This window comes from Nicotiana tomentosiformis, chromosome 12 (genome assembly GCF_000390325.3).
Source record: "Nicotiana tomentosiformis chromosome 12, ASM39032v3, whole genome shotgun sequence".
Lineage (NCBI taxonomy): Eukaryota > Viridiplantae > Streptophyta > Magnoliopsida > Solanales > Solanaceae > Nicotiana > Nicotiana tomentosiformis.
This window is the reverse complement of record NC_090823.1, coordinates 117281177-117353265: the sequence shown is the minus strand read 5'-3', so window position 1 is coordinate 117353265 and position 72089 is coordinate 117281177. Positions and strand designations below refer to the sequence as shown.

General features: G+C 36.9%; 2 protein-coding genes across 16 annotated transcripts; both read left to right on the top strand.

Annotated features, from left to right (window-relative positions):
* The first annotated feature begins 18670 nt into the window (after positions 1–18670).
* Positions 18671–42675, top strand: LOC104095191 (uncharacterized). Of its 12 annotated transcripts, none has more exons than XM_033655845.2 (19): positions 18671–18799; positions 18882–18997; positions 22061–22256; positions 24033–24165; positions 24459–24610; positions 25003–25086; positions 25190–25252; positions 26204–26335; positions 26401–26607; positions 32380–32499; positions 32708–32754; positions 37815–37977; positions 38091–38228; positions 39630–39752; positions 39854–39952; positions 40314–40403; positions 40589–40670; positions 41782–41912; positions 42063–42675. In XM_033655845.2, the coding sequence occupies exons 3-19, from the start codon at positions 22113–22115 to the stop codon at positions 42204–42206; spliced, it is 2052 nt and encodes a 683-aa protein (XP_033511736.1). In that variant the 5' UTR covers positions 18671–18799; positions 18882–18997; positions 22061–22112; the 3' UTR covers positions 42207–42675. The 12 variants fall into 12 exon arrangements, 11 of the variants coding, with proteins under 11 accessions (XP_033511736.1, XP_009599542.1, XP_018625956.1 ...); XM_009601247.4 differs by having other exon boundaries at positions 22024–22256; XM_018770436.3 differs by having other exon boundaries at positions 18762–18799; positions 18922–18997; positions 22024–22256.
* A 14133-nt stretch (positions 42676–56808) lies between these two features.
* On the top strand, positions 56809–70367 carry LOC104095192 (uncharacterized). 4 transcript variants are annotated; one of them, XM_018770441.3, is made up of 10 exons: positions 56809–57172; positions 60253–60296; positions 60583–60715; positions 62935–63058; positions 64346–64929; positions 65219–65501; positions 67914–68181; positions 68308–68391; positions 68606–69061; positions 69909–70367. In XM_018770441.3, exons 1-10 carry the CDS (start codon positions 56992–56994, stop codon positions 70242–70244), a joined length of 2493 nt encoding a protein of 830 aa, XP_018625957.1. In that variant the 5' UTR covers positions 56809–56991; the 3' UTR covers positions 70245–70367. The 4 variants fall into 4 exon arrangements, with proteins under 4 accessions (XP_018625957.1, XP_009599554.1, XP_009599553.1 ...); XM_009601259.4 differs by having other exon boundaries at positions 64343–64929; XM_009601258.4 differs by having other exon boundaries at positions 62929–63058.
* Positions 70368–72089: the final 1722 nt, after the last annotated feature.

Sequence of the window (72089 nt, the reverse complement as noted above, 5' to 3'; positions counted from 1 at the left end):
ATAGTAAATTAAACACAAAATAACGAAAGAGTAAAATAGTGAACTTAATACTCATAACAATAAAATGTCTACTAGAATATTCCCAAAATCCGGTGTCACAAGTGCATGAGAAAACTAGTAGAATACACAAAATCTCTTATACTACTGTCTGGAGTAAGATAGACAGAAAATAAATACAACAAGGAATTACTTCGAGCACTGCAAAACGGGCATAGAGAGCAGCTCACCACTAAGTCTCTGGGTAGCAGGGGAACGCACCTAAATGACCGCCAGATGGACATGCCTCAAATCCTGCACGATTAGTGCAGAAGTGTAGCGTAAGTACATAAACAACATATACCCAGTAAGTATGTAGTCTAACCTCAAAGAAGTAGTGACGAGGGGTCGACATCGACACTTACTAAGGGTCAATAAATAGAGTGAATAAATTATACATAGGCAGGGAATACATCAATAATGACGAATTAATGAACAATAAATAAGTGGTTCTTTAACTAAATATCAGTTAGAGTCTCCAACTATAACATACAGATTTCAACAAAGTAGAGTCATCAAAAAATTATAAATTCTCAAGTCATGGAAGAAATATCAAGTATAATCGGACTCCGAGCATTATCACGCACGATTTATGCCGATGTCGTACTGCCCGATCTAGAATAATGTGTACGTTGTCGAGGGTCGACCGGCGCGAACCATAGATGCATTTATTACACTGTCGAGATGCTCGGCCCGATCCACAAGAAGGGAGAATATTCTACGAACTTCGACTAACGGCTACTACAAGAATAATACTCAAGGAGGCATAATATCTACTAACGGTCAAGTAATCCGCCGAAACTCAAAGTTATGAAGCTCAGTCTTTACAAATCCTTTATCCAATATCAAGTATAATTCAAGTAATTAAACCAACAAGTTGAGTACAAATAATACAAGTAATACATGGTAGGGTCCTAAAACTACCCGTACATAAGCATGATTTTTAGCTACATGCGGACTCTCAACACATCGTGCGCACATAGCACCCACAATTATTAGCAAACAATCATTTATAGCACCTACGAAAAAAATTCTCTCTTACAAGGTTAGGCAAGAGACTTACCTCATTTTCATGTTCTCTTTACGATCCACAATTCTCACTAAAGCTTCAAATCGGTGCCACGCAAATCCCAAACTAACCAAATATTGTATAAATTAATCAGCATATGCTCAAAAGTTTATAATTTAATTATTGAGTAATTGCCCAACTCAAATTGAAAATTCACCCCCGGGCCCACGTGCCCAGATTCCGAAAATTTTTATAAATAAAAGTTACCCTTAACCTCACGAATGCAAATATATAATTTCTACTCAATTCCATAATTATTTTCGTGATCTAATCCAATTTTTATCAAAACCTAGGTTTTTCAATAAAATCCTAAAATTTCCACAATTTATATGTTAAAATCTACCCATAATTTATATATTAAACTCACACTAGGTAGATATTACTTACTTTATCTAAATAAAAAAAACCTTCCAAGAGCTCCAAAATCGGCCAAGGGAAATGAAAATGAGAGAAGATGGCCACTGCCCAGATTTTCCTTCTTTGTGATCGCGACAATAGCCTCGTGATGGCAAAGGTAAAGCGGCCAAGGGCTGAAACACTCTACATCTCGAACGCAACTAGAGCCTCGCGAACACGAAGGCTTGCCTGGCCTGCCCTACACGAACACGAGGGCTTCTTCGCGAATGCGAAGACCAACAGTGTGCCCCCTCCCCCAGCTCGCCTAACCTTTCACGAATACAGACCTCTTCATCAGAACACGAAGGCCAGTGGCCCAGAGCTTTGCAATCTCGAGTTCCTTCTCGCGAACGCATAGAACAAAAATCACCCCGGCCCAATTCCTTCATTGTGAACGCGATACCTTCTCCCTGTTTGCGAAGAAGGAAACTAGAAAGCAGATAGCAGATTTTTGAAGTCAACTCTGGGTGCTCCGAAACTCACCCAAGCCACTCGGGACCCCCGTACAACTACACCAATAATTCTATAAATATAATACGGACCTGTTCGAACCCCCGGAACTTGTAAAATAACATCAAAACTAGGAATCGCATCCCAAAATCAAATTGGATCAAATTATGAACTTAAAGTTTTTCAAATTACTTTGATCGCACCGAGTCATACTTAGACTACTTGGAATGACATCAAATGTTGTGTACAAGTGATAAATCACCATACGAAACTTTTTCCATGCTCAAAATTTCAAACAGATCTCGATAACACCAAACTTTACTCCAAACCGAATTTAAAGAACTTGAAAACCTCCAATGCGCCAACTTTCAACATTAAGCGTTGAAATGCTCCCGGATTATTCGAAACCCGATATAAACAGATGCTCAAGTCTAAAATCATCATAACCGTCAAATCTTGGTTCCGAGATTGTTTATTAAAATATTGACTCAAGTCAAATTTGGCCATCTTAGGCCTCTATTAAGGAACCAAGTGTTCCGATTTCAACCCGAGCCTTTTCAAACCCAAATCAACTATCCCCGCAAATCATAAAATAGTAAATGTACATACGGAGAGTCTTAATTAGAAGAATGGGGATCCTAAAAGAAAAATAATTGGTCAGGTCGTTACATTTAGTGACGGGTCTCACAAAAAATGAAGAGGAGAAAAACAAGTGCTTTGAATTGTTGATGTGTACCTTAAAAAAATGAATGCAATGATTATAGACCATCTTTGTCTAACCACACGAGCCCAAACTGAACTACCTACAATTGTAAATTATCCCTAGATAGCCCCTTTCAGCCTAATGAAATGTTCCCCTTCTTTTTGATAGCCTAATGATACCCCTTAGCATATGAAATTAATTGTGTAAATCCTTACCTTATTCCTTAATGGCACACCTCACTTGAATATTGTAGAAGTTTTTAGTGCATAAAGAAATTAATGTGAAAAATAAAATAAAGGGGACATTAATTGTGCTTGTTCATGAAAAATGACAGCAATGTTTAGTGACGGGTCTCACAAAAAAAAGAGCGAAAGAAAACAAGTGCTTTGAATTGTTGATATGTACCTTAAAAAGGGAGAACTTTGTAAAAAAGGGGAAGCGGTTAGAGAATAACTTGAGTGTTGATGTGTAACTTACAAAAATGCTTAAGTATCATGTGATGGTCGTGCTATAGGGGTTGATGTCACACCCCAACCAATGGAAGCGCGACTAGCGCTCAACCGAGATATTCCAGTCAAGCAAGCCTACTTGATGCCTTCTACCCGACCTTACCCATGAATAAAGTGAAGATGTGTACTATTCGTTAGACAATGAGAGGATTTCATGAACAATACCAATTTTATTACCATTAGTAACTTCATTCACAATCTTCCAAAATATATTACACATTCGTAGTTTAGAAGTGAAAACATGTGTTACATGAACAACATTTTTAGTTTAACTTTTCCAAGTTAAAATACAACCCACACTATGTCTATGAAGATACAAAAGAGTTATATGGTGATGTCGGCGATAAGGCCCCGACTATACCTCAAAACACAATACATAAGGAACAAAAGACACAAGACCTAGATATGAAGTGGGGCTCACCAATTCAGCTCAGAAGAGGGTGTACCGCTATCACTGATCGATGTCGCCTGTTGTGAAACCACCTACATCCATTAAAGATGCAACACCCCCGAGAAAAGGGACGTTAGTACGTACGGAATATTACTATTATGTAAGACTAAAACTCCCTCTCAATGAAATAAGTAACAGTACAAGGAGAAAGAAACATGGAATCAATGATAGTCTCAAACAATATTAAAGCGTCAAGTTAAGAGCAAGATACGTTTTCAAGTAAATATCAATATTTGTAGGTTGGAAGATCTTTAGTACCGATACATCACCGTATCTTTAGCACGAAATCTGATCTCGGCCCGATCGGTTAAGCCGTCTCACCTAAAGATATCCAATAACAACCCCACCATGTGCGCGACATGGCGTCCGATCTCGGCCCGATCGGCTAAGCCGTCTGTCGTGTGGGTCGGCATCACTTTCCGCTAGCAATCATCTCATCCCAATTAAGGGAAATAATCTCAACACATCAATCTCATCCCATTTAAGTAAAATAATCTCAACACATCAGTACCGAGATTTATCCCTTAATTACTCCTACACTGACACGTGTAGTTTCGGGGTTAGATAATTTTAACCCACCCTTCATTATTGACTAACGATACTCCCAAAACATGCATTATATAAAGGAGCTAAAACTCATTTCATAATCTTTCACACATCCTTTTATTTTATTAGCACTATTGGCCACAAGTATAATTTTTATTCTTGGCACAATGGCCACATTTTGTATTTCATGCTCACTTCTTTCACTTTCAAGCATCATCATAAGTTATCAACAATAAGATCATTTGGAATCAATACTTTAAGTATGTATATGAGCAATAAGAGTCTTAAGAGTCTTATCCATATTTTCCTACTTATCAATGAGCCTACATACAACCACAAAAAAATCCTACTTGATCTTTACTTGAGATGCTTACATTAGTGGATAGCGAAAAAAGGCGCAAGCCAATGGTGTTGTTTCATATACATGTGAAATTCGTTGCTGAGTGTGAGAGTTTTAATTCTATATACCTTATTATCCTATAATTTAATTATATGATACGTGAGTTTTTGGGGCATTTTTTTGACTGTGAGGTACAATGAAATTTGTGTGGTCATGAGTTTTCGATTTTCAATGTGTCAATATGAGCAAAGGAAAGGGTGTCTGAATTTCATGGTTGATCTTAGCTGATTCTACATGTTAAGAAGTTTTGAACTGGTATTGAATGTTTATGTATTGATATTGACTCATTTCTCCTCTTTGCTCAAGGGCGAGCAAAAGCCTAAGTGCGAGGTGGTGATATTTGGCATTACTCTATATATTTTGATAGTAGTTTAACATCAAGTGCTCTTAAGTAATTTAGTGGTTAAAATTCATAATAAATATGTCTAAGTGATGATCTTTGGTTGATAGGGAGTTGAAAGAAAAATTGAAGAAAATGACTGTAGACCATATTTGTCTAGCCACACAGGCCTAAATTTACCTACCTACAATTATAAATTATCCCTAAATAGCCCCTTAGAGCCTAATGAAATGTTCACCTTCTTTTTAATAACCTAATGATACCCCTTAGCATATGAAGATAATTGTGTAAATTCTTACCATATTTCCTAATGGCACACCTCACTTGAATACCGTGAAAGTATTTAGTATGTAAAGATGTTAATTGTGCTTATTCATGCAAAATAAAAGCAATGTTTAGTGACAGAGAGAGAGAGAGAGAGAGAGAGAGAGAGAGAGAGAGAGAGAGAGAGAGAGAGAGAAGTGCTTCGAATTATTGATGTGTACCTTAAAAGGGAGAACTTTGTAAGGAAAAGGGTGGCGGTTAAAGAATGACTTGAGTGTTGATATGCAAACTCAAAAAGAATTACTTAAGAATTATGTGATGGTAGTGCCATAAGGGGTTGAGTCATTGTTATCCATATTATCATACTTATCCCTGAGCCTACATTATAACCATAGAAAATTCCAACTTTATCTTTACTTGAAAAGCTTACATTAGTGGATAACGACAAAATGGACAAGCTTATGGTATTGTTTCATGTGCATGTGAAATTCATTGTTGAGTGTGATAGTTTTTAATTTCTATATGACCCAGTATTCTATAATTAACTATATGATGTGTGAGTTTTGGGGCATTTCTTTGGCTGCAAAATACAACAGGATTTGTGTGCTCACAAGATTTTGACTTTCAATGTGTGAATATGAGCAAAGAAAAAGGTGTTTGTATTTCATGATTGAACTCAGCTGAGTCTAGGGATACTTATCGGGCGGATCGGATGGACTGTTACGGTTAACAGTTTGGCTTATCGATTATCGGCTCGTAAATGTACTAATCTGCTAGCCAAATCGATATAATATCGGGCAGATTGGTATATCTGTTTTGCGATTATCGGGCGGTTATCGGGCGGTTTATCAGCTAAATTTAATAGTAATGAGTGCATATACAACTTTGACATTAAATCACCAAATTTAAATCTTAAATTCAACCCCTTTATATAACACTGTCATGTCCGCATTTTTAAAAGTCACTAACTGAAAATTTTTGTTTTCTCTTTAGAAGATCTGGTCAAAATGGATATAGCCATATACTAAATTAGTGTTGCATAGGGCTCTTTTCTTTCTGCTATTGCATTAAGCCATATAGCCATATGCAAGTGCATTTTCACAACTGGCAGAAGTCACAAGATTTTGAAAGTGAATTTTCAATAGTCTAATATCACTAAGTTAGTATCTGTGATAAAACAATAATAGTTAATATCTTAGTGAACCTTCTGAATGTGAATAGTAACTGCTACTTTGTCAAAAAATGAAAGGGATATTTATTATACATAGGGGTAAAAGTATAAATATAAAAATTCTTAACGGATTAGTGGTTTATCCGTTAAAAAAATTAAATAATCCGCCCCCAAACCGATAAGCCGTTAGTTATAAAATTTCAATCCGTTCACCAACCGTTAATCTGATACAAATAAACCATTAAGCCAAGTTTGTGGTTCTGTTTTCCATTACGGCTCGATTTTGAACGGCCCTAGCTGAGTCTGCTAGTAAAGAAATTCTGAACTGGTCTTGAATGCATATATGTTGACTCGTTTCTCCACTTTGCTTGAGGACGAGCAAAAGCCTAAATGTGAGGTGGCGATATTTGACATAATTCTCTATACTTTAATGGAAGAAGCACAAATTAAGGGAAGATGACAGACTTACTTCCATAAACTCCTGAATGAAGATAGGGGACATGGACATTGCATTGGTTGATATGGTGCACTCCGAGGGACAGCTGATTTTAGGTATTATAGGCACAAATATATTGAGGAGGTTATGATGGCTATGCGTAAGATGAGTAGGGGCAGAGTGACCGGGCCAAACAAAATTCTGATAAATTTTTGTACGCACGTGGGTAGAGCGGGCTTGGAGTGGCTGATTGAGCTGTTTAACGTTATTTTTAGGACGAGGAAAATGCCTGGAGAATAGAGGTGGAGTACGATGATCTCGTTGTACAAGAACAAAGATGGTATCCGAAATTGTAACAACTATAGGAGTATCAAGTTGCTTAGTCATACTAAAAATGTTTGGGAGAGAGTGGTGGAAGCGAGGGTAAGAAGGACTATGTCTATATCTGAAAACTAGTTTGGATTTATGCGGGGATGTTCGATTACAAAATCCATTCACCTTTTCAGGTAGGGCTATGCATCGATCAGATCAGATTGGATTTAGCGTATTTCAGATTGAAAGTTCAAATTTAAGATTCTACAAAATGCAATCCGAATTAGCATCGGATCGGATTTTAAAGTTTGAATCGGATCGAATTGTACGCATTATTAAGGCTTATTACTAATCTAATAAGCTACTGAATTTTGTAGTTAATGTCTTCAGTGGACTTAGGAACTATTTCTAATCTAAGAAACTATACGCTACTGCATCTAAAGAATGCTTGATTGGAATAGAGTGATAAACTACTTACACTTAAAAGTTAAAAGACCTGAAACAGGATATAACACAAGGAGGCATTAAAAATTTAAACGCATTAGAAACTTTCTGTGCAGTGACAGCTTAAGACAAATCATGTCTTTAGTTATTCTCATATGATTGATTCCCAAGGGGGAAAATATTCAATGAATGTGATGAAAACACAAACTGAATTAACCAAAAAATATTTAGTGAATATGATGAAAACACCATTCTTTTCCTTCAATAGTTCAACGACTTCTTCTTGGAAAAAACAAAACACAATCTGACTTACACTGAAAGGCTAAAATTATTTTTCATTGTAATAAACAAAACATAATCTTCATAGCAAAATAAAACAAATCAAAATCCCTAACATTTATCTAATAAATTGAATCATCAACATGAATTTTTTAATAGATTACACAAAAGAGTTTCAAATTCCAACTTTCATGGACATCCCACTCAATTCCTGTCTTCTTGATGTACTCCCCTTCATTCTGCAAGATTAGAGAAGATTAGAGTTCCAAGATTATAGAAGATTTATATATGTAGACCTATCATTTTGGTTTCTTTAGTCAGATCATACTAATAATCTTCATCACTATATGTCGATAATGCAAAGCTCTCTTCCTGTATTAATAAATTTTGTAGAATAAGAAAGTAACAGAAGAAATTAGTTTAGAAATAATCTAAATAAAATTACATTAAATACAAGTAATAGAAGAAATAAGATAGTCTTACCAGCTTCAAGTTGTTCAATATTATCTTAATCTTCTTTAATTTTAACTAGAGTTGTTGATTCATTCTAAAGCCAATCTTGGACACACACAAGAGCTTGAACCAATCTAGGAGTCAATGAACTCCTAAATGAATCAAGTATGTGTCCGCCGGTGCTAAAGTCTGATTCTGAGGCAACACTAGAAATCGAAATGGCTAGCACATCACGTGCCATATCAGCAAGAGTGGGAAATATGGATGAGTTCAACTTCCACCACTCAAGAATGTTAAACTTTTCATAGTCTTTCTCAACATCTTCACCCAAATATTTTTCTGACTTTGTTTTAGAGTCAACTCCTCCACACTTCTTATGCTTCTTTAAATCTAGCATGAATTTTGAGAGCGATGATGAAGAAGTAGATGAAGATGGAGAAGATAGACATGAACCAAGAGAAGAAGGAGAAGATGGACATGAACCAGAACCACCATTCTTCTTTGCATACACATTGAACAAAGATTTCATGTATGTTTTTACCTCATCTTGTATTTTCACACCTATTGTTTCTCTAAACATAGCAGCAAGCGAAAATGAAAGAGTATAAAACTTGTGGCGTGGATCCAACACACATGAAATAAAAATTATTTTCTTCATCTTTTGTGCATCCTCCCAATACTTGTCAATTTTTTTTCCATATTCTTTGTCATTTCTCTCAAGAAATCATCTTCATTTTGCATCAACTTTTTCAAAAAAGAACCAACAACACATATTTCAAGAAAGTGCACATTAGACGTAAGAAACTTCACCATATGTCTTGCACTATCCCAATCACTACTTAAAAGTGAACCTGCAGGCTGTCCATCCTTACAAAGTCAGTTAGAAATACATGACATCAAACCATAATCAATATCACAAAATTTTGTAAAGGCTTCCTCATAAACCGTAGCAACCTTCAACATCAGGCACAATGATTTTTTAGAAGTTATCTTATCAAGATCACAACATTCTTTAAACTTCTTTCATCTTGCGGGAGATTATCTTATGTACCTAACAACTTGTCTTATTTGTTCAACAGACACACTCCCTTCTCTCAATCCATCTTGAATAACTAGATTGATGATGTGAGCCATACATCTTACATGAACATGCTTATCTTCCATCGAGTTAGTGTTCTATCTAGTAAATTATTTGGATAATTCTTTAAACATCAAATCGTTAGAACTCGCATTATCAACTATCACAGTAAATACTTTATCCACAATCCATTCAAGTAAATACTTAGCAATACTACTAGCTAAATCTTGACCTTTGTGACTAGTAATTGGACAAAAATTCAATATCTTTTTATGCTATTTCTAATTTTTGTCAATGTAATGTGCTGTAACACACATATAATTAATTCTTTGAATTGAAGTCCATGTATCAGTCGTAATACAAATTCTCAGTTTTGATTCTTTAAGAATTGACTTAAAAGCAAGTTTCTCTTCATGGTACATCTCAAGGCAATCCCTAGTCATAGCAGTACGAGATGGAATATGAAATAAAGGTTGAAGAGTTCTCACAAAGTCTCTAAATCCATCTTTTTTAACAGAAATAAAGGGTTGTTCATCTTTATTTATCATACGAGTTAAAGCCCTTCTACATGCCTATTAATCAAATTTCCAAGGATAAGTGAAACATCATATGTTTGACCTTTATGTTGAAAAGCTAATGTTGTCTGGCTTGTTTCTTCCTTGTTGGGATTGTTCGGACACTTGAGAATATGCGATAATAAATTGGCTATTTTTGTATCAGCTACATATTCTTCTAATGATTTTTCTTTAATGATTTTTCTTTTCTTCGAACCAGATTGAGATTCACTGTTGGTTGTGGAATAATTTGAAGCAACACTTTCACCACATTTTTCAACAATTTGAAGTTCATTCCCCGTATCTGTCTCATTTTCCATCTACGAAAACAAAAAGAATTCAAAGTAAAATCAGACAGGGAAGAACAGAACATGAAAGCGACATAAAAGACAAAACATAAAGCCAAATCGATACATACACCCCAAAATTGGAAAAAGACAGCATGAAAGTTAAAAAAAAGACACAAAAACAAAATAGAATAAACACCTCTGTTTTGATTTATTCCGTGAAATAAAAGGTGAAAAAATCACCTTTAAGCTCTAAGAAAGAGGGAGAAAGCAACCATATAACCAATAATAATTAATAGTTAGAGTGAGACGTCAGTCTTACTGTCGATTAGGGTTGTGCATCGTCTGGTCATGACTGAGAATGGAAATCGAGTAGAGAATTGGAGTCTTGGAGAAGAGAAGCGGAATAGAGAAGTGTGTGTGTGAGAGAGAGTATCAATATAACCTAAGCGGCTAAGTCTGAAAAATGAAATAAGAAAGAAGACATAACCCTAAAAATTTAGTCTAGTATTTATATAGTCCATATAATTTCGGATTTCGGGTCGGATTGGATTAAAATTATATCAATCTGAATCCAGTCTGGATATCTGAACTTTTAAAAAATATAATCCATATCCAATTCAAATATCCAAAATCCAAAATTCAAAAATTTGAATAGAGTGGATCGGTTCGAATTTTCGGATATCCGATCCAAATGCACAACCCTGACAGGAGGTTGGTAGAGAGGTATAGGGAAAGGAAAGAAGGATTTGCATATGGTGTTTATTGACCTAGAGAAAGTATACGATAAGGTCCCAAGAAAGGTGCTTTGGAGATGTTTGGAGACTAAAAGTGTTCATATCGCTTCCACTAGGGTTATTAAAGACATGTATGATGGGGTTAAAACCCGTGAGGACAATGGGAGGAGAATCAAATTATTTTTCGGTGATGATAGGGTTGCACAACGGATCGATGCTTAGCCCATTTTTATTTGCTTTGGCGATTGATGCATTGACGTGCCATATTCAATGGGAGGTTCCATAGTGTATGTTATTTGCAAATGCGATAATATTGATTGACGAGACGCGAGATGGTATCAACAAAAAATTGGAGGTCTGGAGATTGACCCTAAAGTCTAAATGGTTCAAATTGAGCAAGACTAAGACAGAATACTTTGAGTGCAAGTTCATCAACGCGACGGGGGAACGAGTATGGATGTGAGGCATGATTCACAGGTCATTCCAAAAAAGGAAGTTATAAGTATTTTGGGTCCGTTATTCAAGAAACTGGGGAGATTGACGAGGGTGTCAAACATTGTATAGGGGGTAGATGAAATAGAGGTTAGCATCCGGCGTCTTGTGTGATAAGAATTTGTCACCAAAACTTAAAGGTAAGCTCTATAAAGTGGTGGTTAGATCGACTATGTTGTATGGGGCAGAGTGTTGGCCAGTTAAGAACCCCCATATTCAAAAGATAAAGGTAGCCAAAAATAAGAATGTTGAGATAGATGTACGGGCATGATAAGTTGTATAAGATTAAGAATGAAGAAATCCGGGGGGTAAAATGGGTATGGCTCCCGTAGAGGATAAGATGCAGGAAACGAGGCTTGGATGATTTGCGCATGTGAAAATGAAAAACTTAGATGCCCCTGTAAGGAGGTGTGAACGGTTGAATTTGGTGGGTATGAGACGAGGTAGAGGACGGCCAAAAAAATATTGAAGAGAGATGATCAGGCAGGATATGGCGCGACTTTAACTTACCGAAGACATAATCCTTGATAGGATAGTGTGGAGGTCAAGAATTATGATAGAAGGTTAGTAGGTAGTCGAGCGTTTTTATGTTCCGTATGGGGGCTTCAGTGTTATTCTGGTAGTGTCTCATTCTTAGACTGCTAGTATTACATGTTATTTTTCTACTATCTTGTTTTTTACTTCGGTTTTCTAGTATCTTGTCGTTATTACTACTTGTTGTTATTGCTTCCTTTCACCTATTTTTCTTGGTCCTTAGATTGTTGTTATTTTCTTTCTAGCTTTTGTGGTTGATACTGCTTGTTTTTATTGTTGCTTTTCATCTTCTTGAGCCGAAGGCCTATCGCAAATAACCTATTTACCTCCTAAGGGTAAGAATAAGATCTGCGTACACACTACCCTTCGTAGACCCCACTTGTGGGATTCAACTGGGTTTGTTGTTGTCTCTATACTTTTATAGCAGTTTAACCTCATTTTAAGTGTTATTTGGTAATTTATTAGTTAAAACTGATAATAAATATGCCTAGTTGAGGATCTTTGATTGATAGGGAACTGAAAGAAAAATTGAAGGAAATGATTGTAGGCAACCCTTGTCTAGCCACACGAGCCTAAATTTACCTACCTTTAATTGTAAATTATTCTTAAATAACCTATTTGAGCATAATGAAATGTCTTCCTTTCTTTTTAATAGCTTAATGATATTCCTTATCATAATAAGTTACTTGTGTAAATTCTTATCCTATTCTCTAATGACACACCGCACTTGAATATTGTGAAAGTATTTAGCGCGTAAAGGAAGTAATGTGTAAAACACAAGAAAATGGATGTTAATTGTGCTTGTTCATGTAAAATAAAAGCAATATTTAGTGATGTGTCTCAAGAAGAAAAAAGAAAAAAGAAGTGCTTTGAATTGTTGATGTGTACCTTAAAAGGGAGAACTTTGTAAGAAAAAAGGCCGAGGTTAGAGAATGACTTGAGTGTTGATGTGCAAACTCAAAACAAAAAGTGCTTAAGAATCATGTGACGGTAGTACTGTAGGGGGTTAAGTTAGTGTTATCCATATTATTCTACCTATCCCCGAGCCTATATTACAGTCGTAGAAAAGTCCTACTTGATCTATACTTGAGATGCTTACATTAGTGGATAACAACAAAATGGGTAAGCTTATAATACTGTTTTATGTGCATGAAGTAATGTGTAAAACACAAGAAAATGGATGTTAATTGTGCTTGTTCATGTAAAATAAAAGCAATATTTAGTGATGTGTCTCAAGAAGAAAAAAGAAAAAAGAAGTGCTTTGAATTGTTGATGTGTACCTTAAAAGGGAGAACTTTGTAAGAAAAAAGGCCGAGGTTAGAGAATGACTTGAGTGTTGATGTGCAAACTCAAAACAAAAAGTGCTTAAGAATCATGTGACGGTAGTACTGTAGGGGGTTAAGTTAGTGTTATCCATATTATTCTACCTATCCCCGAGCCTATATTACAGTCGTAGAAAAGTCCTACTTAATCTATACTTGAGATGCTTACATTAGTGGATAACAACAAAATGGGTAAGCTTATAATACTGTTTTATGTGCATGTGAAATTCGTTACTGAGGGCTTTTAATTTCTATATGCCCCATTATTCTATAATTTAATTATATGATATGTGCGTTTTGAGGCATTTCTTTGACTGTGAGGTACAATGAAATTTGTGTGGTCACGAGATTTTAGTTTTTAATGTATGAATATGAGCAAAAGAAAGAATGTCTAGACTTCATGGTTGATCTTAGTTGAGTATGCGTGTTAAAGAAGTCCTGAACTGGTCTTGAATGCTTATGAGTTGATATTGACTCGTTCCTCCTCTTTGCTCGAGGAAGAACAAAAGTCTAAGTGTGAGGTGGTGATACATGACATAATCTCTATATTTTAATAGTAGTTTAACCTCATTCTTAAGTGTTCTGGAGTAGTTTAGTGGTTAAAACTCATAGTAAATATGTCTAACTGATGAACTTTTGTTGATAGGGAGTTGAAAGTAGAATTGAAGGAAACTTTAAAGTTTTGAGATGAAAACCAATTCAAATTAAAGAAAGGGACCAAGTGCAAAAATTACATATTTTCCTTTTAATGTATGGCCAGTGTGCTCTTATTAGGACAAGGCTAAATTTAGAGCGTGCAGTTAGAAAACTCTAGGCAAAAAATTTAAGGATATATTTTGGTCTTTAGAGCAATTCTCACACCACGTAAAAGCTTATTTTCCTCTTTGTCACCTCCATCTCGCCTTAATAGGGAAGAAAACATCATTTTCGAAACAAAGAAAAGCTTGTAAGAGCCTTGAATCTATCCTAGTTATAGAATTGAAGAGTTTTTCTTATTTTTTTATATGAAGATTGTTTTGAGAATGGTTAATGTATCTTTTAATATAAACATGAGTAGTTAAATTCTTATCTAGGGTGTTGATAAAATCGTTATTGAGTGGTTTTGAGTGATTCATAATTTTTAAATATATATACTCATTATCAGCCATATTAACTGCTCCTAAAAAATCACCTCTTGCTGCATCCTTAGAGGTACCAACATTAATATTATCCAAACCTTCTTCAGTAATATTAGTGCTGAATTCCTGACTTATAGGGACATGTCTAGTCTAATAATTCTCTTGTCTAATACTATATTAGAAGCCTTTAAGTCCGAAATTTCTCCTTTGAGATTATTAATCTTATTTTTCAGATCTTGAACAGTAGTTGGCCTATCAATGGCCTTGGATTTTTCTCTCAAAATCCTTTCAATATCAGACATTGTATATGGTCCCTTTTGAGATAGAATTTCTTCAATCCCTAGACTTGTAGAAATTTTATCCTTAATTTTGTTCATCTGATCAATTATCTAGTACCTTAATTTTGGGTCTTTAATAACCATGAGAAGTCCTAATAAACTATCATTAGTCAAGACATTGACTTCTAAGTCCTTGAATTGAGAATAAATATTAAAACATTCATCATCTATGTTATTATTACAACACTGGTCTTGATTCTGTTTGCAGGGTCCACAATCGACTTCTGAGGAAAGGTATTCCTTCTCTTGTAGAGCCCTTAGATCTTCATCAGTTGATGAATCTTCTCTATCATTATTCTCTGGTGAATTATCCTGAGAAGAATTTAATAGAATCTTGTATAACGCATCCTTAATATTATCATCCAGGTCAAGGTTCTTAATCTTATCCTTAACTTTGCAATCCGTAGCATAATGACATTTAATGCCACATTTGTAACATGCATTAGGCGTATTGGATTTTATAAAATCATTTCTATGCTTATAAGCCTTTCTTCTCTTATCTTTTCGCTCAAATCTTTTATCAGAAGATCCTCTATTTTTCTTTTTATACCTATAAGGTTCTTTCTATTGTCTATGAGACATCTTTATATTCTTAGGAATATCTATGGCAAATTGTTCATGAAATTCTCCTAACTGTTGTCTTTCATTAAGACGATGCTTCTTAATTTCATGGCTTAACTTAATTTCATTGCATAGAGCTACGCCTTCTTGTGTACATACACTAATAAACCTTCCATAGGAATAACTATTATATACTATACTATATATATATATATATATATATATATATATATATATATATATATATATATTATTTTAAATGTGAATTTAATGAATTTTAATTGTTTGAGCTCGCAATCATTTATGTCCTATTGCTTGTTTGTTCTTGGAAAAAATTTATGGTTTTGAGTTAGTCAAACAATAGTACTTCGAGTTAAATTAAGAGATTAATTAATCTGATCTATTATAGGTAGGGGTGTCAAATGGGCGGGTTAGGCCGATTTTGGGCGGGTCAAAATGGGTTGAGTCAATAATTGGGCTTGACCCGCCCAAAAGTTACTTGGACTAAGATGAGTTGGGTCAAGATGAGCTAAAATTTAAGTCATAGCCCAACCCGCCTGACTATTATCAAGCTTTACTTAATATGTGTTATTTTCTTATGAATTGTATAATTACTAAATAAGATTTTTTTTCTTCTTTAATTACTAAATAAGACTTTTTTTCTTTTGTTATGATCATAACTCATATATAACATATCAAACAAAAAAATAATTTCTTAGATATTTTGGCAAAGTTACTCATGGATCAATTTGCGCTAAAAATTAGCCCAACTTTAAATGGGTTGAGATGTGTTGAGTTCAATAAATGGACGAGTCAATAACCAACCCTAATCATAGGGATATCATGGTTCGATTGCGACCTATAATTGAACGAGTTTATTGTCTTGAATTATTTTGGAAAAACTAGTTTAAGTGCGACTTTGCAGGAAAAGTCTAGCGAACGAGTTTAAGTCCAAGGTTGATAGAATAGTGTGAGACAAAGTTTGAGGAGTTTACTTAGAGCTATCCCGGTAATTGGAGGATTCTCCACCCTAGATCTTTTATCCTCTACAAAATCTCTAGACTTTACTGCTTTTGTTTAATTTAGAAATTATTTGCCTTTACTTTATTTAGTTTAATATTTTCTAAACTCAATTATAATGGCTGCAATTGTTCAATTTAGATTATTTAGTGATTAAGTTAGTTAGAACGCCTTAAAGCTCTCTGTGGCATTCGGCTCCGTAAAATCAGATTATATTCACAATGATCGCTTAGACCTTTTTATAGACATAGTTAGTCGTGGTCGCCTGGTTAAGTAATTACCTGTTCGTCATGGAATTACATGTAATTGAAGGGGTGCAATTACACTATCCAATTCTACAAGGATAAGTGATAATTTGTGGTAGTTACACAGTATAATTACAAATCAATGTAACTTTTCTAATTCACTTTTATTTTCTTTTTTCAAATATGTTAAGTACAATTATTTTTATACTATTTCTATTCTGTTTTTTTTAATTGTTATTTCCAGTTTGCTAACAGCTTGTTTGGATGGTTGTTATATATTGTATTGTATCGTATTGGTATTTTAAATACGATATTTGTTTTGATTGTTACTTAAATTTTATTGTATTGTATCGTTAAATCCGTCGTTACGTAACAACAAAAGGTGCCACTTTATGTAACGATCGATTTGGTGTGGTCGCGTCATTACCTTATCTTTTTATCTTAATCTCACCCTTTATTATTATTAAATAATTTTATTTTATTATTTACCCTATCTTTTATATAGTAATTTTACCCCATATTATAATTTTTCTTTATAGTATTGCAAATTTATTCTTCATATTGCTGGTTGATATCATAAAACGATGGCAAACATCATAATCTATCCAAACATTGTATTCATCAAACGATACAGTACAATATAATATAATACAATACAATACGATACGATACATTATGAAATGATACGTAACAAACATCCAAACAAGCTGTAACGTGTTACTTATGGTGTTTTTCCATAAATTTTTATAATTTCTCATATTTAGCTTCTTCTTTTTTTCTTTATTGTTATTAGTTGTTAAACACAATTTCGTATTTTACCAACTTTTTTCTTATTCTTTAGTGCTATAATTATGAAAAAAATATATTTTAAACTTTTATCTATGTTTTTGTTATTTAAAAAGTGCAACAAAAATATATTTCATGTTATGTTTTATATGAGTTGGTAAAAAAATTAAATTCGTAATTGCAACTTTTATTATTTTTAAAAAATTAAAATATTAGTTATTTAAAATAAAAAATACCGATTATTTTTTACAATATTAGTTATCAACTTATAATTATATATTATTTTTATTTAAAATGATGTAGTATGTGTGTGTGTGTATATATATATATATATATATATATATATATATATATATATATATATATATATATATATATATATATATAGATCACACATTAAAATTTTCTTACTTTATATTTTACTAGTTTTATTTCCTAATTATTTGTATAAATATTTAGTATAAAAATACTTCCTAAGCTCATATCTAACTTTCTTATATTCACATGAGTTGGTAAAAAATTAAATCTCTTATTAAAATTTTATATTTCAGATTTCTTGTATGTAAATATAAAAATTTCTTGCAGAAAAGACATAAAACTAAAAATAAATTTGTAAAGAAATATAAAACTCTTTTACAACTCTTTTCCATTTTAATTTGACCCGACCTTCTCTTACGACTTGTTTGGATGGTTGTTACATGTCGTTTTATAACGTATCTTATTGTACTATACTATATTGTATTGTATTATTTGATGAATACGATGTCTGGACATATTATATTGTTTTTCATCGGTTTATGATATAATGCACCAACAATATGAAGAATAAACTTGTGATCTTATAAAGAAAAAGTATGATACATGATAGAATTATTATATAAAAAGGTAGAATAAAGGATAAAATAGGATGATATAATAATAGAAATAGAAAAAGGGCAAGATGAAATAAAAAAGTAAGATAATAATGCGACCATATCAAATGATCTTTTAACCATACAATACAATAAAATTTAAATATAAAAAAAATAAAAGTGACATAGAACCTTTTTTTAAAAAAATTTTTCGGAAAAATCTAGTAAGCGTTTGGACATAAGAATTGTAAGATTACAAAAAAAAAGTAAAAAAAAATTTCAAGTGAAAATAGTATTTAAAAATTAGAATTGTGTTTGGACATGAAAATAGTTTTGGGTTGTTTTTGAATTTTTGTGAGTGATAGAGTAAAAATTTTGAAAATTTAAATTTTTAAAAAATTTCAAAATTTATTTTGAAGTGGAAATTAAAAATTTTATTTCAAATACTAATTTTCGAAAAAAAAGCAGAAACTTTTATGTCTTGCTCTAGTATACTTTATAATCACCCGACCCTCGCGTCCTTCCTCTTTGCTTTAGTCTCAAACGGTGCTTTTGCCTCTTTCTATTCCCTCTGTTTTCAATTCAAGCATCCATTTACTTTCAATTCTTCGCAATCGGTAATTCCTTGTCTTCGTTTTGAGCCTTAAATTTCTCCGATCTCTCGCTCTCACAACACCGCGCTTTGGTATCTCTTTCTAGGGTTTTGAGTTTGTACTCGTGAAGAATCATAAAATTTTAGGGTTTTTGAGTTCGCTATACGGTAAAGAGATTTTTCCTCTGGTTTCAAGCTGAATTCCTGCAATTGTTCCGTCAAGGTTTGAGCTCTTTTTACAGTTAATTAGTGCTTACTGTTTAATGATGGCTTCTATCTCAAAATTTTAAAAATAATTATTAATTGACGGCTTAATTTGGTAGATAATATAACATAATAGTAGTATTTATATTCCTGAAGATTTTTGTTCTAGAGTGCATCCATGAGAGAGAAGGAAGGGTAAGGTGGGAATGAGACTAGGAATAGAGGAGTAAAAAAGATGCAATTGAAGACAATACCCATTTGAGAGTAAAAAAGCTCCTTTTTAGTTTTTACTTTTTTTTGTTCTACTTTAATGAACTTTTTTTAAGGATCATAATGAACACAACTCTTTAGAGTAGTAGTTCTTCAATCCCTCATTATTATTTCATTTGATTGATCGGTAAAGGATCTCACTTTTGATGAACTTTTATTTTGGATCATTAGGAAAACAATTATTTTAGAAGTGCTTCCTCAACCCCTCATTAGATATTCAGTTTGATAAGTGAAGGTCTTTAGTGTCTTCACTATCCTATCTTGTCCCCTTTGGTTCACTTGACCCATTTTTTTACATGCCAAACTTCCCTTTTGTGAATGATCAAGTTGTTATAAAGAAATAGCCATTCATATTAATTATATTTTGTTATTCAACTAACTCTTCACTCTTTTCACTGCGGTAAGGGCGTAGTGTGATGTATGAATTAAGCCCGCATCATGAGTTCCAACCTTGCCTAATGAATGCCTATTTTCTATTCCTCTAAAAAAAAAATTTCAACTTCGTAATATTTGGATTTCTTTATTTTTTACGTGTTTATGCATTGGTGTCCGAAGCTTTATTTTTTACGTGTTTATGCATTGGTGTCCGAAGCGACAAAGTTAAATGTGAACTCCGGATGGGAGCATAAGGTAAACCCATAACTCGTGAACAACAACAACAAACTCAGTGTAATCCCACAAATGGGGTCTGGGGAGTATAGTGTGTACATGAACAATATCATGTACGTAATGTCTCAAAGGGTTAATTTCATGGACCTCCCTTATCGTTTGAGGTTCGGTCAGTTCCTCGAGTTCTCAAAATTACGCTTTAGTTCCTCTTTCATGGATGGTTCTGCTCACGTAGACATAATTATCCTTATTTGGAATTCAAGGATGTGGCCTAATGATCAGTGAAGTGGGTTTGATAACCATGAGGTCTCGAATTCAAATCCCAGCAAAGGTAAAATTATTAGGTGATTTCTTTCCGTCTTTCCAAGTCTTGGTGGATAGAGTTACCGTTGGTGGGATATAGTAGGTATCCCATGGAATTAGTCGAGGTGTATCCAAGCTAGCCTGGATACTACAATCATCAAAATAAAAATACAACAACAACAACACCCAGTATAATCCCACTAGTGGGGTCTGGGGTGGGTAGTGTGTACGCAGATTATGGGTGTTTAACGGGCGGGCTGGGACGGGCTGTACACAAAAAAAACCAGCCCGTCCGTTTAACGTTCCGGGCTGTTAGCGGGCTGAATTAGCGGGCTGTTAGCGGGTTGTACTTTTTCGGGGGTTTTTTTGGTCTGTCCGGGTTCGGGCTTAGCGGGCTGGACCGGGCCGTTTTTTTTGTTTTTTTTTTTTAAAGTAAATTTTGTTTTTCTTATTCAATGTTATTGATACTTAAGTATTTGCAAACTTTTAAGGCTTAGAATTAAACTTTGAAATTTAAAGTTTTAAATTTGAAATTTGAATTTTACAATTTTAAAATTGAAATTTGAAAGTAAGTGGCTACAAAAAATTATTTAATAAGACCAATAGGCAATATGTAAGGATCAAGCTCCGAAAGCTTTCATTTGATATTTTTATTGAATAATATATAATACTTCAAATTAAGTTGCAAGTTCTTTTTTGATTTTGTTATTTTTGAACTTGCAAATTAAAAGTTTACAACAATTATAAAAAATAAGAAATAGTACATCACATGCTTTGCATCATTTTTGTAAGTTCATCCATGTCAACATGAGGTTCTTGGTTTCCGGCATTGTTTTATAGTTTTTAAAAGGTTAAAATTATAATTTATCAAATATTAGGGGTGTGGGGGCTATTTTCTTAAGGGGTAGGCCGAAATGGCCATTTCTGCAAAAAAGGGTCGTTGGCCAACAGTCATATTTGAATTTGACCGTTGGCAACGGTCCAGAAAATAAAATAAAATAAAAAATTGTAACGGATACCGGGTTGAACCGGGTTGTAGCCCGTTAAAAACCCGTTAACGGGTTAACGGGCTTAGCGGGTTCCGGTGCACCGGTATCAAAAAACTATTCATTTGAAACCCGCTTCCCGCCCAACCCGTCCCAGCCCGCCCCTACGCTACAGTACTGGGCTGACCCGCGCTGAACCGGGTTGTAAACGGGTCAGCCCGGCCCGATTAACAGGGATAACGCAGACCTTACCCCTACCCTGGGGTAGAGAGGCTGTTTCCGATAGACCCTCGGCTCTCTCCCTCCAAGAACTCCCCACCTTGCTCTTGGGGTGACTCGAAATAAAAATATTACCTTTATTTGCCTTCTCACTTCACATCTACTGTCATTCATAAACAACCTCTTTCCTTCAAAAGTGACCATGTTGTGTATCGAAGACCCCAAATGAAAACGAAATAATGGCATTGTAGGAAAGCACTATGACTTTTTTGTTCCTTTTTGGGTTGATATGTTTCTTTTCTCTCTAGTTCTCTAGCACTAAAAAGGGTTGTATTCTTTGACGCGACTCAATTGTTATATGTTTCGTATCATCTCGACTCCAGTATCGTTTTGGTTGTATTCTTTGACTCTGATTCAATTGTTATTCTGTTTCATGTCATCTCTACTGCAGTATCGTTTCCTTTTGTACCCAATACATTGATGTATTTCTTTCTGGTATCCGAATTTATGATGCTTGTTTGCTTTCATTAACTTTTAATACTTGAATGATGCTATGGAAACTTGAATAAATTCAGCCCTCCCGGTTATCGCTTAAGAGTATCAGCTTTTCTTTTGGCCATGTTGTTGGATATTTCGATTTACGTCTTATTTGTTGTAGGAACATAATTGTGATGGCTTCCTTGTGGTCCTAATAGATGCTTATAGGCACCCTGACATATGCTTTGTGGTGAGCCTTGAATTGTCAGCATGGATCTGAATGCCTTGCCTCATCCAGAGGATGACGAAGAGATTTTTGGACAACAATTAGAAGATGAACCAGAAGAATTCATTGTGAAACATAGCCATGAACATGCAGATTATGTTGCGAGTGCCGTGGAGATTTCACGCCGGGTACGTCTCTGTCTCTACTACTTGCTATATCACTATTGAGCTGTACTGTTACTTGAACTTGGTTCTTTATTGTTTTTTTTTTTTTGCTCTTTGTTTGATACTTGTCTCTTTTTTGTTGATGTTTCTTTTCTTCTTGTCTTCAGCAGAGCAATAACCAGTTTAAAGCTTTCTAAAACTTTCTTTCAGGCAAGTTTGGAGACTACTATTTTTAGGCATGTTTTCAAACAGATGGAAATTTACTTGAGAAAGCATCTCAAGTGTTGAATTTTCCTTGTTTGAACATGTCTAAGTGTTGGATTTTCCTTAAACCCTTAGAGCCACATTTGGTTGCTTGAATTGGAGAATTAATCTCTTCACCAAATTCAGCATAACAGTACCTTCTTTGGTTGCTTGAATGAGGAGAATTAATCTCTTCATTAAATTTAGCATAATTTATACATTGGTTGGTTGCAATTTTGTATCATCTTGTAAATAATACTTCTATATTGTCAAAGGCTCATTTGAGGTGCACTTAAGCTTTGAAGCTCGGAGAATCTTAAGGTAAGCGCTTTGCCTCATTAGGCTATGCCCCAATGTAGGCAAAAGCACCAAGTTGTGCGCCTCATTGCTCATAATTCTATCTTGAATAGAGCTGTTCCATACAGTTAAACTAATTGACAAAAGGATATGTTAATTGTTAAGGAAATCATTACGGATGAAGTATTTTTTTTTCTTCTTGCATTACATGTGTATTTTTTTCCTTTGTTGTGCCTTTTTAACTGAAGCTCACACTTCAATTGTGCTTTGTCATTAAAGCCCTGATAGAACTGGAGCCTTTTCTGACGCTTTTCACTTTTAACAACACTGTAATACTCGCATAAGTTATGCGAAAATCTATGTATTATTCTATGCGGAGTAGAATGTGGAATAAGAATTCTTGTATGAGCAATGCGTGGATTAGACCATTTAAAGACAAAAGTACCCTTAAAGTAGGTAGTTCCTGTATAACAATAATCTCTTCATTATTATTCATCACTGCACAATAATTCTTTCGATTTTATTCACCACATAACAATCCCTGCATTACTATTCACCACATAAACAATCCATGCATTACCTATCCCAACATTACTTTTCCCCGCATAACTTGTCTCCAAACCAAACCACACTTAAGCTTTGCACAATCCAGGAGCTTGAGTTGTCTACACTGATTTTTCACCTGAAGCTGCTGAGGTCTTACTGGTTCCCCGGTGTTGAGGCTACGTCAGTTCACAAGTGCAGAACTTTTAATCTGATCTCTTATGTGTTGGCTCAAGATTCTTGGATGGGGCCTTAGGTATGGCATGTTTGAAGAGCGCGAATTAGCTTATTTTAGATTCTTTTGGTAATTGCTTTCCTTTTTTACCCCCTGGTTAGCCAAGCAAGCAGTTTGAGGTTCAGCAAAAAGTATGGAAGGGGGAAGTCATTTAGGTTGTTGAGTAGATTATCCTTTGATTAAACGGGAAATTCAGCATTTTGTTGGTAATCTGGTCATTTTCAAGTCAGCTATCTGACTGATCTAATGGGAGCTTTTTTAGTGCCAACACGCTGTACCTCCTCCCACCAATCTCGTTGGCGGTGGGGGTTGGGAATTGAAGAAATAGGATTTGCTTCTTTCTGTGGTAGTGGGAAGGGATAGGCGACAAGGGAGTAAGTATCCATAGATAGGGGTATGTTCTTGTGAATCTTAATATTGTGGAGACTTGATTTTTGTTTTTGTAGTTTCCATGCCCTCTTTCTAAATGCTATTTGTGTTAGGAGCGGGAGGAAAGGATTCAAAGACTTAAAAGACATCGTCCAGATGATAGGCCAACATATCCATCTCAGCCACGAATGCGTGATGAGATTTATCTGACAAAGACACAGAAGCCTAGCAGCAGACTTCCTCCAGGTTACTGGATTTTTCCCTAGAGTACTAGTTGTATAAGAACTGCCATGCATGTTTACTCTCTTTCTCTCTCTATCTCACTATGTCTCTATCTCTTTCTCTGTGTCTGTGGATGACTTGTAGAAGTAGCAGTTGATTCCTCCTTCCCTCTGTATAGTCCTTTTTTTTTTTTTGTCATCTATGTATCTTTAGGTTGCTATTTATTTCAACATAGGTTCTTGTTTCTCTCGCCGTTTCCTCCTTCTTGACTTCCCTTAGTTATATTACATCATTTATCTTGCGGATTGCGCATGCAGGTTGGTTGGATTGTCCTGCATTTGGGCGGGAGATAGGTCGCATTATTCCTTCAAAGGTTCCTCTCGATGAAACTTTCAACGACTGTGTTCTTCCTGGCAAAAGATACTCGTTGAGGCAAGTCCTCCACCAACAGAAAGTTTTGGGAAGAAAGGTGAACGTGTTAACCTGAATATGGTCCTTGTTCATCCCCTTGGTGTGGATTTTATCTTGAAAATGTCAGAGTCCTAGAAGTTTTTATGAGGAGAAATTGTATTGCTGTTTGAGGCATTTCTTGTTACATTGTTGGCAGTGCAGTTAATTTGAAAACAATCTGCTGCTTATTAGTTGTTGTCTTAGAGATGTTTTATATCTTTGATAAAATATAATGACCTGGAGATGTTTTATATCTAACAAGAGGCTTAATTCTCTTTTGTATTGCCACTTAGTATGATAGAATCACTAGATGCCTTTTCAATTTTTTGATTCCTTAGTTGTTTTTGGTTACCTTGACGTCATAGCATCTGCATAAGCTACAACCGACTCTTTCCATGTTAAAATTTTCAGCTTGGTATGGTGATTGATCTCACAAATACAACTCGATACTATTCATCGTCAGATTGGAGGAAAGAAGGCATCAAGCATGTAAAGGTTGGTACATGGTAATAACGTCATGGAAGCGAAGGTAGTGGGGGAGTATTATTTCTCCTTGAATTATGGTTGTTCTGATTTTTAAACTCTTCATGTGTATTAGATTCCATGCAAAGGCCGTGATGCTGTACCTGACAATGAGTCTTGCCATTTATTTGTCTATGAGGTAATTGTATATATTTTTAGTTGCAGTTTTACTTGAATTTTTGTGTGGGGAAGAGCTTGCTTGCTTTACCTAACATGTAGAAGTAATTATATACCTTTATCATCCCTCGTTAGATTGGCTCTTGCTCTCTCTGTTACATATTTATTGTGACATGTTACACTTGGTGCAATTATTAATATCTGTTGTTTGTTAATCAAGAGCACATGCGTAGTTGGTTTGTAATTTTTTCGAGAATAGAAAAGAGAGCTGTTTTGAGAAAGGTAAGGTAGATGTCATTTAAATGTCTATGTTACATTATAGATGTACTCTATTCTTTGAAAGGGAAGCCTTGGGAAATGGTAAGAGTTGTTGCTCTGTCAGTGTGACCTCACGTGTTCAAGCCGTGGAAACAAATCTTGCAGAAATGCAAGGTAATGCTGCACATTGTTGACTGAATGTGGTTCGGCCATTTCCTGGACCTGTATATAGCGAGAGCTTAGTGCACAATGGCTATACTCTTATTATTAATAGGAAAAAGAGCATTGTTTGATGCCTGCATGTCCTCCTTGGGTTATCCCAATTCGCACGCTTCTGTCTCAACCATCCCCCGAAAAAGGAAAAGAAGAAAGGGAGAATAATCAAAGTTTGAAGAACTTGAACATCCTTGAGAGTTGAGATAAGAGCCTTTTGGGTATTTAGTGCATAAGCTGCGGGAATACTGTCTTTGCAATGAAAACTATATTTAGTCAGAATTTGTCTCAGATTAAAAAAGCATACTATTAGAATATAGGAAAGGTGTTCTGTTAACTTCTAGTTAGGTTTTATAACCATTAGGAATCTCTGCATAGATGAGAAGCACACAGTCATCTGAGTATTATTCTGCTTAAGTGAAGAGAGGTAACTATTTCACATCCTCACTGAATGCTATTTGCTACTGAGAGGAATCAGATACTAACATTTATATTCTATCAGGTTTCACAATTCCTTGTCCGTCAGAAAGATGTGAAGAAGTATATTCTTGTGCATTGCACACATGGGTTTAATCGCACTGGGTTCATGATTATTCATTTTCTTATGCGTACGCTGCCGATATCTGTCACTCAGGTAGGGAATTCTGCTATTCCTCTATTTGCACTACATCTCTGAATAATGAGAGTATTTTTATGCAGGCAATCAAAATTTTTACTGATGCTCGCCCTCCTGGGATCTATAAGCCAGACTATATTGATGCTTTATATGCCTTTTATCATGAGGAAAAACCTGAAATGGTTGTTTGCCCTGTAACACCTGAGTGGAAAAGGTCTTCTGATCTTGATTTGAATGGCGATGCTATGCCGGATATCGATGATGATGGAGGTCCTGCGCTTCCGTTGCCTGTATGTGTTTCTGAAGAAAACGTTCCCCTTGATTCTTGGCACTTAATTCATGGGTGAAGTGTTTGGTTAATTCCCTCTCTGTTGAAATCTTAATCTTCGGTTTCCACCAGGACTGTTTTAATTTGAATGTGAACACTGAGCTACTGCTACCATTCCAGTGGCTCTCAACATTAGAATGTGAAACCCATCCCTTTCTGATACTTTTATGGTGAGAAAGCTATGAATTCTGATTTTGAGTGCATTATTAAGCTTGATTTTGAAAACCACGAATTTTTCTGACATTCCCGAGTCTTTTTGCCAACATAACTTGTAAATGAGAGACTCTTGAGTTATGACCTTGCAATACTTGGGATGCAATGACTGCCGAAGCTTCTTAAGAGGCATCGTCTGGCCATTAAGCCTGATTGCTTGTCAAGGCTATTTCAGCTACCTTATAGGAGTCTCCTTCCGTCAAACTTGAGATGCCTTCCATGTCTGGTCTTAATATCTTAATATTGAGAATGGCTTCTTTTTGTCACGGGCCCATTTCCTTACATTGGGTAGCGGCACTTGCTCGCCCGTGTGGCGCCTGCAGTTCCCCTCGCTGCAGGCCAGCCTGTTTCCTTTCCCAGGATTCCAAGCACGATCCTGTGCCTGTTGGTGGGACTCGCCCATGAGGTTCGCCCCAACTTGTGCCCCCGTAAGATGTCTAGGCACTTGGCCCTAGACATGTCGTGGCGCTTCATCTTAGGATCACAATCCATGCGCGCCCTGGGGGTTGGCTTAGGACATGTGTCCCTCGCCCAAGACTGAGCATCGCTCTCGCGTGCACAGCCCAATCCTCAAGCTTGACACTCGCCTAGAGCATCCGCAACTAGCTCGTGCCTTGCCCGAGTAAGGCAACCTTTAGCCCTTGGCCATTGTCATGCGCGTCTTTCGTGCCATGCCCATACATTGTCCTCGCGACACGCTTCCATCCCGAATAGTGCGGTGTCGCCCCACAACTGCACCTTTAGGCCAACGGACCCTTGCTTGCATGGTTGAACCCAAGCCATGCTCGCAAGTCGACACATGATGCCCCTATGATAGGTGCGTCAAGTATCCAATCGGTACGGAGGTCTCCTTCCAACATTCGGCAGCCCGCGGGGCTGGCCGTCCCACGCATCGAGCCTCCAGCGCCACTTTGATGCCCAACGCTAGCCCGAAGGCGTCGCGCCGTCCATAGAGTTTCCAAATTCGTATGGATACCTTTGACACTCCTTTGAGTCATCTAGGCGGCCCTTGAGGTTGCCCCCAAGGTAGCTTGTTCTATACGGCTTGGTGGCAACACGTATGGGGGAGGCAGGTCGGAGCTTTCATCACCTATACCCCCTTATATATGCTTAAAATTAAAAAGCCCAAGTTGCCCGAGTAGACAGATCTACGTCAGACAATCAGAAGAGCCTTTTCTCACCAGCTCTTGGCCGAAATCACAACTCCAAAGTGCGAGTTGTGACATCCTCCCACACTCATAATGTCATCGTCCCCGATGACACATCATGGCCTAAGACATCCCGGAGTCTGCTCCATCAGGTATGCCCATTTCAGCTCCCATTTCAGCTCCCATGCACTTCTCCCCCAAGAATCTTCCAAGCGTGCCTCTGCACTTCACCTCCTTTCGGTGTTCACTTGGAAAGTGCCTCCGCACTTGCACCCTCTGGTGTTTCACTTTGTAGTTGACCCACACTAGTCAACTACACCATGACCCTCACAGCCTTCATGTCCGTCTGAAGCTTTCCTTTCACAGGTTAGCACATCAATGTGGTCTTTGGCGCGGCTCTAGTAGCTTAATCGCTCACATAGCCTTCAAACGCCTCTGGGATAGCTCCCGTAGCCTTCCGCTCCCGTAGCTTTTCCTTGCCTTCACTACCTTGAAGATGTGTTGGCTTCCGGACTCACAACTTCGCCCATATGCCTCTTGCATAGCGGGATCCTCCCACACTCAATGTAGAGGATACATTTTAGCACTGTCGTCCCACTTGGCATTCGTCCAGCTCTTGGGACGACCTTTGGTGAGTACTACATTCCCAAAGTCATAGCATCGCTGCATTCCCGAACAAAGTTCTTTGTTTTCCAACTGTCACTTTCTCAGCAAGTAGCCAATGCTCCCGGTAGTACTTCAATACTCGCCCTATAGACAGGTACCCTCTTGGTCCTGCTAGCACGGCTTCCCGGTTCGGTTGTGCCTCGCACTTGGACTCTCAACGGTCCTCCGATCATTCGACGTACTTCTTTCCAGAATGACACCTTCTAACTTAGAAATTCGCCCAATTCCGAAGCTTCGCTATACCCTCGAATCCGTCTCCTCACCTTGGCAATGCCCTCAGGCAGTCCAAAAGTCTAACCCGTAGGAAAAACACTCAACTGATGCGTCGCACGCATCTTTGGCAAGATCTCCGCTATGATCATGCCGAACATTTATAGTCCATGGCTCCCACTCTTCGCAATATGGTTGCACGACCTGGCAAACATGGCCTTTTCTTGACCATCCGACTCATCGGCATATCACCTCATTCAGTAGCACCTTAGACTCTCGAAAGACAATGGAATCACCCATTTCTTTCTTCGACCATCAGTATCGGGTTCTCGATCTCTGGTGGCATATGAACATCAATCTCTGCTTTGACATGATCTCCGCACTGACATCCAAAATGCACTCGCCATATCCACCCTTACCTTGACCTTGTGCCATGGCATAGTATGGCCTTAATCAACTCTGATACCAAGTGTCACGGGCCCATTTCCTTACATTGGGTAGCGGCACCTGCTCGCCCGTGTAGCGCCTGCAGTTCCCCTCGCTGCAGGCCAGCCCTGTTTCCTTTCCCAGGATTCCAAGCACGATCATGTGCCTGTTGGTGGGACTCGCCCATGAGGCTCGCCCCAACTTGTGCCGCCCGTAAGATGTCTAGGCACTTGGCCCTAGACATGTCGTGGCGCTTCATCTTAGGATCACAATCCATGCGCGCCCTGGGGATTGGCTTAGGACATGTCTTGTCCCTCGCCCAAGACTGAGCATCGCTCTCGCGTGCACAGCCCAATCCTCAAGCTTGACACGCCTAGTGCATCCGCAACTAGCTCGTGCCTCGCCCGAGTAAGGCAACCTTTAGCCCTTGGCCATTGTCATGCGCGTCTTTCGTGCCATGCCCATACATTGCCCTCGCGACACACTTTCATCCCGAATAGTGCAGTGTCGCCCCACAACTGCACCTTTAGGCCAACGGACCCTTGTTTGCATGGTTGAACCTAAGCCATGCTCGCAAGTCGACACATGATGACCCTATGACAGGTGCGTCAAGTATCCAATCGGCACGGAGGTCTCCTTCCAACATTCGGCAACCTGCGGGGCTGGCCGTCCCACGCATCGAACCTCCAGCGCCACTTTGATGCCCAACGCTAGCCCGAAGGTGTCGCGCCGTCCATAGAGTTCCCAAACTCGTATGGATACCTTTGACACTCCTTTGAGTCATTTAGGCAGGCCTTTGAGGTTGCCCCCAAGGTAGCTCGTTCTATACATGGGGGAGGCAGGTCGGAGCTTTCATCACCTATACCCCTTATATATGCTTAAAATTTAAAAGCCCAAGTTGCCCGAGTAGACAGATCTACGTCAGACAATCAGAAGAGCCTTTTCTCACCAGTTCTTGGCCAAAATCACAACTCCAAAGTGCGAGTTGTGACACGAAGCTTCTTAAGAGGCATTGTCTGGCCATTAAGCCTGATTGCTTGTCAAGGCTATTTCAGCTACCTTATAGGAATCTCCTTCCGTCAAACTTGAGATGCCTTCCATGTCTGGTCTTAATATTGAGTATGGCTTCTTTTTGCCTCGGTGAAATTTGAACCAGCAAATATTGATATGGTATTCTTAGAGTGACAACTTCTTTTCCTTAGAATCTTGATACGATCAATCAATCAATCAACTATGCTTCAATCTCAAACTAGTTTTAGGTCAGAATCTGACTCCTATGTAATTTTCTTTATTCCACCCACGTTCCAATTCTGGAATGATAATAGAAAAATGATCTCCGATACTGCTTTATCTATTTAATTAAGTCTGAGATAAGTACAAAAGTTAATGCGTAAGAATTGTTTTTCACACCTTCCATTTCCTCCTCCTTGTCCAACATGAGTGCCTAAATGTGATGTAAATATTTTCTACTAGAAAAAATGGAAGGATGAGGATGAGGATTGTTGGTTCTTGTCAGAGGGATTTGTCATATAGTTCCTCAGAACTCAGTATATTGCTATATTTCGTATTTGCATTTTCAGCTTTTGTGCCTTCATGCTGTTACCTATTCATTTTTGAACAAGCTTTTCTTTTTTGAACAAGCACGCTGTTACCTATTCATTGTCCTCCTATTTAAAGGAAGACTTGCTCTAGAAGATATCTAGTTTTCTTAAAAGCTTGACAAGGTGCTCAAAAGTGGTAGAAGAGATCTAACTTTGCTTAGAATCTATGTTGCTCGGATCCTCCAAAATGCCGCTAGGTGTGTGTCGGGTCCTCCAAAAGTTATGCATCTTTGGAAGATCCGTCTGATATGGCGGAATTTTGAAGGATCCAAACATAGCTTAGAACTTAGAAAAACTTTTCAGCTTGGTAAAGAGTGTTTCGGATGGGAAATTAGAAGAATGCACATCCAAATAGTGTCATATTTGCTGACCTTCTAAAACATAAACGAGGTTAGTCCTTCCTTTTCTCTAATCTTTTATGGGGAAAGTACATTTTGGTGTTTATATGCAATCACCATTGGCCTCTTCTTTTAAGCTTTAATCTTTGGTGCTTCCTACCAAAATGGTTGCAGAATGGTCAACTTTTAGGATAGCATATTCATAGAAGAAAGAGTGTGGGCAGACATTCAACTATATATATTTTTCGGTGTACGATTTGATTCACCTTTTGCTGTTTAAAAGTTTAGATTCCCAAAAGGCAAACTTTGACTGCGAGATCCAGAGAGTTGAGCAAGAGAGGTGGGCCTAGTGGAGTAGAGAACAGGGTGTGGGCTGGGCCAGGAGAGAAGTAGGTGCTTTGTTGTGGAACAGAACAAAGGAAAAGCAAAATCTGGTTTCTCAGTATGGAGAGAGTAGTAGATTAGGCCAGATCAAGAAAGAACTAGTTGTTCTTTTAAAAGAACAACATGATTTCACATCCAGAATGCGGGGTGTAATTTATAATGAAGATTGATTATGAATGCGGGGATCGCGAGGAGTGTATTTAAGTGAGGAGGAGGTCTTTGGCATGCTGCAACTATAATCAATCTTGATTATAAATTACACCCCGCATTCTGGATGTGAAATCATGCTGTTCTTTTAGAAGAACTAGTTCTTTCTCGATCTGGCCTAATCTACTACTCTCTCCATACTGAAACCAGATTTTGCTTTTCCTTAGTTTTGTCCCAGAAAACATGGCCTCCTTCATTAAATGAAAACTCTCTGTTCAAAATATAAAATAATAAAAACTTACATTACTTAAAACTTGATTTGACATCTTACCAGCTAGCTGTTCCACTTGGCGCTTGCCGAATTTGTCTAAAACAAACAATTTTCAATAAAACTTTATGTAATAATCTATTCAAACGATGCTGGTCAAACTAGGAGTATAGATCTCAGCATGATAATGCTGATACCACGGTTATAGCTCCTCGTGATTACATCTCTGTACCAACATGTTGGAGTTTTGGTATCTATACTTCGGGCTTGCAGTACGGTTTATCCTTACAGAGCTTTTAGAATTTCCTCATAACTCATTTTCTGCCTTTTCAGGATAATCGCGAAACACAAATATCATTGTCAAATGACGACATCCTGGGTGATGCAGTCCCACAAGATCAGCAAGATGATTTGCGACAGTTCTGTTATCAAGCACTGAAAATGACCCCAAGGGTATGAATTTTGCGGTCGGTTCATTTGGTGTCTTTCTTTGATAGTTGGATGGAATCTGTATACAATGATCTCTTCTGTTTATGCGCGTTCTATAATTTCTGGTCTTGCGATGGACTCACTTTCTGTTCTGCAGTTGTGATTTCTGCAAAATAGTGATTTCTCTTCTGTTCTATTCTAACTCTTAAGTCCTTTTGTATTTGTCTTTCAGGGCAGAGGCACACATTTTCCTGGCTCACATCCAGTCTCTCTTAACAGGTTTGATTTGAGTCATTATTCAGGAATCTGTAACTTTATTATATGTTTTTGCTGTAATAGTCATGTGTAACCTTATGTCTAGCATTTTGTGCTTAGCCATGCATACAAGAAGCCGCTGTTCACCCATTGATTGTAAAGAACAAGTAAATCCTCACACTTTGGTCCACCTAAATCTGAATAGTAAGTAGGAACTACAAAAAAGTAATTATTATATAAAAAAGAGAGAATATTGTACATAAAATTCCATTCCTGATACATGACATTTATCTACATTTCCTGGATGGTGCTGAAATGACGATAGAAACATTGCTTTATGATGTAACATGTTGATTGTCTTTAACATTTGGATAGTGGCAGTAATATTTCGGACCTCTTTCATCACGTGGATGCGAGCAATAGCCATATATTTCTGACCAATATGGTATATGCTCAAACATTATTTCTCTTCAAGTAGATTTTTAGTTTAGGAGGTGTACCTAATACTTAAGGATTTCCAGTTGGCATATCAAGCTGAAAACTGTATTTGTAAGTGTGAATTCCGTTACTTGCAGAGAAATTTTATTTTGAGCCTCACACAACCTACAAAATTTGTGTGACACTAACTTAACTTGATAAGTGGAATGTAGTAGCTCAATTGTCAGCCTTGTCTCTTTCAACATAGGTTCTTGTCCCCCCCCCCCCCCCCAAAACAACACACACACACACCCCTTCTATGAACTAGATCTTGTGCTCTTAAATGTAAACCAACGGAATGCAAAACTAATTCTGCTAACAAAGCAAACCCATGGGTCTGGCAAATCGAATCCGCAAGTAAGCAAATGAAACCATACCTCAGACAAATGTATTTTACTTTTAACTACCCGCCCAACCAAAGACCTCGAGAATCCACGCGACCTTAAACAAGGATCTTTGGATTACAGAATTTGGGTTTCTGTTCTCCGGTAAGATTTTTCTTTTTGCGAAAAAGGGAGGGTAAAAATTGAATGTCTACGTACGTGTTAGTTTACTCTCACCAAGGTTGCTAATCGGCATCGTTAAAACAACTAGTCATGCTCTTTTTTCAATCTTAATAGCTTAATAAATTTAATACATTTATTTTTAAACGATCACACCCCTTTGGGATTCAGACCCTTCTGCAATCCTACATGTTGCAAGATGCTTCGTGCATTGGGCTACCCTTATTTTTTTTATCTAAGATTGAATGAGTTCTAGATTTCAAAAATACATAAATGATTTTTTTCAGACAATTAATCAAAGATTTTATGAATACTTGCACTAAGCCAGTGCTAAAAGACATCATTACAAAAAGTGCAGTTCCTCTATTGTGTCTTGAAATCCAACTTCATCATGTACAATAAGCAGGCTGCACCAAAAAGTTTGCAAACAAATACATCTTCGTTTAAGGCTATGTATGTTTCTCCTGTTGCCTTCAAAAATTCTGCTATTTCTTTCAAACCAAAGAGTCCACCAAATGGCTTGAGGAATGGTATTCCTAGTCTTTTGTGATTTCTTGCGCAATCCCTCGTGTTCCAGTATTGCAATAGCTCCAAAATGGATTTTGGCATTGTCCACGACATGCCAAGTATTGCCAAAAGCATGTTCCACAGCTGTCTAGTAACTCTACATGCAAGAAAAGGTGGCCAACATCTTTGTAGTGTTCTTCGCACATTGGCCACCTACTGCAAAGCTGATTAGTCCCCTCTTTTGGTGGTTGGAATAAGTGAAACAAGCTTCCCTAGCCACAATTCCAAGAGAAGCAAGAGACTTTCTAAGGAGCATTGCTTTTGGAGGTTGGAACAAGTGAAACAAGCTTCCCTAGCCACAATCCAAGAGAAGCAAGAGACTTTCTAAGGAGCATTGCTAAATTAATTTTTTTTTTTCCAGGCCAATAATCCCTGTTGTTACTTGATTCCAGCAAACTGTAACAACTTTTGACTGGAAAGAGACCTTTGGAATGTCCCTTCCATCTGATAGAATCTATTTTATTGTGGTCCAATGCTATTGTGCCTAGTAGCTGAAGCAAAAGACAAAAACTTCCCATTTCCCAATCATTTAAGTTCCTTCTAGGAAAGAGATTCCAGCCTCGCGTTGAATAAAATTCAGCAATTACCCCATTGCGCAACGAAGAAATACTGTAGATATTAGACAATCTTTAAGAGGAGTGTGGCCCATCCATGCATCTTCCCAGAACCTTATTTTCCTTTCATTTCCAAGCATGAAGCTTATTTTCCTTTCATTTCCAAGCATGAAGCCCATATTTGCCTCAAATTTGTTCCAACCTCCTGTAATATGCTTCCAAATTCCAGTGCCTTGAGGTGCTGTCGATGTTTTGGTGCACCATTGACTCTCAAGAGAATTTTTCCACCAAGATTCTCCTCCAAAGTGCATTGTCCTCCTTGTAGAATCTCTAATGCCATTTCAGTAATAGACTTTCATTATGGCTCCTCAAGTTCTTGATTCCCAAACCCCCTATTCTTTTATCTTTAGTATTTGTTTTCCAATTACAAGAGAGGAGTGACCCTGTTTGTTGCCTTTCCGGAGAAAGTATCTCCTCAATTTGTTTGCCTGGAAAAGAGACATTGTATATGTAGGAACTACACAAGGTAAATTCCATATATGCAGCAAAAGCATTTTGCTATTAGCATCCCGATAGCTTCCATTCTTGCTACTGGAGCAAATGCCCTATCATAATCAATTCCCTCATCCTGGTTGTATCCCTGAACTACTAGTCTGACCTTGTTCCTTGTGATGTTTCCTTGCTCATCTAGCTTGTTCCTGAATACCCATCTAGTACCTATCACTGTTCTATCTTTAGGTTTTGGTTCCAAATGCTATACTTTGCTTTTTCTCAACCTGATTAAGCTCCCCTTGCATAACAATTATCCAGTCCGGATTTTTTAGAGCTTCTTTTATGTTTTTGGGCTCTATTTATGATAAGAATGTTTTGAAACTTACATGGTTTTTAGAGATAATTTGGTCTGCACTCTTGTATTTAGATTGGTGATGTTCTCAAGAGGGTGAGAAAGAACTCTGGTGCTTCCATGTTCTGGATAAATCTGTATATCACTACTTATTTCCTTTCCCTTTTAGGCACTTTTCTTGATTCTTGATGTTGCAAACTAAGTGTTGTCTTCTCAGAAGTTAGAGTAAGAACTTGGTTTAAGGGTTTTGATCACATTTTCAAGTTCAGTTTTGTTTGTTTCAAAATCCTTGTAGTCAAGTTCAAGTTCAGTTTTGTTTGTTTCGAAAACCCTTGTAGTCAAGTTTGACACTGGAAAGATTGTTGAGTAACTGATCATTTCCTGCACTTAGTCTGTCAACTTAACCCATCAAAGTTAATATTATGGACATTAATTGTTTTTTTTGGACATAGAATGACTGTTTTCTTTCAGATTAGAAGTACTCACCTCACTTGAGTCATTTTCAACATATGAGTCACTCATTGCCATCATCCCCATCACTTCCTCTTCAGTGTTGTTTTTTTCATCTGGCATTGCCATCAAAATTCAAAGCTAGTTCAATATCTTCATTTCCATATTCTGCAGCCAAAGAGTCCCATATGTCTCTTGCAGATGAGCGTGAGGATACTTTGTAGAGCATACTTCTTTGAAGACCTTTGTAGAGGATATCTTTTGTCTTTGCATTTTTCTTAATAAGATCTTCAGAGTTATATTCTTCTTCTCTTTTGACACTTCCAGTGAGTTTATCTTCATTGGTATCTTGGTCCCTGACGGATAATTTCCCATAGATCGTAATCTTTAGTTTGAAGAAATACCTCCATACGCATTTTCCATTCATCAAAATGGTGTCCATCAAATAAAGGAGGTGTTTCAACATGCATCCCTAACTGCACAGATGATGACGTGTTGGAACATTTGTCAGGCTCTTCAGACTCAATTACTGCATACAAGCTTATGGCCTCATTGTCACTTCCTTCCTCCTCTTCATTTCCGCTATCTTCATATGCTACCAGGAATGCCTATTTCATGGCCCTAGTAAAACCTTTGTTTCGATTTAAACCACGTTCTTTCAACTTATCTCTTTTATCTTTCCAGATCGTTCCTTCTTCCACTCAATTTCCCATATTGGGTAGTTTTAACCATGTGTTCCAACTTCTTGCACTTGTAGCAACCATCATATGACACCTTGTCCATAGTCTTAGCTTTGCTGGAGTTCTCTTTACTCAGACCTCCTCTGGGATTCTTCATGAATTTGTTGAGCTTCTTAACAAGCATAGCCATATCCAAGTCATCATCATCAGATTCACTTCCATCAGGGCCTTATCTCTTTTTGACTCCTCTTTGCGCAATTTTAACTTCCTCATTTCATGAGTTTCAAGTTTCCTATCAACTCATCTAGTGAGATTTTATCCAACTCCTTGGCTTCCTTAATGGCTGTACTTTTTGTTTTCCATGAAGCATGAAGAATTCTTAAAACTTTGTAATCAGGTCTTCAGAAGCGAACACTTTCCCAAGTGACTTTAATTCATTTGTGATAATGGTGAATCTGGTAACCATCTCCCGAATAGGCTCTGAGCTTTTCATTGAGAATAACTCATAGTTTCTCATTAGCATTTCAATTCTTGACCTCTTCACCTGATTTGTCCCTTCATGAGTCGTCTGAAGGCATCCCAAATTTCTTTAGCATTTGAGCTGGCTGATATCCTGTTGTATTCATCAGGACCAAGGCCACAAATAAGAATTTTCTTGGCCTTAACATTCTTTTTCCATCATCCTGAAATGTGATGCTATAAATTCATAGGGGTTTTGGGGTACATCTTCTTTCTGCTCATTTTGTTTGGTAGTAATAAGAGGTTCTCTTTATTCTGCATGATAGCTTGCCCATCTAATGTGTTTCGAGTAGTTGTATTTTCTTTAGATGTCTTATACAAATTTTACTCACGGATGATAATGTTATGTGTCTTCATATTTGAACGTCATATGGGTTTGGACATGGACGCTAATATTCTCTGAAAAAACAATTGCTTGGTAGCATCCAACACAAAGCAAGGACCCATCTATTAGAGTTCATCACAAGGTAATCTTTGTCATGATGTGCAGGGACAACTTGCAATTATTAAGGCAGCGCTACTACTATGCTACATGGAAGGCTGATGGGACACGGTATATGATGCTGATCACGATGGGTGGTTGTTTCTTAATTGATAGACATTTCAACTTCCGAAGGGTTCAAATGAGATTTCCGTGCACACACACTGATGAAGTATGCCACTCAGCTATTAGGATGTTATGATCTTTTTTTCCCCCTTTTATATCTCACTGTTTGATATTTTCTGTTTATGATTTATCATATGAAATTCTCGTTCTCTCTCCTAGGGTGTAGCCAAAAGGGTCCACCACTTCACTTTACTTGACGGAGAGATGGTAATTGATACTTTGCCTGGCACACAGAAGCAAGAAAGGAGATACCTAATTTATGATATGATGGCCCTCAACGGTGTGTCTATCGTAGAGGTTGGATTCTTCTCAGGAAACCACTTTCCTTTTCTTCTTGAAAAATTAATGTTGGCTTTGCCTACAGGGGCTTTTGGTTCTCTGTATCACCGGGAATTATACCAGTATTGGCTTTACCACTTTCCTTTTCTTCTTGACAAAATGGGCTATTTCCTTTTTAGTCCGTTCCAAAAACATTTTCTCTCTCCCTAAATGTTGTTTCGTGGTAGAAGTGTAAGACTTTCTTTTATGTTACTTGAGGTCGTGTTAGTATTTATTTTGATAATTGAGAAATCCCAATGGCCAGTGGCTTACGGTTCGGAACTTGTTAGTTAATGCGCCTGCACCTCTAGCCATCTCCACTTAAATATTACGCTTTTGATTGGCGGGGTTCAAACCAGTGGCGTGCGCCTAACCCACAAATTACACGCTGCGCAAGTCTTGGGGGCATGTTGAAAGTCATTTATGCTTTGTGAATTTTAGAAGATTAGGATATTTTGACTTTTTTGTCCCAGAGGTATTGTACCTCTTGATTTCTTGAAAGTTGCGTGTTATCTCTACTAATTGGTGTTTAGTTCTTTTATGGGATAATAGTAGTGGTGATTTGTTTAAACTATTGTTAATGAGAAATCTGTTGTTTTCAGCATCGAAACTCAAATGGATAATGGACTGCCCTCTGTAGAAAATGGAGCTTCAGGGACATATAGCTTCATTAGAATTTTTAAAGTGGATGAATGCTAATATGCTTTTGGTTTGGGAATGGCTTAAAACTTGTTTACATGGTTTTCATCATGCGGGAGAGCTCCAGCTGGCTATGATGTCACCACTAATACGAGGCATTTACTGCCTTGATTAGTTAGTGAATTTTTGTTTCTTTATGGTATTTGAGGTGCATCTCAACCATGTGGTTACCTAAGCCGGTGATCAATCAATCAGTCCCAAACTAGTCGGGTCCTTCGTCATACGGCAATTTCTCCTTTTGCTAAATTTAAAAAGTTATTGTGTTTACTGCAACTAGAGCTCCAACACCCTGATAGGAGCGAGTGAAAGCAAGATATGCATCAGTCCAATGCTTATCAGTAAAACTATATGTACACGTAGTACTCATATTTGTACTGTCTATACTGGCACTATTTACTTCATGGAGCAAACAAAGCACGAGCATGTTTCGTGTACTTTCGATCATCTTGTTCTCTTAATCAGCTGTGTGCTGTGGGGTGATTATATTTTTGTATACTAAATGAAATAAATGTTGGAGATCAAGAAACTTATGTATCTAAAATGCCTTTTCAATTATCTTTCTCACTCTGGTTAAGCTTTACCCACTTCACCTCATTCTGTTTGGCTTGATTGCCTGCTTTTTTCTGCAAACATCATCTTTCCATTGATGTTGCTCATTCTCTGTTTTGGTATTTCTTACAGCAACCCTTTTGTGAACGCTGGAGAATGATTGACAAAGAAGTGATCGGGCCAAGGAATCATGAACGCCAACATATATGCCAGAGTGGAAACCCTTACTATAGATATGAGTGTGAGCCTTTCAGGGTATGTTTTGTCGACTTTGGAGTATAGTACATAAAAGTCACTTTTTCTACTATCATATTATTTCGAGCTAATGTGGTTGCTGAAATCTCAACGTCTGCCAGATGAGGAGGAAGAATTTTTGGCTGCTCTCTACTGTCAGAAAAGTTCTCAAAGAACTTATTCCAGAGCTTTCACATGAAGCAGATGGTCTTATTTTTCAGGTGTTTAAGAGCGACAAATCTTTAGTCATTGCACTGAATATCTTCTTGTTACATTGTTGTATTGGACTTCCCCGCAGGAGTTAAGTTTTTACATCCCTTCAGATATCTGATGTCTCCAAGTTGTATGGCATGTATGTCTTGATTGCTTTGTTGGGGACCTCTGTTTGGAAGATGTTTTCAACGTTTATTCTGCATTTATGTTGTGATGCAGAGAAGTATTAGAGATGCTAGCACATCCTCATTCATTTAATTGACATATGACATATTTATGGCTTACAGTAACAGAAACAGAGACATAAATCGTACAAATCTAATCATTTTAGGTTCTTGACACTCAGCTACTGTTTTCTTTCCTTTTTAGGGTTGGCTAGATCCTTATGTTCCTCTCACGCATCATGGTCTGTTGAAGTGGAAATACCCCGAGATGAACTCGGTTGACTTCCTGTTTGAGGTAGTGTTCTCTGCTCTCTTAGTGACTAGAGCTGTTTCCATTTCCTCTTTGCCGTTTTGGTTCTTATTTTTGTTTTTTCCTTACCCCTTGACCTGTCAAATGTCATTTGTCTTCCACTCTTTATGTGGAATGGCTGCTGTTAAACGAATCATGCTTTATTCTCTCATATTAGTGTGATAAAACAGGTGGTTGACGGTCGTGAATTGCTTTATCTACATGAACGAGGGAAGAAGAAACTGATGGAAGGGAATAGAGTCGTTTTCCCAGGTTAGAAATCCATGTTGTATTAGTTAATCTCCTGTGGTATCATGCAGGAAGGTTTCCCTCAATCTGGGGTTTGTGGGAATATAGGAGGCGGATATCATCTGCATCCCATGCTCGTTTAGTTTTTATTGACTTAACCAAAAAAAAAAAAAAAGGAAAAAATCGTTTAGTCTTTTTTTTCCTGTCTTGTTTATTTTACCTGACCTGGATGGATGTGATTGCTTAGTAAAACTTCTAGGTGGATGATGTTTTGTGGGGAATCGGATGCGGTTCGCGTATTTGAGTGAGTAACCTGCATTCAATGTGTGATCTAGTGGAGGCTATTTCACGACTTGCTCTGTTTCGATTGCCAAGATTCCTTTTTTGATACTTGTGAGTTGCTAAATAGTAATAAGATTGTGGATAAAAATTTCTGTTGGTACTTGCTGCTGTGGCTAAACTAAGGCAGCATTGCTGTTTGACAACTGATCCTCTTCTAATCCAACTTTCCACTAAGTTCAAGACGCGTAATCTTGTTCTTTTAAACTTTTTTGTTCTTTTATAGTTGATTCTTAGTAATGAGAACGTGGATCATCCACAACTTGAAATTGAATCAGTTGCTAAAGTTGAAAAAGGTCGGATATGTTAGTGGGATTATTTGGAATTTACGGTAAGGTTCTCAATGGATCAAGTGCCAGTAGAAGATTGTTTACATTTTCAGGAAAAGTACATGGAAGCACAGATATGGGAATTCCTTGTTGCACGTGACCGTGAACCAGATAATCCACATTTAGGGTGTCACATTAGTCTTTATGTGAATTTTTGATTAACAAGATCATGCTTGTCAGAATAGGATGTGCACCTCTCAGGCTTTTGACAGGAGTTCAACAGCTTTGTTTCTTCTCTTGCTCTTTAAAATGGTCTTTCCAATAGTTGGTTCTTGTTGCTTGGAGTTACTGATACTAGCAGTGATGATATAAACATCCAGCGAAATGTCTATTCTGCTGTCCTTGTAGACGCATATCTGAGCAGTTCTCCTGCACTTTATTTTGTATCCCGTGAACTCGGGTTTCCTGCTTGGCTGGCGTTTATACGCTGGTGCATGTTCTGAAATTGGTTTCTTTCATGGTTACAGATAGTTCTGACCCGTCAGATTACTTGGGTAAAATAATAGAGTGTTCTTGGGATTCCAATAACCAAGAATGGGTGTGGATGAGGACCAGAATTGATAAAGGAACTCCAAATGATTACAACACGTACAGGAAGGTACTTGCTTTATTGGCAAATACTAAGTTCACGGGTTGATTTTTTGATACGTAGACTTGTGCTTTAATATAACCTTTTCCATATTTTGTCATATATTAGATAGTTAGCAACCTAGTAGACTAATTTTGGTTCCTGTACGGCAAAATTTAGGTTTTGAGAAGTATTACTGACAACATCACTGAAGAAGTGTTGTTGAATGAGATCTCTGAGATCATTCTACTGCCAATTTATGTGGAAGGGATACAGAATGATAGCAAAGCTCACCATCACTCTGGCTTAGTACGACGCAGATGAATGAATTTGATTAAGTAGATGGCATTATTATTGGAGGAAGCTAGTGATCGGATTAACTATTCATTGAAATCGCCACTTGCCTTCTGAACTTTGCCGTGTTCATGTTTCTCAACAAAAGGGTCTTTATGAAGCATCCTTAGTCCGTAGGCGTGTACTGTGTACTAACTGGTTATATTATATGATCCAGTTGGGACACTGTAACTTAGCTAGTTGACTCGGGTCTCTGAGTCTTTAGTTCTTCCTCATTATGGTTTGACATATCGAGGGAATTAGCAATATGTATATTAGTTGTTTAAGTTATTCTCCATTTTTTTTTCTTTCTGGTCACTGTTTAGTTGTCTAAGGTAGGCTCTCTCTAGTATTAGCGAAACTTCAAGCTTTATGCTATCTATTCCCTTGTGAATATGAGTCTGTTGTACAAGTAATTTTTAATTATCATTTGTTCCCTGCGCATAGCGGGAGCTTAGTGCGCCGGGTTGCCCTTCTTTTCTTTTTTTCCTCATGTTCATCATTTTTCAGATTGGCTACCGAGTATACTCTGCATGAGATGCACCTAGTTAGCACTGCTAGCACAAGAAAGATCCTGTGCATCAGCAATGTGGGAATCATTGAAAAGTATTTTTCTAACTTTATTGACCATGAAAATATTGAAAGTACAATTTGGCTTTTGACATCACTGCCGGAACATCCTTGGGTGATAACGTATTGTGTTAAATCCAAAGCAATGACATATTAAAGAAAATCGTCAATAAAATAACTTGGCATGTAACATATTTGGAAATCAAAACAAGTGAATGCTAGAAAGCTTTTCTATTTAGACTTGGAGCAAAGATGCTAATTGTGGATGTAATAAGGGTGGACTTGGAAGTTTAAGTTAAATTATGATTTCCAAATATGTTACATGCCAAGTTATTTTATTGACGATTTTCTTTAATATGTCATTGCTTTGGATGTAATATCTTCTCATTGAGGGTGGACTTGGAAGTTTAAGTTAAATTATGTTCAAATTTAAAAAGGGATAATTCTATTTAGAACGAATTAAAAAGAAAATATGTTAACATAAATTGGAACGAAGAGAATAATATTTTTGTAGCCTTTTCCCATGCACCATGTTATTTTGAGTGAAATAGGTTGTATTGAGCTTGACTTGTCCATCAGGTGGTTTGAACCATTTCATTAGAATACTTACCTGAGTGAGCAGAGAATGTAGTGGCCCTGGTTTGTTTAAAATCTTGCATGGCAGACCTGCATGTAAATAAACCAGATGTTGTATTAGGAAGATTTTTGTTCTCTAAGATGTGAAATAGAATTGAGCAGGTTCAAAGGGATAACTTGTTCAAGATTATCAATGTTCCATTGACCATCCACAATATAATCAAAAACACTTTCTCTTCTTTTTGGATTCTGATTAGACACTAAACTGCCAAGTGGATCACACCACAATTCTATTTTTTCTTCTTCTAGGTTCCACTTAGATAGTAGTTCAGAAGTTAGACAAATTTTGATGAAGAAGATAGTATCTTGGATCTCTTCTTCTGTAGGTGTTCTATAATTAAGGCCAATATTTTTGCTAATAGAGCCCATCTCACATAAGCATAAGCATCTTTGCAAAGTGTAGACTTTGTTGGCAATATTCTTTGGGACCCAAAAATATTGCATTGTGTGGTGGACATCATTTGCATAAGTTGTATCTCTTCTTTTACACCTAAGAGGCCAAGACTTTTTGCCTATAAAAGGGAAGGTCATTAGTTCATTTTAGACACACCAACAAGACTTGAGCCTTCATTTGTTGTTTCTTCCTTTTCTCCTTTATTAAGAGTGTTTTGTATGAGAGTTAGTGTTGGGAAGCACTTGTACGAATCCTTTCTTTGGAGTGATCTTGTGAGCTTATTCTCTTATGGGTATTTGAGATTAATTAGAGTGTTTATTCTAATTTTGTACTCTCTTTTGTACTCTTATTGTTATAGTAAAATTGTTTCTCTCCGCTTGTGGACGTAGGTCACACTGACCGAACCACGTTAAATTGGTGTCTTCTTTATCTTCTTTAATTGTCGTTGTTATCAACTTCCATTGTCTTTGTTATTGTCATTACACCGTTGTTTAGCTAAATTTCACCACTACCTGAGTTCCCGATCCTAACATGTTCTAGTTAGATTATCAGTGTCATCTTCAGAAATAATTTTAGTGATGCAGTTAAGCAGCGGTGAAGCCAGGAATTTCCCCAATAGTGTTTAAACTTGAAATAAGTAAAAAACAAATCCCGACAAAAAATGTTCAATATGTTACATACCTCTAAAATCTACTCGTAATATTTTTCATATATATAAGGTGTAATTTTTCGATGTTGAGACTTTGCGGTTTCGCCCCTGCAGTCAAGCTTCCTCTGAGATTTTGTCGTCATCTTTTACCCACTGATCATTATCTGTCTTGATTCTATGTATAGCCAATTTCCTCTTTCTTATTCTAATGTATAGCTTTCTCTCTCCAGTAGGCCCCTTTAACTTCAGCATCCTAGTAAGTTTTGCCTTCTTCTCATGTAGGTCCACTCTCAGTTTTACTAATTGTTCTTCCAATTGCTCTACTTCTTTTTCCATGTTCTGACGATCAATTTAGACCTTACTTTTACTAATTAATTTTTTTCTATGCTTTCTAGTCAGTGATAATTTACCAAAATATGTTTAATTTATTTTTAAATAATTATCCAAAATATTTGGTGCATTTAATTGATTTTAGTTTTTTTATTTTTATTTTTTTTTAATTTCCTCCTCTAATATGGACAATGATTTTAGTATATTAGTATTATTATAATCACATGATTTCTACTAAAGTGGGTTTGAAGATCTTGTCCTGTTATATGATCATGTGTAATAGCAATATATCTTGGATGTTCATCTTGCTACTAGAAAACTTGTTTATAGGACTTTATCTGTCTATTTGCATCTTTATTGTCCTAGTTGATCTCTTTGCACCTGACTTACGTCCAATAGAAGCCAGGCATATAGAATTGGTTTATTGCATTCATCCTGCAGTTGAAAATCTATCTATAAGGACTTCCTGCACTTCAAATGACCATGTTCATCATTATAGAATCATGTCCCCTTCCTCTTAAACTTGGGATCTGCGAGAAACTTACTCATAGATTCATTTTATAATAAGAGTCAACATTCATTTTATAATAAGAGTCTAGATTCATTCTATAACACTCCCCCTCAAGCTGGAGCGTATATGCTGATCATTGTCAACTTGTTACAAAAGTAATCAACTCGAGTGCCTTTCAATGCTTTAGTGGATAAATCAGCTGCTTGCTCTCCGGTCTTCACGTAGCCAGTAGAAATCAAGTTTTCCTAAATCTTCTCACGAATAAAATGACAGTCAACTTCAATATGCTTGGTTCTTTTATGATACACTGGATTTGAGGCAATATGGAGCGCAACTTGATTATCACACCAGAGCTTTGATGGAGTAGGATGCTTCAACCCTATTTCAGTTAAAAGATGGTATATCCACATTATCTCACATGTTGATTGTGCCATAGCTCTATACTCGGATTCTGCACTGGACCGAGATACAACATTATGCTTCTTACTTCTCTATGATATCAAGCTTCCACCGACAAATACACAGTAACTAGTAGTAGGTCTTCTATCAATCTTGGATCCAGCCCGATCCGTATCTACAAAACAATCAATGCTAAAATGCCTGTGATTGTTATATAACATGCTAAGTCTAGGTGCTCTTTTCAATTAACATAGGATCTGCTCCAAAGCCTCATAATGTTTAATTGTGGGTGCGGACATGAACTGGCTAACCATACTTAATGCAAAAGCAATATCTTGACGAGTAACAGTGAGATAGGTCTAATCTCCCTACTAACCTCATGTATCTATCTGGATCATTAAATGGATTGCCATCATCTTTCATAAAATATAAATTAGGAACAATTGGAGTATTGCAAGGCTTGGCAGCTACCTTACCAGTTTCTGTCAATAAGTCAAGAATATACTTTCTCTGAGATAGAAAAATCTCATTCTTGCTTCTAGTTACTTCTACTCCCAAGAAATATTTTAGTTGTCCCATGTCTTTCGTATGAAACTTAGTATGCAAGAAAGACTTGAGAGAAGATATTCATGCATTATCACTTCATGTAATAACAATGTCATCAACATATACAACAAGGAGAATAGATCTAGTTGTTAATTGCCTGTAGAAGACTAAATGATCACATTTGCTCTTTTTCAGCCCAAATTCTTAAACTACCTCACTAAATTTACCACACCAAGCCCGGGAACTCTGCTTCAAGCTATATAAGGACTTATTCAAGTGGCAGACCACATTTGCTCTTTTTTAGCCCAAATTCTTAAACTACCTCACTAAATTTACCACACCAAACCCGGGAACTCTGCTTCAAGCTATATAAGGACTTATTCAAGTGGCAGACCTTCCTATACTCCCCCCGAGCAACAAAACTAGGTGGTTGCTCCATATACACCTCTTCATGCAGATCACCATGAAGAAATGCATACTTAATATCCAATTGATGCAATGGTCAATTCTAAGAAGCTTCAAGAGAAATGAACAAGCAGACAGAAGTATGTTTGGCAACCTGAGAGAAGGTGTCTGAATAATCCACTCCATAAGTCAGAGCATACATGTTACGACCTCAACTTCTCTCTGTAGGATGTCGTGATGGCACCTAGTCTCTGAGACTAGGTAAGCCTAACACATGCTGATTTAATAAAGGAATTAAACTATTTAATCATTAATCATAAACTATTAAATGACATACATATCCGCAAGCGGTTAATAGTTATACATTTCCCAAAACTGGTAGTACGTAGTCATAAGCACTACTGAAAGCACACTAGAATTTCTAAACATAATAATGTTTTGAATTACAATTTAACAGTAGCATAATGAAGTAAGATGGTGACTCCGAGGCCTGTGAACGTCAAGCAGGTATACCTTGAAGTCCCCCGCCGCGCAGACGCAACTCTCAACAACACGATCATAATACTTGGATCTGCACAAAAATGTGTAGAAGCGTAGCATGAGTACACTACAACGGTACCCAGTAAGTATCAAGCCTAACCTCGGTAAAGTAGTGACGGGCCAGGTCAAGACACCTACTAGAGATAGAAACATGTTCAAGATATACATAAGCTAAGAATGGGAAGAACATCAATGTAAGACCAACAATAGAAAGATTATGGATTTACAACCAACAATAAACCACAAGTCATGAACCACAATTTTTAAATCTTACACATATGACACATCGTGCCCACAATAACAATCACCTTCGCACGGCAAACACCATGTACTTTGAAATCGTGACAAATATCAATTTAGATGAACGAGAGATACATTTAAACACCATAAAACATAATAACAATCTTAAATAAAGTAAGGTGTCAAATGAAATAATAAGTTTATTTTAGAAATCAAGCAAAGTAAAATAATATACCATTTATACGAAATAGAGTATCGTATGGGTTTAGTTTAGAAATCAATAAAATTGAGTAGAAGAATCATTTTTAAACAAAGCAAAACATTAATTAAATTAACGAATTAAATATAGAATTTGTTAAAGAAAAATATTATAACAATTTTAAGTAAGGTAAACATCTAAAAGGGTGATGGGTATAATTTGAGAATCCAATTATACCGAAAGTGCAATAACCATTTAGAATAATAAGGCACCGAGTGAGATAACGAGTTCTATCGTAAGAAGCACATAGAATAAAGCATGTTAATAATTCTTTTATTTAAACCATTATGTTACCAACAACTCAACATGATATGATATACTTACTCCACACAATTAAATTCACATTGACAATCAATTTACCAAGTTATAATGGAGGCACATATTGGCATGTTAAAGCAACACAACAAATCACGTAGAATGCATGACTCATACAAGAAACCACAAACGTTCTAATACCAAGACAACAACGAATAATCAAACACAAATCAATATGCGGATGATTGATTGAAGAGAGAACAATGACCGTTCAAATCAATAAGTTGTTCCAACCTGGAATGTACAATGAAAATCACAACCGAGGTACCGTCTCGTATTCACATTTCACAATTTCAATCACAATCTTTCCTTATATCGTCGTATGAGCCTTACATTTGAAATAGGTTTTGAAAACAGTTTTTTTCCGAAATAGCTACACGCACTTTAGCCCACCTTATGACGCCACGTGGCTTCACGTAGTTCCCCTACAAGCAACACACACATAAGTCCCACCTTACATCGCCGCATGCACATTAACCCCAAACTTTATGCCGCCGCATGCGCGTCAATATCACATTACAATAACAACTCGCACCACAAGTGCCCATATATCACAATTTGCCAACAATTAACAATATTAATGTTTCCACAACAATAGTCCACGACTCTACTGCAACGAGTACAAGAATATCAACTACAACAATGGATGTAAAATGTTCAACAAGGAAGATGTTTAAACAATAACAATTTCGCCTCAACGTGATAATGGCCTTCACAACTTCAACACCAATAACTCAACAATGAGAGACAATGTATAACCACGATGTTAAATAAGAATAACTCACAATGGAAGAGAACGTGTAGCAATGACTTCAAATAATGAAAATCAATAAGGGAAGGGATAACATGAACAATAACTCCAAATAATGATAATCAACAATGAGAGATATAACACGAAAAATGACTTCAAATAATGATAATCAATAATGAGAGAGATAATATGTAACAATACTAGAGGCAACAAGTTCAACCAAGGCATGAGAGTAATTTATCAATTAGGATGCAGAACAAGTGTTAACGAAATCATTTAAGGCATGTAAGGATAGACTAACACAAGTAAGAATAGATTGACTATAAGAATTTGGAACATGATATGACATTTCAATTAAAGCATGAAAATAGTCTAAGTAGCCTAAACCGGTCAAATACCACGTACAACCCGTGTACCCACTCGTCACCTTGCGTACACGACTTTTACATAGCACAAATGAATCAATCAATACCAATTCCTAAGAGGTGTTTTTTTCACACAAAGTTAGGCAAGATACCTACCTCAACTAGGCCAATTCAACACTCGAAAATAGCTTTTTCCTTAAAATTCGCCTCCACATGGCTCAAATCTAACCAAAATCGACTTAATAACATCAAACAATGCAAGAGAAACTAATTACAATAAATAAAGTTATGGTCTTTACATTCCCTCCCCCCCCCCCCCCAAAAAAAAGTCAATAAAAATCAACGTCGGGTCCGCCTTGGATTCCGAATCCAAGCTTACCCGAGCGAAGCCGAACCAATACAAGATCACATGAACAAAACCCGACTTAGTCGGAGTCCGATAGCTCAACCACTTCGCCAAAACATCGCTCTGGGGTGTTCATAACCCAAGAGTTCAGCTCACACTAGTCGGGTCTATGTCTCCCGAAATACTCCTCTAAAACTTGCCAAATTCGAGTATGTTGTTCTCCTAATATAGGAGAACAAAACCCCAAAAGGAATCAGAAAATAAACGCCTCTAACTCATTTTTAATTTTTAAAATTTATGACATAACATAGGTATTGATTTAAATAATTAAATGAGTTTTCAATTAAAATCATGGATTAAAGCTTAAACCAAGGGAATGAATCAAAGGGAATTACTTAGGTTATGGTTTAGACCTTACCCTATGAAAAAATTTTGAAGAACATCTTTGAATTCTCCCAATCCCAAACTTTAAAGATGAGAAAAACTCCAACAACATTAATAGCCAAAAATGTCCAGCTGTTCTGCCTCGTTTATTGTGCCAAACGATCCCGAAACTCGCTTTTGATGACTCCAATAGATTCCTCGTGAAATTCCAATCAAGTTAGGCTTTTGAATCACTCCGTTTGACCTTATAATGAAGGAGATATGTTGATTTCAATATTTGGAAATAATGTAAAATTTTAAATACGAATTCAGTGGCAATTTCGTAATTAATATAAAAAATATGGCAACCCAATTCTTTGTAAAATGACCATAAATTCCTCATACGATGTTAAAACTTGATGATTTCAGTTGATATGGTTCCAAAATTACGGTGCAGATATAATGGTTTAGTCGAAACATGAATCAAATGCCGTTTGCTCAATATGGTAACCTTTATGCTCAAATCGATGTCGAAATCGAAAACAATCACCATATAACCTAAACTTATCCAAAACTCATCGGAATTAACCAAAATTGATGGACATGTCCAAAATTATCATACAAACTTATTGGAATCATTAACACCCGATTCCGAGTCTGTTTACCCAAAAGTTAAATCTTGGTCAACTTTTCCAACTTAAAACTTCTAAAACGAGAATCATTCCTCCAAATCAATCCCGAACCGCTCGAAAACCGAAACTAACCATATACACAAGTCATAATACATAATATGAAACTACTCAAAGTTTCAAACTATTGAATGGAACGTTAAAGCTCAAAACGACCATTTGGGTCGTTACAATACACTTTGGCCATAAGTTTGGCCTTAAGTCTTGTCATAAAGCCATCTAGATTAACTTTGACCAGGAAGACCCATTTGCATTCCAATGCTTTCTTTCCACTGGGTAAATTCACTAAATCCCAAGTATGGTTTTCCTCTAAGGCATGTATATCCCTTAAGCATTGCTTCAGACCATTCAGGATGATTCAAAGCCTCTTTCACTGTTTTGGGTATAAAAATTGAGTCTAGAAACGCAATCAAAGATCTAGGCGCAGGGGATAAGTGGTCGTAGGAAACAAAATTAGCAATATAATATGTGAATTTGCAAGTACGTGTACCTTGCGTAAAGCAATGGGAAGGTCAAGGTCTTCTGGAGGATCAGGCGAGAGAGGATCAGATGACGAAGGAACTGGTGCAGGACATTTACCATTTGTCGTTCGCCTCCGCGAGTAAACTTAAACAATTGGTGGTCGTGCTAACACGTTTGGATAAAGTGATGAAGGCACAATAGTCAATTGGTGCTCGATAAAAGAGCTAAGAGATGGAAGAACATCATCTGGTTGTTCTGTTAAAGTACATGTAACCTAATATACTAGCTACTCGTCTTCCTCCCCTGACTTGTAGGAACGGGAGGTGCATAGAAGAACGGTATAGTCTATGAAAATACAACATTAGTTGACACCAGATACTTCACAAGTTCAGTAGAATAACACCGATACCCCTTCTGAATGCGAGAATAACCAAGAAAAACACAATTCAATGCCTTGGGATCCAACTTGGTAACAGATGGTCGAACATCTCGAACATAACATGTACTTCCAAACACATTAGGTTCCACGAGAAATAATGACTTGTTTGGAAAAAGAACATTGTAAGGCATATTACCACCAAGCACAGTAGATGGCATGCGATTAATCAAAAAGCAAGTCGTGGTTACTGCATCAGCCCAGAACTGTTTAGGAACCTTCATTTGGAACAAAAGTGCCAGAGTTGTCTCAAGTAGATGCATGTTCTTCTTTTTAGCAACTCCATTTCGAAAGGGTGTATCAACACATGGAGACTGATGTAGTACACCATGTTGTCTAATGTAGGATCGAAATAACTCTGACATGTATTCTTTGGCGTCATCACTACTTAGAATACGTACTGAAGCATTGAATTGAGTTTTGACTTCAGCATAGAAGGCAGAAAAATGAGTAAACACTTCAGAGCGACTCTTCATAGAGTAAATCCAAGTCATTCTGGAAAAATCATCTACAAAAGTGATACAATACTTATACCCAGCTTTAGAAATAACACGACATGGTCCCCAAACATCAGAATGAACTAACTCAAAAGCTGACTCAGCTCGCTTGTTAACACTCGCACCTAATGAGATACGATGTTTTGCAAATCGACATTACTCATAATCCAATGAAAAAATATTCTGAAACTGAGGATATAACTTCTTCAACAATGATAGAGAGGGATGCCAATGTGGTTCAAAAGGAGACATGATACTGGAGCATGCAATAGATTGCAGCTCTTGTTCATCAAGGATGTAGAGATCACTTGATACATATCATTTACTAATAATCTGCTTCGTTGTAAGATCTAGAAACAAATAATAATTAGGAAAGAATGCTACACAGCAATTAAGGTGTCTGGTGATTTTACTAACATAAATCAAATTAAAGGCTAAGTTTGGTAAACTTAATGCAGATGGCAGGATAATAGAGGAAGTTGGTTTAACAGTTCCAGATCCAACTCTGCTACAGGTTATTCCATTAGCTACAGAAACTGAATATGGTGCTTTGTGTGATCGAAAGCTAGAAACAATATTTGGATTACCCGTCATATGATTTGTGGCACCTAAATCAATCACCCATTTATTTAAATAGGTGATAAGACATGTCTTATATGACCCAGCAAAAATCGTAACTGAAGAAGATTCCTTAATTGATTTATTACATTAAAGGAACTCAATAAACTCATCTGAAACCAAGATTGTTGGACTAGAAGTTGTAGCCCTATTTCCTTATTGCTTGCTGTTTATAGTCATTCTATTTTCAACTAATAAAACTCACCGTTTCAAAAGAATTGATGGAGAATCCAACAGAAAGACCCAACAGACTATATTCGAAAGCAGAAATCAGAAAATACTTGAAAAAGATAGTAGCCAACACAATCAAAAGCTTGAGAATAGCCAAACTCAAAGTTGCACTCAAAAAGACAATTTTGAAATCTAACCAAGTTTCAGATAACGTCCAAGAGACAATATCAAATCACAAATTAGTGAGCAACAATCCAATTCACTGTTGCACATGTAGGAAACCTCAACCAATTCCCATAATCAAAAAAACAATCAACAACTAATAGAAAAGTCTCAAACATGACCAAAAAAAGTGTTCAAAGATTCTTGTTTCAAGGCTCTTCTTCTCCATAATGTGGTCCTATCACCACATTACCACCACAATTCAACCGAAACTTCGAGGCAAAGTCATACATGAATCCAGACCAAGATTGGTTCACAAACGCGCCTCCACACGTAGCTTAAACAGGAGTATCTATGGTAGTTTCATCGGCGTGTGAGACGCACACGCTTCTCCTCTGACCACCAAATTTTGGGTTTTTGTAGATCGGAGGGGGGTTGTCCTCCCTAGGTTGGTGAAAACTGCTAAACTTTAGATTTAAAACCTTTTCAAGTATACTGACCCAACTCCGACGAGTTCTGGGGAGTTTCTGATCTAACTACGACAAAACAGGATACCCTGCTTTGATACCATGTGCACAAAATTGAGAGAATAACTTATGTTATTATTCCAAGAGGTAAGCAATATCAATACATATACATTAGGTGCTAACTAAGGAAAGAGATAAAAGAGATTCCTACAAATATGCTATTTATGTACGCTACTAAGAAAGAATTTGCATTTATTCTATACTAAGAGTTTAGATTCATTCTATAACATATTCGAATGATGAAGATCATTTCACTGCTAGGCTGTCAGGCTTGAGTTTAGGCTTTCGGGAAAGATCTTAGAGTCTTACCTATTTATACTATATATGAAACTTATTTACCCTCCCTAATCAAGTTTTAACTTAATTATATGGTCATATACAATTTACTAATTAAATATAGATCAGTTTTAAATAAGTATCCCTTGATTGTAGCCTTAATATAGTAAATACCTCCAATCACAATACTTTTTTCCTCTTTCTTTCTTTGAAATCAACCCTCTTTCTACACCGATTCTACAAGGTTTTTTCTTCTAAGCTCATAATTTTCTCTAACAATGGCGAAGAAAGGGATTAATTTTTTATCGATCTTAATTTTGCCATGGCTGGAGTTTGGATCTTTTTTGGGCTTTTCCTTTTCTTGTTGGCGTTCCGATGGCGGGCTAGCAGCATATGAATATTAATTATTTGGCTCGATTGTTTGAATTAAAATTGTCAGTCAATAAATTTTGAATGTGTTTAACTCTCCACCATTGACAACCATTAAAAAGATTCGAAACTTTGAATTTGAATTCGGATTTTAAAAAAAATATTATTTGTTTGGATTGGGTATTATTACAAATGATTGTGAATATTATATGGAGTTTATATCTCGATTTTGAGGGTATCTGGTGAAGATTAGATTTGATTTTAGCTGGATTTTCAGATTGAAATTCGAAGAAGAAAAAGAAGAAGAACACATGATATACAATATACATATACATATAAAATTATATTAAAGTTGTATGTTAATTGTATGAAATTTGTATGAAAATTGTATTTTGTTGTATTTTATTTGTAGTTGTAATTGTGTTTGAATGTTGTATGAAAGTTGAAATTAGTTGTATAATGTATGAGTTGTTGTATGAAATTTATATTTAAGTTCTAAATACTATTTTTTTTTTACATAAAGTTGTTGATATGTATCAAATTTGTATTAAGAGAGGAAGTTTTAATTGAAATTTCAGAGAGGAAGAAGAACACACTACATACAAAAATATATACAAATCATATACAAAATACATATAAAAGACATATTGTACAAAATTTGTATAAAAATTATATTTAAGTTTGATGATATTGTAGTTGTGTTTAACTTGGTAAGGATGATCTATGCAAGTTGTAGATAAGTTGTATATTGTATAATTAGTTGTATGAAATTTAGTTTTGGTATGTATGTTGTGTAGATATATCAATTTTGTATGAAATTTATTTTTAATTTGTATGCAAGAACTAATATTGGTTTCTATTTAGGAGGGAGGAGGCAAAGATGGAGAAGAGTTGAACTAACTATGGCTTAAAATAGGTAACACACAACCGGAAGGAGTCTTGTTTAGATGGAAGGAAAATTTGGCGATCGACCCGACCCGACCCAAACCAATACCCATATACATAAATTATTTATTTATTTTGGTCAAAATCTCATGCAAAATACTCAAAAAAATAAATAATATTATATGCAAAATACTCTAATATTATGGATTTTCCAAACATTTTGTTCTTTCTTTGGAGTATTTTGCATATGATTATGACAAAAAAAGTAGTAATCACCAGAGAGCTCTTGATATAATGACAATCTTAAAAATAAAAATAAAAAATAGAAGAAGGATTCAATTTTTAGTATTAAATTAATTTATTTATATGAGTACTGGATTGAGCCATTCCTATTCTAACTTAGTTATTATTTATTAGACTAAAAAGATATATGGAATAAAAAAAATACTATTGAAAGATCATATTTTTCGGTTACTATAATTTTTGTGTGAGTTAGTGAAGGTTTTATAATTTTTTTTGAGAAAATATAGTTATATAACTTTGATAAAAAAATTATAGTTACATGATCATTTATGAAATTTACTCATTAATAGACATATTGACCGCGTAAAATGTTCAATAGGATGAACTCAAATATAAAGTGTAGTTCCAGATCTAGGAGTTGTGGATTGAATTGGCCTAATATCAGATTTAATACTTCAGACTATACTTGTACTATGTAAAAGTTAGGAATTACAACATTATAAATGTCATTATGTATGGTACATATCTAACTCCTAAAAATGAATGAAGCGTAAAGAAAAAGTAGACTAGTTAGTAGTTAATTATTTTCACGTTCCTTGATACACTATTTGAACAAAATTTTCCACTCATAATCCAATCAAAAATTTCAAAAGGACTACTACTATTCACACACTTTTTTTAAAGATAAACTCTTTTAAAATATCTGAAAAATGTCTCCAAAAAGAGTCACAATATTAATACTAATATCAAAATAGTAATATTAAAATCACATGAAATTATATTTTTACTTTGAGTATTAAATTTTCAAACCAATTATCCAACAAATTTAGATTTGTACAAGAATAAAATTGTTTACCCTCAAAATCGGATAACAATTGAATTTGTAAGTGGTTTTAAGGATACATGATTTAACTTGCCACAAAACAATAAATTAGATTGCAATTGAAATAAATAATGGAAAAGTAAATGCAAACCACACAAGTTGAACAGTTTTAGCCATGGAAGGTTAGCCACCCTCGAGTCAAAAGTGCTTTAATTGATATCAGAACAGAACAACAAGAGAATAATAAGAACTTAAAGAGAATAATAATATATTGCTTTGTGATGTGTATTACAATGCGTCTAATGAATAATCAACCCCCTTTGTATAGTAGATGAATCATACTTTAGGTAAAATTCAATAAAAGGTAAAAGATCTCTTGATTCACCGATTGCCGGTTCCTTATTGATTCATGCCGAGATTCACACCGTAATATCTGACCGGTCACAGATATTTCGATCTTCTGTTAGTTATCTCGATAATATTTCTCCGAGCTCGTTTGAGGCTAAGGTCGAAATCGGACTCAATGTTCCTCGAATACAGGCTTTCTGACCTCAGATTCTACTTTGGTGGAACTCGAGGTCGATATTTAGTCGTTAATCGCCACATTCCAAGCCTAATCTACCAAGTTGTAGTGAAAGTCAAGATAGACCATGTACAAAGAACCTATAATGTAACTGGTACGGATGTACACATATTACAATGAAATGAAGGACGCGGCAATAATTTGGTTATAACACTAAAATAAAACCCCTAATCGAAGTGGCTAAAGTAAAAACCTTTTAAAAACCCTCCTCTCTTCATTCCATGAGCCGTTCTCAGTATTTCCCTTCACCCCTTTCGCCGAATGCAAAACCCTAACATTCCCTAACACAAACTTCTTTGTTATTTTCAATCACAGTATAAAGAGTTCGATTATCTAATCAATTGCATTTAACAGCTAAATTCATTCACATATATTTTTCTAATAAAATAGTACATAGCAAATCTCCTTCGGAGGAGATGGTATCGGGTTCAAATTCAAAAGCAGATGGTGGGACTCATATTTTGTCTGCGGGCGTAAGAGAAATACTAGAATCTATTAAGGAAGTTGTTGGAAATCACTCTGATGCTGATATATATGTGGCTCTTAAAGAGACCAACATGGACCCTAATGAGACTGCTCAGAAATTGCTCAATCAAGGTCTTTATTCTTTAATCCAATTTGTGTTTTTCTTGTTTTTATGATTTTAAACAGAGTGGAATGGATATAGAGGATGATTATAGCTGTTGCTTTCGTTTTTATGCTGCATTTTGCTGTACCAAAGTTATTAGAAGGGCTACAGGTAAGACTAACTATTTGGGCACCCATTGGCGTGGCCAAGTGGTCAATGAAGTGGGAGGAGAACCTTGAGGTCTCAAGTTTAAATTCCAGTGGAGCCAAAAGGAAAAAACATTAGGTGATTTCTTACCCTCTGTCTAAGTCTTGGTGGAGAATAGTGGCGGAGGTAGAAGCCGAGCTTCGCCTGTCTAAGTCTTGGCAGAGAACAGCGGCGGAGGTAGAAGCCGAGCTACGCTCAACCCATTAGCTTTTGCTCAAATAGTGTATTTTGTGTTAAGAAATTTATTATGTGTGTATAAATATTAAATTTTGGAACCCAATCATTAGCACTTAAAAGTCGTTATTTTTAAATCCAAACCCATAAGGTTAGAATCCTAGCTCCGCCTATGCCGGTCCAGTACCTATGTTGGTGGGAGGTAGCAGGTAACATGATGGAATAGTAGCGCAAGCTGGTCTGGTGTTGTCATAGAAAAGCAAGAAAAAATATTTGGTGTTGCCGCCTGTTTAGTTTTTGCCCTGCAGGGATTTTGTTAGAGGCTGTTCTTGGATTCTGAATAATCCTTTGAGATAATGGCCCCAGGGCTTAATTCAAGTAGAAGTTGAGGGGCTTGTGACTTAGGTCACAGGTTCAAGACTTCAAGCCCTGCGCTAGCGCACTAAGTCTGGTATTTAAGTGGATAAGCATAGAGGGGCTGGCCCATTATCCTCATAGTTTCTAAGGCTGTGGTTGGTCCTAACTGTTGGCCCCAAATGGATTTCTCATAAAAAAAATTCTTTGTGATATTGGATAGGGAGTAGGGACTAGGGACTAGGTATTTAGTGCAAGTACAAGAAAATATTTTCAACTATATGTTTCTGTAGTTAGAGCTTGCACCCACTGTCAATGTGGTTCATCTGCCACTGACTTTTTTTGGAAGTCTTGGACAGTGGGAAATGGAAGCTTTGTATTATTGGTATTATATTCGGGGAGGTTCTGTAACAAGTGTGCTTCCACCATTTTGCTAATTATTATACTTTTGTATTGTTGATGTAAGGTTCCTGCAAATAAGTTTTATAAATCATGGGCTGCTGTAATTGAACATGCATACAAGTAGGAGATGTGATGTTAGTTATAACAATTCAAGCACCAATCTGTGCGTGTTATAGACAGTTATTATAGTTGTCTTTTTTCAATAAGATGGTTAAAATTTTTCCTTAGACCGTACATATATAAAAGTTAATCCATAGTTAACATTTCTTCCTAGAACATTAGAAAGATGATATGCCCATGGATTATCATTACTCCATTAGATTTATTAGTATTAGTTTTCGGTTTTGATATTCTGGTGGATATTGTCGGGGCGTTCGACTACAAAAGCCATCCACCTTGTTAGGAGATTGATGGAGCAGTATAGGGGGAGAAAGAAGGACTTGCATATGGTGTTCATCGACTTAGAAAAGGCGTACGATAAAGTCCAGAGTAAGGTTTTGTGGAGATGTTTGGAGGCTAGAGGTGTACCTAATGCCTACGTTAGGTTGATTAAGGACATGTATGATGGAGTAAAGACCCGAGTGAGGACGGTGGGTGGGGACTCATACCATTTTCCGGTTATGATGGGGTTGCATCAGGGGTCAGCACTCAGCCCTTTTTTGTTTGTTTTGGTGATGGACGTACTGACGCGCCACATCCAAGGGGAGGTGTTGTGGTGCATGCTATTTGCAGATGATATTGTATTGATTGACGAGACGCGAGACGGTGAACGCACAATTAGAGGTATGGAGGTAGACCTTGGAATCTAAAGGTTTCAAGTTGAGCAGGACCAAGACAAAATACTTGGAGTGTAAGTTTAGTGACGAGACTCAATGAGGGGAAGGGGAAGTGAGGCTGGACTCGCATGTCATCCCTAGAAGAGGGAGTTTTAAGTACCATGGGTCTATTATTCATGGGATGGGGAGATTGATGAAGATGTCACACATCGTATTGGGGCGGGATAGATGAAATGGAGACTCGCTTCCGGTGTTTTGTGTGACAAGAAGGTGCCACCGAAACTTAAGGGTAAGTTTTACGGAGTAGTGGTCAGACCAACGATGTTGTATGGGGCTGAGTGTTGGCCAGTCAAGATTGCTCATGTCCAAAAGATGAAGGTAACAAAGATGAGGGTGTTGAGATGGATATGCGGTCACACCAGGTTAGATAAGATCAGAAATGAGGTTATTCGCGACAAGGCGGGTGTGGCCCCTTTTGAGGATAAGATGCAGGAATCGCGACTTAGGTGGTTTGGTAATGTGAGGAGGAGGAGCACAGACGCCCTGGTGAGGAGGTATGAGAGGTTGACATTGGAGGGCCTACGAAGAGGTAGAGGTAGGCCTCCGTAGGCCAAAGAAGAGGTGAGGGAGAGGTGATTAGGCAAGACATGACGCAACTTCAGCTGACCGAGGACATGACCCTTGATAGGAAGGTATGGAGGTCGAGGATTAGGGTAGTATAGTAGGTAGTCTAGAGTATTCTTAATAGTAGTATTGGCACAAGATTGCTTTCTGTTGGTAGTAGGTTTTTATTACTAACCGTTGTTTTCTTTCATTGTTGATCACATTACTGTCTAGTAGTTTTTATTATGTTTTTTATGGATTTTTGGTATTGTCTCTCCCTATCTATATTTTCATTAATGTGGTGCTTATGCTTTCCTGAGTCGAGGGTCTATTGGAAACAACCTCTCTATCCTCATAAGGTAAGGGTAAGGTCTGCGTACACACTACCCCAGACTCTACGGTGTGGGATAATACTGGGTATGTTGTTGTATATTCTGGTGGATATTTTTGAGACAGCTGCATTATGGTGCTAGTTTTAGCTTTTGCAGTATCCTCCAATTTGGAACAATCTCTATTCGCAAGTAAAAATTCATCATCTTTCCCTTCATTCTCTGGTGTGAAGTGTATCTAATGCTTCAGTTTTTTGCATTCAGATCCATTTCACGAGGTGAAGCGAAGAAGAGACAGAAAGAAAGAGGTAAATAATTTAAGACTGTTCTGTGCTTCTAGTTCTTATGTGATGCGCTTGGCAGATTATTCCTGATGTCCCTTGCAGTCAGTCAGACATTTGATTTTTTTGGGTAGATCAGCCACTTCTATGCAAAACTGAAAAGGAAATTACATGTTTCTTTCTCTTGTTTAAATTGTTTTCTAGGAATGATTATGCCGTCTAATTTATGCACAGTTGTGACTTTACTATTTTGGTAATTTTACTCTAGTCTTTGTTCTTATTAAAACTGAAACTTTTCTCCGTCTTGCTTCAGAACCATGGGTATAGAAGTTCTACAGCTCCAGAAAATGGAAGTTATTCAGAGCATGGCACGCAGGAAATGAGGGTCAACACACATGTCGATCGTAACATCCGAAGAGGGAGCTACAGTCGAACTGCTTTACCTGGTAATTTGATCTTATGCCAGATTTCTTTTTCTTATGCTTTGTGGTACCTTAAGGTCCTAGAAATCTCCTGGGGAGGTGCTGTTAGTGGGAGGTCAGCGAGCCTTTTGCAATGCAATAGAATACATGCTTCAGTTGCTAAAGGATGATCCTCTTAAAAAGGCATTTCTGTTTGAAAGCATCCAAAAGCTTCTATATGTTTGTAAATGTCATTTTATTGGTATCTATTTGTGGATGAAGGCATTTGAAGTGCATCAGTTGTAAGAAGAAAGCTCTTCTTGTGCATGTTCGCTTTGTGTGGACAACCACGTGTCTACTGAGAACAGATAGGGGTCATCAGTTGTAAGTACGCATAACATATATATGGGGGGGGGGGGGACATGAATTATGGGCGAAAAAGGTCTTTGCAATCCTATTCGTTAGTGCTTATAGTGGCAATATGTAATGGCTGGCTGATTTATATATTTTCTTAGTATTTTTCATTCTATCTATGTACCAAAAACTTCTAACAATTTCCACTGATTGTAAATTTTTCTCATTTTCTTTCCTCAAGTAGCTGGAAAGTGGAGAAATTATATATGAACTTGTGGGTAGCTGTTTAGAGTAGTCAGCTTATATTGGGTATTGTTGCAATGTCGCCTAGACTATGCCAAATGGGTATTGATGTCACTCCAAATACTTCTTATCTCTGGCGTGTGTATTCTTTACATTCTCTTCATATGTTTCTTATGTGTCTGTTTTCTCTTGTTAACAAATGGGTATTGATGTCAGTCTATTACTTCTTGTCTCTGACGTGTGTATTCTATACATTCTCTTCATATGTTTGTTATGTTAACAAAATGATTAAATGCAACTCTTTTTGATAAGTAAATAAGGCTAGTATTCATGAATTGCTCCAATAAAGAAAAGGGTACATCAGTAGCCTTACAAAAACCCAGTCCCTAGCTGCTCTGATCAGTGAGCTGACACTGATATATTCAACTCTCCCGCTTACCCTGTATTTCATGTCAATTTTGCAGTTTTCCTAATTTTTGCTGAATATCATGCTCTTCTTAAAATACCAGTCAGTGATATCAGAAGTCAAAAGTGCAGAAAAGTGAGGCCAGTGGTGCTTAAGCTCAGAACTGAATTGAAGCACGCATTTCAGTAAAGACAATGAAGAAACGTTGTGCGTGTGTGTGTGCACGCCTGTATGCATTTATAATGCAAAGAGAAAAAACTGTAAATACAATGAGTTGTATGGACAAAAATAAAAATATGAATTCCATTTCAAAAAAGAGATAGAAATCTGATAATTGGAAAATAGAAAACATTTCAATTGTAAAGTACAGATGTCTACAACTTAAAGTTTTGGGGGAAATGGGTATTGGTGTAAATGATATAGAAGCAATGCTGAGATTTCTTAGATGGGCTAGAGACATAGTGAAGGAAGATCCAGTTTATTTATCTACTTTTTGTGGACCCTCATTTCCTTCTTGGTACTGATCTCTTTTTTAATTATACATACCTTAGACAAGAGTGGGTTGCTCTCGTGGTGAACACCCTCCACTTCCAACCAAGAGGTTGTGAGTTCGAGTCACCCCAAGAGCAAGGTGGGAAGTTCTTGGAGGGAGGGAGCCGAGGGTCTATCGGAAACAGCCTCTCTACCCTAGGGTAGGGGTAAGGTCTGCGTACACACTACCCTCCCCAGACCCCACTAGTGAGATTATACTGGGTTGTTGTTGTATACCTTATGAAAAATAAAAAACAATTCTGATAATTTATTAGTTGAAATTTATATGAGGTAAAAATCATTCTCGGTTCTTTCCATAAAATTAATTACTTTTATCGAAAACAAATTAGAAGTAAAAACTGTGTCAGCTGTCAACAAAGTGCAGAGTGCAGACACAAACACTGTAGTTTTGTATCAAATTTAGTGTCTGTCTTTTATGATGATTTTTTAAGTTTTTCTTGATCATACATATTTTCCCTTCATGTTACTGTTTCTTTTTATTTAATAATATTATCCATAACATTTCTTAAACAATTAATCTTTCACTTCTTCAGCTACATTTCTTGTTTAATGCTTGCCTCAAGTGAGTCTTTTTGCTATAGCGCTAATGATAATTTCTCCTTTTCTTCAGTAATTTTCTGGTGATTCTGCAACATACTTAGTTTTTTTTGGCTTTGTTCCGTGAGTTATATTAAGTTAAGAATTGATGGCCGATTGTCTCTAGATGCAGGACTTACCCGAGAATTCCGGGTTGTGCGAGATAATAGAGTTAGCCAAAATGGTAATAGCGCGATAAAGCCTGTCCAGACTTCTACATCCGCCGAACCAGTTGTTTCAAATACTTCTGCACAAAGGTACATTGTGCTGTCTTGTTTCTAATATTTTCTATACTTAGAGAGCACTGGCTGGTCAAAGTAAATTTAAATGAGATACAGTTGTCTCTACATGATGTCTTCGTCAAATGTTCAATTTCCAAGTTATAAGTGAGCTGTTTAAAGTGTGGACCCTGAATTGACTGAATACTCAATATGTTTACTTTGGAAGTTGAGATAAGTTCCCTACAATGTGCATGACATATATTTTGATATTTGAGTCAAGTGGTGATTGAACTCTTATGGTAAAATAGGGATTTACTCCCCCCTTTACCCCCTTGCCTTCTATTTTTATCCTTACCTTTTGAGGAGCGGCTGTGGGGGCTAATGGGGCGAGATATACCTGCAAATTATGCTCATGTATGTTTAACATGTGTGTGCCAGTTCTCCGTAATTCAATCTTCCGTACAGAGGTGCATTTAAATTTAACGAAAATCAATACTCCTCTCCCGATTAGTTATTGTTTTTCATTTGAGTCTATCTTGAAAATATACTCTTTTCTTCTCATATTAAATGAGTTCCTATAACTTGCATGAATGTTAATAAAAATTGATGTTTGGGATTAATATATTTTGAAATAATAGTCGAACAGGTAACATAGACTAGTTGAAATGTGGGTTTTCACTATTGTTACCGCATTTGTAATGATTTCCTATTTATGTATTTGTTTAATGCAATTTTTTGGTATTTTTTTCTTCTACAATATGTGCTTTGCTTCAAAGACGCATGCATTTCATTTCTCGCTCTTCCCTTATACATCAGGCTCTTGTCACGCTTTATGCTTTTGAAACCATTGTATTCTCTGGTATTATCCTGTTATCCTACCTGAATTGGATGAATCTAGACACCTACGGTATAACTGCATAATTTTGTTGATTTTCAACCATATGAAACTTGATTCCTACTTCTTTGGCTATTCATTATTCACAGATGTTATAGTACCTTTAACTGTTACTGTGCCGCGCTATTATCATAATCATCTTTTGTTTATGTACCTTTGAGCTTTACTTTGCTACCTATTATCTTTAAAGGGCAAACCTCCTAATTGAAGTTGTTTGGTTCGAGAATGCCAATGCATTCCCTTTTGTCTTCTTGTGATCATTTTTACTGCATTTGGTGTACATTATTGTATAAGATGCGAGTATGAGAATCTAGCTTGGTTTTATTTGAGGCCCTTTGTTGTTTTAGTACGGGTTTCCTCCCTCTTTTGAGTAACTCACAACTTTTAAGTAGTAGTGTGCATTTTTTTCTTGTTGGACTTTACAGCAGTTCAAAAGGGACCTCTGACAAAAAATTTACTGGGAGTCATTCATCTCAAGCTCCAAATAGGAATTCTCAATATACGCACTCCAATGAAGCTAAATTAAGTGTCACTAATGGTCAAGGTTTGACTGGAGAAATTCAGGCATCCGTCTCACAGTCTGCTTCACAGATGAGAGGAGTGAAGCCAAATGGTTCTCGGCCACATTCTATGACATCATCAAGCAATTCTGTCATTGGAGTTTATTCGTCCTTTTCAGATCCCGTTCACGTACCATCTCTTGATTCCAGACCGGCTGCAAAAGTTGGAGCTATTAAGCGTGAGGTTGGGGTGGTGGGTGCTCGTCGCCAGTCTGCTGAAACTTTTGCCAAGCCTTCATCTTCACAAAGCAGGTCAATTTCGAACTTACACATGGAGCAGGCCCGACAGGATGGTGGTAACTCTAAAGGATCTCTCAGACCTTTAAGTTCTAATTCTAGAAGCGACCAGAGTGCAGTATCTGATTCTCCTAAATCCAGCTTTCCAGTGGGCAGATCTTTCTCGGGAAATCAACATATTAATAGACAACATCAATCTGTGGGTCATCAGAAAAGTAGGCGCTTCAACTTAATACTATGTATCTTTCCCTTTGTTTTTAAGTGATTGCTGCTATAATTTCAATTTGTTGGCGACATCCTTACAAAGAAACTGTCGTTCAATTCCAACTTATGTTTGTAGAAAGGGAAGTAGTAAGCAGTAGAAGAGGGGTGGGGGAGTTCCCTGAATGTTATCATGTAATTTAGTGCGTTAAATGGTTTCTAAATTGTGCTCTGCTTGGCTCATTTTGCTTGTCCTCTCATTTTCTGGATTAACCTTACTACATTCTGGTTGTCTTTCTATAGCTGTTCAATGGAAGCCCAAGTTAAACCAGAAATCAAGCGTCAATGATCCAGGGGTTATTGGAAAACATTCTCAAGCTTTAATCGATAAGTCAGAAGACTTGGAAAAAGAAGGATCTCAGTTGCAAGATAAAATGTCAAGGCTAAACATCTCAGACAATGTGATCATAGCTGAGCATATTCGCGTTTCTGAGACTGACCGGTGTCGGCTGACCTTTGGCAGCTTTGGAGCTGAATTGAAATCTGCAAAGGATTTGGATGAAGAATCACAGACCGAGTCATCAAGGTTAGTGATGCATAAGTCTTACTAACCTATCCTGGTAATTTGCTTATTCCTGAAAACTCTGAATATGAGGGCTTTCAACACCTGCAGTATCCCTCACTTCCCAACTGTCAAACCATACGTAAGGAATGAAAGAGGGCTTTTATTTCAGTTAGGACCCATTTTAACAGGCTAAATATTCATGGAACCGCTTGAGACAACTAGACATGATTAAGCAGGTGTAAATGCATATTCAGTGCCGTAAATGTCAAAGAGGACCACCACCCCAAATGAAAAATCAAAAATATGAAATTCATCGGTTTGAAGGAATGGATAAGGTGATCGGCTATCATTTTAGTTAGGCTGAACACATATGCAGCCACTTAAACTTTTCCGAATTTATCATTTAGACACTTATACTAAGCGTTGTTCCAATTGAACTCCTAAACTATGCTAAAAGTGTTTCTATTGAACACAAATCCAATAATTCTAATTCAAATCTGGTGCGTGAAGATCACTTGCAGTTGACACTGCAAACGAAACCAATTAAGAAAGGACATGTCAGCAAAAGAAGAAGTCTAGATCTAAAAGAAAAGAGTAAGCAAAGATGTTGACTGGAACAAATGATTCCGGCGAAGAGTTTCAAAGATCCGACGAGGAAATATGTCTTTGAACATTTTTTAGATTTCGTATATGTTGTTAAATTAGTTCTAGTGATTCCATCATGTGAGCATTCTACTTTGAAAAGAAAGTATGTTCCCATTGAACTATTTCCAACAACGCCACACTCAATTTTGTCGGTGGCAGAATATTTCTGGCGACATTGACCTCTCTCCTCAACAACCAAAAAACAAAAGCAGTGTATGCCATTATACTCCATCACACAAATACTTCAAAGCCTTTAAAACAAGTCTAAATTGTAAATTTTCTGTGTAGAAGATTCTAAAAAGAAAATTACTTTTTCGAAGATGAGCGGATCTATTCGTCAAATGGATTTGAACTATGGCTGAAAAGAATAGCATAAAAAATGGCAGAACTAGCTCCATAGGAATTGACAGTAAAAATGGCTAAAAATGAGTTTGAGAAGCAGAGGAGGAGGAGAGTTTGAATCTATGGCTGAAAAGAAGTGGCAAAGATAACAAGTTCAGAAAAATGGCCATAAAATTAATTTCTTCCGGCGAAATCTTATATTTTCCGGTTAAAATAGTTGTTGTAGTTTAACATAGAGCAATTTCACGTGCTCAAATGTTGTGCATCTCATGATATGTGCCATGTCAGCAAGTTGTGTCTGATAAGCACACTTGTGAATAGGTTAGGTGTTCAATTGGACCAAGACTTGGTATAAGTGTCTAAATGAAAAACTCGGACAAGTTTAAGGGGCTGCATATGTATTCAGCCTTTTAGTTAGCATGCAATTAAGTAATTAACATCCTAGATATCCCAGTGTAATCCCTCCTGACAGTATAGGCAGTATTAAACAGTCATACATGCATATTCAATTCCATAACCTCAAAAGGTGTTGTGAGAAAAGAATACAGGAAGTCAGCTCCTTCTGCGTAAAATTCAAGATGTCATTACCTTTTCAAAAAAAAAGTCAGCTCCTTCTGCATAAAATTCATGATGTCACAGAAGCTTAAGTTTAGAATGGAGAACTTGCTCATTTCAAGCGCGAGCATTTCAAGGCAACATGTAAGATATTGGTGATTTGAATATAATATTGAATGTAGATAGGTTATGTAGCAAGGCACCAGCTTATTTGATACCTCTAAGACTACTATTTATATAGCATTATAAAAAAAATGACTACTAGTTATATAAGTTAGGTTCTAGGTTGGGTTGCCAGTATGTAAGTGCCAAGTCAGGTAGGTAATGGAAAAAGATACTGCAATTCTTTCATGGTGGAAAAGATCAGATCTGTTGTTGGTGATGGATTCTAGGGGGATCGTTAGGTTTTAATGAGAAAATAAAATGAAGTCAGTGTGTTGTTTGTATGTTGGTGAACTTCGGAAATTTCTTATTGTTATTCTCTTTTTTTTTACTCCCTTTCAGTCTCGTTTCTTTTAGATGACTTTTTTTTTTTTTTAAAAACTCTGGTGGGATTTGAACTTTGGTCTCTAAGGTTTTCACCCACTTCATTAACCGCTAGGCCACACTCTTGGGTGCTATATATGATGTTTGTTTCCTTCCCCATTGTTTCATTTCCCAGTATGCCTTACCTCAACCATGGGATATTTTGTTACCTTGTTGGCCACTTTGTAGGGGCTAAGAGGAAAAAAGCAAACAAAGATTGTTAAGACCTTAGTAGAATTTCCCTTAATTATTCGATGCTTCTCTCTTTGTCTTTCAATTGGAAACTGCTACAGACTCCTTTTATTTTCCCCCTTGTTGAATTTTGAATGTCTGACTGATTCTGGAAATGATTTAATTTTGTCGTAGACTGTCAGTTTTGGTTTCTGAGCCTTCCACTGATGAAATTGGGAGCAAGCAATTAGATTTGGCTGATGATCGGGTTCAGAATCCAGGCTTGACTTCTCCTGGATCTGGTGTAATTTTAGATCAAAAGCTGGCAGATAATAGGGAGTCTTCAAGCCCCGAGGATTTGGGAAATTATACAGATGTTGGATTGGTTCAAGATAACAGAGCATCTTATTCTCCCCCGGAGTCGCAACAGCAGCAAGATGCTTCTAACTTATCAAGTTTCTCGGTGAGTTTCGTTCTCTTTGGTTAATGTTCTATGTGATTTGGTTGTGGCAGTGTTTCTAATGTTCTCTTTTAATTCTTTGATCATTTTCCTCTTATTCTTTTGCGCTTTTGGATGGGATGTAAGCAGACCTATGATCCGCAAACTGGGTATGATATACCATATTTTAGACCAGCAGTAGATGAAGCTTTTCATGGCCAGGGTGCCCAGGAGGTAAAGTGAATTTTCAAACTTTTTAGCAATCAAGATGCATGCCTCTCTTCTTTCGAGGAGCCAAATTGTTGTCCTGACTTCATGTCAGCATAGAGACATATCCCATCAGATTATCATCACCCTGCTGGGTTTTATCTGAGTTCATAAATTGAATTGTGCTCTAGGTTGATTTTGTTCTGTGATATTACAACTTCTAATGTTTTCTGAATTACAGGCCCTCAGTTCGCATGCTGCAAATAGCATGCCTGCATCGACAATTCCAATGGTGCAGCAAGTACAACAGCATCAGCCCATTGCCCAGATGTATCCCCAAGTTCATGTTTCCCATTTTGCTAATCTTATGCCATATCGCCATGTTTTCTCCCCTGTCTATGTTCCTCCAATGGCTATGCCTGGCTATTCTAGTAACCCTGCCTACCCGCACCCGCCGAATGGCAGCAACTACTTGCTGATGCCTGGAGGTGGCTCCCATCTTAGTGCAAACGGGCTCAAGTATGGAATCCAGCAGTTCAAGCCTGTCCCCACAGGCAGCGCATCAGGGTTTGGGAATTTTACTAGTCCAACTGGATATGCTATCAACACTCCTGGTGTAATTGGCAGTGCAACAGGTCTTGAAGATTCATCTCGGATGAAGTACAAGGATGGTAATCTTTACGTTCCTAATCCACAGGTGAATATCCAATGTTTCTTCTCACTTTTATGATTCAATGGCAGTTTATCGTATTATCTGATATTTATGAATCACAACAATATGCAAGCCATACTCTCATTACTTACCTCAAGGAAAAAAAAATCAGTGCCTTCATAGGGGTGTAAACGCCATTTACATTATTGATTAGTTTTCTTTTCCTGCCAGCAAGCATTTTATTGTGATCCTGCTGACTTCTTTTCCATCCTGAGACCAACCTTCAGAATGTCTGCAATCTCCTAATTGCACAACTATTTTGTACTTTGTAATCTTGTCTCTAATTTCTATTTCTTAGGGAAGACTAACTCACATTTTATACACAAATAGCTCCAAGTCTAGGAGGGAGTGGGGAAGGGAGAGATTGTGCTGGACAGTGGACACTGGAAAATACAGAACAGATGATATTTCTGGTGCTTTGGAAGAATGGAAGAGAAACCGATAGAGCCCACATGGACAAGAATCTATTAAATTGCGCCTAGGTTGTCCTAGGTCGCTATACATCGTCTAAGCTGTCAAAGTTCCCTGGGTTCTAAATTATGGTTTGGCTTCATTTAAGGGGCCAAGCTTTTAAAGCTAAGGCAGTGCACCAAAGGTTACAAACAAATGACTAATTCATTGTCTTCCCCCAACTCAGGTTAGAGAATGTAGAACCAGGACATTTTCCTTCTTTCATATTGGAGAAGATTGTTGTGTGAAGACTGTAGAGGATGACTTATTGCTGTTAGACCCATTGATTAATTTTGTTCCTAAGTTCCTATTTTTCACAAACATTTTCCTTAGGAGGCTGCTTATTTAATATTGATATGGTCTTTGAACATTTGATTGACAGGCAGAGACGTCTGAAATGTGGATGAATCCAAGGGATATTTCTACTTTGCAGTCAGGATCATACTACAGCATGTCTGGGCAAACTCCTCATGCCACGTATCTTCCGTCTCACAGTGGACATGCTTCTTTCAATGCAGCAGCAGCTGCTGCACAGTCATCCCATATGCAGTATCCGGGCTTGTATCATCCTCCTCAGCCTACTGCAATGGCTAATCCTCATCATTTGGGCAGTGCCATGGCTGGTAATGTTGGTATGGCTGCAGCAGCTCCTGGAGCTCAAGTGGGTGCATACCAGCAACCTCAATTGGGTCATATGAATTGGACCGGGAACTTCTGAATGAATGAAAGTCAGTTATTTTGGCCTTATCTTATGTGGGATAACTTTAGCTATAGGATTTTCATTTTCTTGTGGAATGAAAAGCACATAGTAATTTCTAAATCAATTCCTTCATTGTTAATATTTTCCTCTGCTTACTGTATTCACTGTCAAGATTCTCTATCCACCCTTTTTCCTTGTGGGATTTCTTTCATTGGGTGGGTGGGTGGGTGGGGGGTTGCTGGTCGAATGGCGTGGCGCTGGTGGAAGAGGGTTAGTTAACTATTACAAAGGCTGCTATTAAATGCACACGTAAATTTAGTCCTTAATCAAATTCAACTTCTTGAGTTCGTATTTAGAATGCAAAATGAAGAGAAATTTTAAATGAATTCATTCTCTGGTCAGCTGAAACTCTTGATTCCTGAGAATCAATTAGCAACAATGAGAAATGGAAAAGAGATAAAACGAAAGGGAAAAAGAGAATGTGAAAGGGTTTACTTATTGAAAAAGAGATGAGTGGTTGCTAGTAAAAGAGCAAATAATATCAAATCAGATTTAAATTGTCAATATAAACCAATAACTAATTCCAACTGTCAATTAAGTACCCACTGTAATTCCACCTGCATTTGGATCCACAAAATCTATATTCTTAGAACGTTCTTATTTTCGGTTTAAACCTTCAATGCTTAGAACTCGACTAATTTGAATTTGTGCCGAACAATATAAGGTTGCTTTAGCTTTGGTAGAGAGTTCGAGTTAAAGGTTTCAGAGAATCACTGTGATTTGGCCTTTTCTTTCTTATTGTTCTTCAGTGCAAACGTGCATGTATGATCGCTAACATATTACTTTTGTCACTTTGTTCTTTTACTTTAATTTACAGTGTGAGAGCATAAAATCAAACACTAGAATACTGTTTTTACCTCTTTTTTCTTTAAAGAGTATAGTCCTTTCTTTTCTTGTCTTCTCTTTGGTCCCATTTTTTGGTAGTTTCGTTCAGATTATAATCAGATTCCTTTCAATGAAGACAAATAATGTACTCTGGATAATCCTCTAGAGCCCTATTATAGCCAGGATCTATTGTCTGTTGTCTGGTCTCAATACATTTGCAGCCTATAATTTATAGCTTTTAAGTTGGCCCGATCGACCTCTTCCTCTTCCTTCCTCTTCTTGAAAGGATATACTCTCTCTCCGTTCATTTTTACTTGTCCACTATGAACTTTGCATACCTCTTAAGAAATAATAAATAAAGTGCATAATTTACCATAATACTCATATTGCTTGATGCATATTTTTAATGAATTTGAGAAAATAATTTGAAATGAGTAATTAATACTGAGGGTAGAACTGCCCTCCAGAAGGTACCCCACCAACACTGCCCGAACCTCGGGGCCTCTTAGCCTCACTGTCACCACGCTCCTGGCTACGGACCACCTCTATCTGTCGAGCAATGTCAACCACCTCGTCAAAAGTGGCACCAGATAAAGTCTCCCTAGTCATAAGTAACCACAGCTGATGAACCTCCTAATCCTCTCCCTATCAGTGGAAACCAACCAGACTGCGTGACGAGCCAACTCAGAAAATCGCCATGGACATATCACCCTAGCGAAGCTGCTCAAACTGTCTGCGCAGCTCCTCTCTACGGGACTGAGGCACGAATTTCTCCAAAAAGACCACGGAGAACTGCTTCCAAGTAAGGGGTGATGCGCCAACAGGCCTACAACCTCTCGTAAGTCTCCCACCATCTGAGTGCAGCCCTAGAAAACTGAAAAGTACTGAATGAGACCCCACTGGTCTCCAAAATACCCGATGTCCAAAGGATCTGTTGACACCTATCCAGAAAACCCTGAGCATCCTCTGACTCGGTAC

Coding starts and splice junctions, on each gene's coding strand:
- LOC104095191 (XM_033655845.2), top strand. CDS start 22,113: ATGGATCTGAATGCCTTGCCTCATCCAGAGGATGACGAAGAGATTTTT. Junction 22,257..24,032: donor CCGTGGAGATTTCACGCCGG/GTACGTCTCTGT, acceptor TATTTGTGTTAG/GAGCGGGAGGAAAGGATTCA. Junction 41,913..42,062: donor ATTACAACACGTACAGGAAG/GTACTTGCTTTA, acceptor GGCAAAATTTAG/GTTTTGAGAAGTATTACTGA.
- LOC104095192 (XM_009601257.4), top strand. CDS start 56,992: ATGGTATCGGGTTCAAATTCAAAAGCAGATGGTGGGACTCATATTTTG. Junction 60,716..62,928: donor CAGTCGAACTGCTTTACCTG/GTAATTTGATCT, acceptor GATTGTCTCTAG/ATGCAGGACTTACCCGAGAA. Junction 69,062..69,908: donor TTTACGTTCCTAATCCACAG/GTGAATATCCAA, acceptor TTTGATTGACAG/GCAGAGACGTCTGAAATGTG.